Raw genomic sequence first — 67,443 nt, forward strand, 5'->3', positions numbered from 1 at the left:
AAGGTGTTAATTATATTTGCTGAACATCCAGCTTTTGAAGGGGAGATCATTAGGGTCTTGTAATTCCCAGAACGTTACTATACAGCTCAGTCAGTGTGGTGTGGAATCTGTCTGGTCTGTCCCTTTTAATCGCTCAAGGAGCCGCAGAGACCACAGGATGGAGGAGCTGGAAGATAGAGGACACGGGATGATGCTGCGTAGAGCTCGCATTTGTTCTTCCTTCCCCTTCACCAGGAACTGTGCACCGGCGGGTTTTGATCACAGGTCTGTAAAACCATGAAAGGTAAATGTGCAGAACTTAAACGAGTTTCTGAGTTGAGTTTGAAGGTGAACGTGCAAACGTAAGGGTTTTATTAACCCTACGCTGTAGGAAATATGCTCAGACAAATGAGAGGATGCAGCCTCACAAATACGATGCAGGATTACCTGACATGATGAAAAACAAGTATGAAGAAAGAACTTGTTGACTTCTGCAAATAAAACGAAGTGAGGCATTTTATGTCTAATGAAACCTGCAGCACATTTTATTGAACATCAAAACCTACACACAAAAACGCACTAACTTTATGTAAAAAAGTGTCATCACTGAATCAATTAACAAACTGAACCCCCAACTCAATGTTGGTGGTTGTTAATTATGTACAATTCTACCAAGCCCCCTACACAGCAGCCGCCCACTCTGCCAGAATTCACTAAAACTGGCATGGTGAGCCTCCTGGCTCGGGTCCAGTGTTCCATGGGTGGAGGAACCACAGATGCCTCCGGCTCATTCGGAGGTGTGTTGACACACTCACAGCCATGCTGTGGCACTAGGGGCATGGCAGCGGAACACTCCAAATCTTGGAGGGCCAGCTCAAGGCGATCTACCAAATTACATTCAGGTTTACTCCTCAACTATGACAAAACGTCTTTTCTCCCTGTTCCAAACATGGGATTCCAAAGCTGGGAACAAAGAAATTCACTTATATATAAGTGAGCTGGGATGCATCATGGCGGATGAAAACAAACAAGGCAGAATGTAGGTCAACAGGAATTCAAGAGCACTGTAAGTTCTGTATGCCATGTTGGGAAGTAGGAATAGCTGAAAAGGAATTGAGTTTACTGAGGAGGGTGGAACGCCGTCAAGAGGCCGACCAGGCGGACGTGACATTGGGAATAAAGTCACCTGGCACTCGTCCTTCAGAGGAGTCCTGAGGGCAGCCTTTAAGGAGCAGTGAGAACGCTCACATAGGTCATTGGACTTTGGGTGATATGCTTTGAGTACCCTAATGTCGGGGTTCTGGGCCATCTGAATTGAATTGGGGACTGCGGTCAGAGGAGATATCAGATGGGGTGTCAAACCAAGTAACCCAGGTGCTGATGAACACCCAAAATACTCAAGCCATATCTGTGCCTGTCATCAACGTTTGAGGGACGACCTCTGGCCTCCTGGTAGTACAGTCCACAATGGTAAGAAGGTGTGTGAAATTGTGGGGTGGGGGGCGGGGGATAAAAAGAGGACCAACAAAGTCCACATTGACATTGTCAAACTGTCGCTCAGGGACCTCAAAAGGACCTGAACACGACAGTTAATTTTTGCCCATTGGCACTCTCCAACCACACAGATCCTTTCTGAGGTTGTGCCAAACAAAATTTAGTGCAGTCAGTTTCTGTGCGGCCTTCCGGCCTGGAGGCGAGAGGCCATGCATGGAGTTGAAAACAGTCCGTCTCCAGTTTCTAGGCACAATGGGGTGAGGACAACTGGTTGAGATATCACACAGGAGAGAAACCCCAACTTCATGTCAGCCAATGGTTGGCCCATGACTGCTGTTCGGTAAGCCTGGACCTCTGGGTCAGTAGCTTGGTCGGCTGCCATACCGGCATTGTCAACCCCTATGTGTACGGCCTCAACAGCTGGCCTTGAGAGGCATTCAGCCACAGCATGACTTTTCCCCTTGATATGTTGTATATCCATTGTGAACTCTGATATGTACTACTGCCCTAAACAAAAACATTGCCTGGTGTCTCAGGGCTGGGTGTGTCTGCACCTGCTCCCCCTCCCTATCCCTGGCACTCCTTCTCTACCATCTGCCTCTCACCCCTCTCGCAGTGCTCCACCCTCACCATTCCCAACATACTTCACTCCCACCAGATCTACAAACTCGCTCTCCACTCCACATTGACAATACAGCACTGTGCAAGAGCCTCGGACACATTGGCTATATATACGTGCCTAAGACTTTTGCACAGTACGGTACGGTTCAGTTAAACCCAATTAATGTAACATTAATCATATATACATTTAAGCATTAACAATTAGACAAGTGAGTACGCCGTGCTGAATACCAAACCTCAGTGAATTTCTGTTTGTAGATTATTCCAATGTTTATTATTACACTCTCCTGTGCATATTTCTGCCACGACTTATCCGAGTGGCATCTGCTGATATCTGTCTTGATGATAGTGAGTTTCAATATAGAAAATCACGTAATCTTGGAATCCTGGTTATAAATTCCTGTACTGCATGAATTGTGTTTGGTTGCACAAACCCGACAAATTAAGGTCACATAAAGTCTGGTCACACATTGGATCACAGTTGGATTTTGACCCAATCTGACTGAGTGAGAGCATCAGAATTTCTTTCCTTTCTTTGTGGAACCGCAGCTCACGGCCCTTCCCCCTGGCTCTCTCCAGCTCTTTGAGGACAGACTGGAGCTCCTGAGAAATAATTCCTGGTGTCTTCTTTTCCTTCAAAATCCAGTCTAGTGCCATTTGACTTCTCAAACAATCATCCAAAGGTTGCTTGGAGTAATAGGAAATTACATCCTGCAGAAAAGAATGGAATGCCCATTAAAAAGGATGGCTTATTCACGGTATAATGTTGGTTATGTTACCTACAGTACAAAGCGTACCAGAAATATTTTGATAAGTTACCTTTTAAATTGATTATAATATAAATGAAAATAGTAAAAAAAACTATATTTCACAACACATTTATAAAGTTGTGATTCAGAAGCAGGTTTAATATTACATGAAATTTGTTGTTTTGCAGCAGCAGTGCAAGGATGAGAGTGCTTATCAAAAGGAATGCATAAATCCTGCTTTTGTTGCAATTTGCCAGGATATTCATCCCCTGTAAATGTGCAATGTAGTTGCATCAATGCTTTGTACTTTGGTTGAGAAATTGATTCCAAGGCAGGTAGATTACAATGTGCTGGCTTAAATATATGGTGAACTTTAGAAATGGGGGGATGAATTTCAGAATCAGAATCAGGTTTAATATCACTGGCAAATGTCATGAAATTTGTTGTTTTGCAGCAGCAGTACATTACAATATATAGTAAAAAAGAGTGATAAATTATAATAAGAAATATATATTTAAATTAAGTTATTTAATTAGTGAACAGAGAGCAAAGGAAAAATAGTGAAGTAGTGTACATGAGTTCATTGTCCATTCAAAAATCTGAAGGCGCAGGGGCAAAAGCTGTTCCTGAATTGCTGAGTGTGTGTTTTCAAGCTCCTGTACCTCCTCCCTGATGGTAGCAATGAGAAAGTGGGATGTCCTGGGTGATGGTGGGCTTTAATGATGGATGCTGCCTTTTTTCAGGCATTCCCTTTTGAAGGTGTCCTTGATGGTTGGGAGGCTAGTGCCCATGATGGAGCTGGTTGAGTTTACAACTTTCTGTAGCTTTTTTCAATCCTGTGCAGTGGCCCCTCCGTACAAGATGATGAGCCAACCAGTTAGAATGCTCTCCATGGTATATAGCAATTCTCCTCAAACTCCTAATGAAATATAGTTGCTGTCATGCCTTCTTTGTAAATGCATCAATGTATTAGGCCCAAGGTAGATCTTCAGAGATGTTGACACCAGGAATTTGAAACTATTTGCTGTTTCCACTGCTGATCCTTCATTGAAGACTAATGTGTGTTCCCTTGACTTCCCCTTCTTGAAGTCCACAATCAATTTCCTAATCTTACTGACGTTGAGTGCAAGGTTGTTGGTGTGACACCACTCAACCAGCTGGCCTAGCTCGCTCCTGTACACCTCCTCATCAGCATCTGAAATTCTGCCTATGATAGCTATATTAGCGGCAAATTTGTAGATTGGGACTTGAGCTATGACTAGCCACCAGTGTTGGGTGTAGAGAGGGTAGAGCAGTGCGCTAAGTACACGTCTTTGAGGTGCGCCAGTGTTGATTGTCAGTGAGGAGGAGATGTTAATCCGATCAGCATTGACTGTGGTCTCTCAATGAGGAAGTCAAGGATCTAGTTGTAGGGGGAGATACAGAGCTTATTGTTTAGTACTGTGCGTATGATTATGTTAAATGCAGAGTTGTAATCAATAAACAGAGCCAAGTGCAAGTTAATGTTTTAGTTTTGGGATTCAATTTAATTGTTTTAAAACTTCTTTAGCAAAAATCATCTGCTGAACACATCTTTCGGTTGCCTTGACAACCACACCATTACCTGTCGGGAACACTTCCTTTCTCTCAGAACTTTCAAGCTTCCATTCCAATGTAACAGTTGAAAGATAGTCATCAATTCCTGCAAAACGAGAGGAAGTGAGAGTTCTTTATCTACAAACACAAGCAATGGGGCCATGAGTGAGCCAAGCAGACCCTGGAGCCACCTCTGACACTCAGTCGTATAAGGGCTAATATTCTTGCATCACATTCCTTGTCTATCACCTATTCCCTTGATTACTTCAGCGTCAAAAACCCTATTGACCTCAGCACTGAGACTGAACACATATTCACCCCTGAGTTAGAGAGTTCAAAAGATTTGCAACCTGTGAATGAAACAATGAAGTATTTCATTAACTTTTTCTGTAAGTTTTTCTTTAAAGTGTGTCCCTGGTCTCTTAACCTGAAACAAGGTGCCTTTATCTCAGATGTATTAGCAGAATAAATATAATAAATTATAGACTTTCATAACACAGGTTATTTATTTTGTTTCCACAGGAAATCGTGAGTTTGTAATAATGAGAAGCAAGTGTTCTCAACTCGAGGAAATGCTCAGCAAGCACTTAATTAGGTACACCTGCTCATTAATGTAAATATCTAATCAGCCAATCATGTGATAGCAACTCAATACATGAAAGCATGTAGACATGGTCAAGATGTTCAGTTGTTGTTCAAACCAAACATAAGAATGGGAAAGGAACGAGATCTAAGTGACTTTGACTGTTGGTGCGAGATGGAGTGGTTTGAGTATTCCAGAAATTGCTGATTTCCTGGGATTTACTCACACAACATTCTCTAGAGTTTACAGAGAATAGTGTGGGGAATAGAAAAAAATCCAGTGAGCGGCAATTCTGTGGGTGAAAGCACCTTGTTAACGAGAGAAGTCAAAGGAGAATGGCCAGACCTGTTCAAGTTGACAGGAAGGTGTCAGTAACTCAAATAATCTCACATTACCACAGTGGTGTGCAAAAGAACATTGCAAAATGCACAACACATCAAACCTTGAAGTGGATGGGGTACAGCAGCAGAAGACCTCAAACATACATTCAGTGGTCACTTTATTAGGAACAGGATGTTCCTAGTACAGTGGCCATTGAGTGTACCGTGTAAGACAATCATTTTAGTTAGAATGCACCAATTTAATCAACATATTCTTCCAATATTACACAAACCAGTATAAACTAATGAAAAGAGTAAGTTCAATAAATAGTTCTTCACATTGGCTCCAACAATTAAGACACAAGAGATTCTGTAGATGCTGGAAATCTGGAACAGCACAACACAAAATGCTGAAGAAACTCAGCAGGTCAGGCATCATCCATGGAAAGAACAACAGTCGATGAATATGCCCTAATGTACCTGCCTCTGTCACCACCCTGGTACTGCCTTCCATGCACTCACTACTCTGTGTGAAACGCCGAACACTTCAAACTGCCATACTTTCCTCCAGTCACCTAAAAGTATGTTCTTCCATATTGCAAAAGTTACTTTCCCCAAGTAGTAAGGCTGATCAACCTCCACAAACTATCCCGCCCATCCACACTCCCCACCACCACTATTTCTGTTCGAGTCCCCTTATGTACAGGCACTCATGTGCCCAATGTCACGTTATGGACATACAATCCATCTATGTATAGAAGAAGCTATCTTATGTACTTGCATGTTTTGTGTTATTTTTTAATCATTATGTTCTTTATCTTAGTGTTTTTTCTTGTGTTGCATCAGATCCAGAGTAACAATTTTGTTGTTCTCTTTTATACTAGTGTACTGGAAATATTAAACTATCTTGAATTTTGAATGTCCATCAATACCTCATATTACCTTGTACACCTCTATCAAGCCACCTTTCATCATCCTTCATTGCAAAGAGAAAAGCCCTGGCTCACTCAACCTATCTTCATAAGGCACAAGAGATTTTGCAGATGCTGGAAATCCACAGCAGTATACAGAAAATGCAGCACGTCAGGCAGCATTGATGCCAGGAGTTCCCAAACTTTCTTATGCCTTCGACCAATAACATTAAGCAAGGAGTCTGTGGACCCAAGGTTGGGAACCCAATCTATGGACAGGAATAAACAGTCAATGTTTTGGGCTGAGTCTCTTCATCAAGATGTATGATGATCAAGTTACCTGAAATTCCAACATAGATTTCCCTTTATTAGCCTGCAGCATGTGGTAGTAGGTCCCAATGCTTGTGTTTGGATCCATGGCATCCTCTGAACTGCCCTTATAAAAATGGAATATAAAAAGTCTTGTAAAATTGCTTTTGATTTCCACTCCATCAATCTATTTTAAAGGATACTCATACAACCTGGATATCCAAGGGGAGCAAGATTTTTCAATGAATACTTCTGAATGAAAAAAGTAAGAACCTTTAAAACAAAGATGTAATGTGGGGGTTTGATTAGGCATTGGTCAGGTGACTTTTCAAGTATTGTGAGGAGTTTTGGGCCCCTTCGGGATGTCATTGGAGAGGGTCCAGAGGAGGTTCTCAAATGATCCCCAGAATGAAAGGGTTAATATGTTGGATGTGTTTGATGGCTCTGGGCTTGTATTTGCTGGAATTTAGAAGAGTGGGGGTTGGGGATATCACTGAAACCTATCAAATATTGAAGAACTTAGATAGAGTGGATGTTGGGAGAATATTCCCTATAGTAGGTGAGTCTAGAACCAGAGGGCACAACCTCCGAATAGAAGGACATTCATTTAGAATAGAGATAAGGAGGAATTTATTTAGTCAGAGGGGGTTGAATCTGCGGAACTCATTGCCATAGATGGCTGTGGAAGCCAAGTCATTGGGTATATTTAAAGAGGAGGTTGATAGGATTTTGATAAGTCAGGGTGTCAAAGATTACAGGGAGAAGGCAGGAGAATGGGTTTGGGCGGGATTATAAATCAGCAATAATGGAATGGTGGAGAGGACTCGCTGGGCCGGTTGGCCTCATTCTGCTCTGACTGTATGTTTGGTGGTTTTATGGAATTTTAGTGGGCAGTTGAGATTGAAATAATCTGAAGAATGTGTAGGATAATTGGGTTGAATTTACAATTCATTCTAGTTATAAACAAGACAAATGCAACATCGAACATGAGGAAATCTGCAGATGCTGGAAATTCAAACAACAACACACACAAAATGCTGGTGGAACACAGCAGGCCAGGCAGCGCTTCTCCCTATAGATGCTGCCTGGCCTGCTGTGTTCCACCAGCATTTTGTGTGTGTTGTTGTTACTAATGCAACATGTCTGTTTTTCATTAGCAATGAGGATGGATTATGATATGTGGGTTCTTTTTATGGGTCACAAAAGTTAATATTGAACATCATGGAAATATAATTTTGGTCTTTAATGTTTAACATAATCAGTTTATCAGTTGTCAATTTTATTTATTTATTATTGATCTATCTGCTTATTTATTTAATTGATTATTCATTTATTTGTCTATCTATCCACTTATTTAATCATATTTGCACAGTTTGTCTTCTTTTGCATGCTGGTTGTTTGTCACTCTTGGTTTGTGCATAGTTCTTCATTAATTCTATTGGATTTCTATGTTTTACTGTGAATATCCACAAAAAATAAATCTCAAGTTAGAATATGGTGACATGTATGTACTTCAATAATAAATTTACTTTGAACTCTGATAAGCACCATTTGGCTTAGAGCGATAGTGTAAACGTTACCTGAAACATCATGTTGCCAAAATGTTGGTGGATTGACATGTGTTAGAGACTGCAGTAGGGAGGGGATGATGTGGTCAGTGAAGATATCCGTCACTAGATCATTGGCAGAATGACCTCAGAGACACATGTATCAATAAGCTTGATAGAACACAGAGAACATTTACAAGGATGTAGACGGGACTTCAGGACCTGAGTTACAGGGGAAGGTTGAATAGGATTGAACTTTATTCACTGGCGCATAGGACATTTAGGGGGAATCCTATAGACGTACAGTATACAAAATTATGAGAGGTGTGGATAGAGTGAGACTAGAAGTAGAGGACATAGATTTGGGTGAAAGGTGAAATAATTAAGGGGAAGTGTTTCACTCAGAGGGTGCTGCAAGTATGGAACGTGCTGCTGGTGAAAATTGTAGATGCGAGTTCAGTTGGAACATCTGAGAGAAGTTTGATAGGTAGATGCATGGGAGAAGTATGGAGGGCTATGGTCCGGTGCAGGTACATGGGACAAAGTAAAAGATCAGGCTGGCATGGACTAGATGGGTTGAAGGGCCTGTTTCTGTGATGTAATACTCTATCACTCCATGAGTCTTATACACAACTAAGCTGACATATGAAGGGTGGTAGTTTTTGGAGATTAAAATATCAGATACTATCATAAATTATTGTAATTTTTCAATTCTAGCCTGCCATCATTTATTAAATCGCTGAGCTGGTCTCTTGTACACCTGCAGGAGTTTCCATTGAAGATATAGGTTGTCAGAGTGGAGATATTGTAAATGTGATGATATCAATGTGTCCTCTAACCATGCAACTTATTTCCATAACTGCATGCAAATATGCTGCTCTAATGTGTAAATATCTAATATTTCTGTGTGGTTACTGATCTTTCTTGATTATGTGGTAAAGCAGGACATACTGTGGAGGAGGATGAAGTCACTGAAGGAAGAGTTGGGATTTCCACATTAAAGCAAAGATAAAGGAAAATCTGAAGATTGCTGTTGATTGCAGTTTAGTGATGTCAGTCTGATTTCTCTCATAACTTCAAGATCTGGGCCATGTTTCGAGCAGTGTTACTGCTTTGTGGCTAAGTTTGCAGCTGGTAGAAAGTTCATGGCTCAAAGTAAATGTATTATCAAAGTACATACAGTATATCTCAGCACGTGCTTCCCAGAGATTCATTTTCTCACAGGTATTCACAGCAGATAAAAATAACCACAATAGAATCAATGAAAAACTACACACAAAGACAATCAAATAACCAATGTGCAAAGGAATACAAACTGTGCAAATACAATGATAATACATGCATATATACTTAAATAAATAAATGATAAATAATATTGAGAACATGAATTGTACACTCCTTGAAATTGAGTTCATAGGTTGTGGAATCAGTTCATTGTTGAGATGAGTGAAGTTATTCACACTGGTTCAGGAGCCTGAAGGGTAATAACTGTTCCTGAACCTGGTGGTGTGGGACCCAAGGATCCTGTACCTCCCTCCTGATGGCAGCAGCGAGAAGAGAGCATGGCCTGGATAGCATGGGTCCTTGATGACAGATGCTACTTTCTTGTGGCAACACTCCCTGTTAGTGTGCTCAGTGATGGGGGGGGGGGGGGGGGGGAGCTTTTCCTGGGCTGTATCCACTACGTGTTGTGGCTTTTTCTGTTCAAAGGCATTGGTGTTTCCATCGCAGGCCATGAAGCAACCAGTCAGGATGCTCTCCATTCTGAATGTATAGAAGTTTGTCAAAGTTTAGCATGACTTGCTGAACCTTGCAAACTTCTAAGAAAGTAGACGTGCTGTCATGCCTTTTTTGTGATGGCATTCATATGCTGGTCCCAGTACATAACCTTTGAATTGATAGTACCAAGGAATTTAAAGTTACTGACCCTCCCCAACTCTAATATCCTGATCATGTCTGGCTCACAGACCTCCAGTTTCCCCAAAAGGTAAGTGGAGGGGCAGGCAGTGTTGAAAAACAGGGTGTCTGCAGAAGTACCTGGACATATTTGGAGAACAGGAAAAGAAGAGGCAGATGGAATATCATATAGAGAAATGTATGGTCATGCACATTGGTAGAAGGAGTAAAGGTGTCGACTATTTTGAAACGGTGATTAACTCCAGACCCTCAGTATAAGGCTGCCTCGTGAGATGTCAGTTTTGTAAGTGAGCATTGCTAACCAAAGACAAATCAAACCAATAGAGCTTATGGTACTTACACAGACTGAGGCAATGGCTTCCTCCATGCTTTCCCTGATAAATTCCACTGTGATTATACGAGATGGCTGTTCATTGAAGACAGAGTTCATTAGGGCCACTCTGGCCGCATCTCGTCTTGCATCAGCTTTGGTTGAACAGTACTAAACAGAGTAATAGTAACAAAGTTTACAGAACTCAGAGAATATTGGGAAATACATACAGAACTCAACAAGTCAGCTAGCATCTGTGGCGGGAAATAAGAAGTTCACAAACAGTCTCAGCCAACAGATTTTTTTTAAATCCAGGATTTTTTTTTTAATAAGGCCATAAGACATAGGAGCAGAACTATACCATTTGGGCCATCAGGTCTGTTCAGCCATTTGATCTTGACTGATCCATTTCCCTATCAACCCCATTCTCCTGCATTCTCCCTGTAGCCTTTCACCCCCTGACTTACAATCTAACTTTGTATCGTCTGCAAGCTTGGCCACAAAGCTATCAATTCTGTTATTTAAGTCAGTGACATATAACATAAAAAGAATCTGTTCCAACACTGATCCCTGCGGAGCACCACTAGTTACCGGAAGCCAATCAGAAAAGGCTCCTATTATTCCTGTTCTTTACCTTCTGACAATCAGCCACTGCTCTCTCCTATCTTGCTAAGCGGCCTCATGTGTAACAACTTGTGAAAGACCTTCTGAAAATCCAAGTACACAACATTCACTGATTCTTTTTTGTCTATCCTTCTTGTTATTTCTTCAAAGAATTCCAGCAGATTTATCAGGCAAGATTTTCCCTTAAGTAACAATGCTGATTTTGATGTATTTTACCATGTCTCCAAGTACCCCAAAACCTCATCTTTAACAATCAACTTCAACATATATCCAGCCACTAAGGTCAGCCTATCTGGCCTATAATTACCTTTCTTCTCCCCCTCTCCCTTCTTGAAGAGAGGAGTGATTCAGTCTATTTGCAATTTTCCAGACTTCCAGAATTGTATCAGAATCTAGTGATTCTTGAAAGATGAATCCTTATGCCTCCACAATCTCTTCAGCTATCTTTTTCAGAATCCTGAGGTGTAGTCCATCTAGTCCAGGTGTCTTATCTACCTTCAGACCTTTCAGCTTCCTATCACCTTCTCCCTAGTAACAGCAACTGCTGCCACTGACACTCTTGAACTTCTGGCATACTACTAGTGTCTTCCACAGTGAAGATTGATGCAACATACTTACTTAGTTTGTCCACCATTTCCTTGTCCCCCATTACTACCTCTCCAGCATCATTTTCCAGTGGTCTGGTAGCTACTCTCATCTCCCTTCTACTCTCTATATATCTGAAAAAACTTTTGCTATCCTCTTAGAATTTATTGGCTAGATATTATTACTTTTGTATTTCATCTTTTCCCTCATTGTGGCTTTTTTAGTTGCTTTATGTTGGTTTTTTAAACCTCCCCAATCCTCTAAACTTCCCGTTAATTTTTGCTCTATTATATGCCCTCTCATTTGCTTTAATGTTGGCTTTGACTTACCTTTTCAGCCACGGTTGCATCATCCTGCCTTTAGATTACTCGTTCTTCTTTGGGATGTACCGTATCTATCCTGTGCCTTCCTAATTGCTCCCAGAATCTCCAGCCATCGCTCTCTGCCATCATCCCTGCTGGTGTCCCCTTCCAATCAACTTTGGCCAGTTCCTCACTTATGCCTCTGTAATTCCCTTTACTCCACTTTAATACTGAAACATCTGACTTTAGCTTCTCCCTCTCAAACTGCAGGGTGAATTCTATCATATTATGATCACAATCTCCTTAGGGTCCCTTTAAGTTCCCTAATTAAATCTGGTTCATAACATAATATCCATTCCAGAATAGCTGATCCCCTGGTGGGCTCAACCATAAGCCAATCTAAAAATCCATCTCATAGGCATTCTACAAATTCTCTCTCTTAGATCCAAAATCAACATCAACCTGACTTTCCCAATATATTTGCATATTGAAATCCCCCATGACTATTTCACATGCATTTTCTATGTCCCGCTGTAATTTGTAGCCTACAACCTGGCTACTGTTCAGAGGCCTGTATCTAACTCCCATCAAGGTCTTTTTACCCTTGCAGTTTCTTAACTTTACCCACAACAATTCTACAACTTCCGATCCTGTCTCATCTCCTTCTAAGGATTTGATTTAATTTTTTTACTGACAGGGCTAGACTACCCCCTCTACCTTTCTGTCTATCCTTTTGATTCATAGGGTATCCTTGGATGTCAAGTTCGCAACTATAATCTTCTTTCAGCCATGACTCGGTGATGCCTACAGTGTCATACCTGCCAATCTTTACTGTGCTACAAAATCATCTTCCTTATTCAGTATACTACATGCATATATAACAGCTTCAGTCCTGTATTTGTCACTTTTGATTTTATCCCCCATTATACTGCAACATTCCACTGACTGCCTATCACCTGCCTGTCCTATCTGAGTCTCAATACACTCTGCCTCTACTTGTATACCACCTTCCCCATTTTTAGCCCTATCCCCTGCCAAATTAGTTTAAACCATCCCCAACAGTTCTAGAAAACCTGCCCACAAGGATATGGGTCCCCCTCAGGTTCAGCTGTAACTGTATGCAGTGTATGATCTGTTACTTCTTGCTGATGGCTAATTACATGGGGGCAATATTTCCACAGTATTCGCACAGATCAGGGTTCAGGTGGTCGAGACGTCGCAACTTCTTGGTTTTTGTGGGACCCTAGTCATAGTGACACTGGACACATGGATTCTGAGAAAGGCGATTCTCTCACCGCTTAGTCCAATGACTGTTAGCAAGGGGCTATCGAGCTGTGTCTCTAGAGATCCCCGGTTAAAAAGGGTTTCCTGTATATCCCCATCTACAACCCTGAGATTCATTTTCTTGGGGCCTTACTCCATAAATCTATGATAGAATAATAACCATAATAGAATCAATGAATACATTGGGTGTTCAACCATTGTGCAAAAAGACAAAAAAGATGGAAATACAAATGGAAGAAATAATAATAATAAATAAGCAATAAATATAGAGAATGTGAGATGAAGAGTGAATCTACAGGCTGTGGGAACAGTGATGGGGCAAGTGAAGCTGAGTGGCTATACCCTCTGGTTCAAGAGCCTGATGGTGAGGGTTAGTAATTGTTCCTGAACCTGGTGGTGAGTCCTGAGGCTCTTGTACGTTCTTCCTGATGGGAGCACTGAGAAGAGAGCATGAACTGGGTAGTGGGGGCCCATGATAATGGATGATGCTTTCCTTCGACAATGCTCTGTGTAGATGTGCTCAATCATGGGGAGGGCTTTACCATAAGACCGTAAAACACAAGAGCAGAATTAGGTCATTTGGCCCATCGAAGCGAGTCTGCTCCACCATTCTATCGTGACTGATCCATTTCTCCGCTCAGCCCCGAACTTCTGCCTGCCCCTTGTATCCCATCATGCTGTGACCAACCAAGAATCAGTCAATCTCTGCCTTAAATATACATAAACACTTGGCCTCCACAGCTGCCTGTGGCAAAGAATTCCACAGATTCACTATTCTCTGACTAAAGAAATTCCTCCTCATCTCTGTTCGAAAAGGATGCACTCTATTCTGAGGCTGTATCCTCTAGTCTGAGACTCTTCCACCAAAAGAAACATCCTCTCCACATCCACTCTTTCAGGCCTTTCACTTGATAGCGTTCAATTAGGTTACTCGTCATTCTTCTGAAGTCTAGTGAATACAGACCTGAAGCCATCAAACACCCTTCATATGACATGCCATTTAATCCCGGAATCATGCTCATGAACCTCCTTTGAACTCTTTCCAGTTTCAGCACATTTTTTCTGAGATAAGGGGCCCAAAACTGCTCACAGTACTCCGAGTATGGTCTCACCAGTACTTTATGAAGTCTCAAAATTACACCCATGCTTTTATATTCTAGGCCTCTTGTAATGAATGTTAACATCACATTTGCATTCCTCACTATAGACTCAACCTGCTAATTAACATTTAGGGAATCCTGCACAGGGACTATTTAGAAAATAGTGAATCCTTTCAGTTCTTCTCATTTTTACTCTATGTCGTCTCTTTGGCTTTGGCTTCTCTTGTTAGCCACGGTTGTGTCATCTTGCCTTTAGAATACTTCTTCCTCTTTGGGATGTATATATCCTGTGCCTTCCAAGTTGCTTCCAGAAATTCCAGTCATTGCAGCTCTGCCGTCATCCCTGCCAGTGTTCTTTTCCAATCAGTTCTGGCCAACTCCTCTCTCATGCCTCTGTAATTCCCCTTGCTCCACTGTAACAATGATACACTTCACTTCAGCTTTTCCTTCTCAAATTTCAATGTGACTCCTATCACATTATGATCACTTGCCGCTGAGGGCCTTTCACCTTAAGCTCTCTAATCAATTCTGGTTCATTACACAGCACCCAATCCAGAATAGCTGATCCACTAGTGGGCTCAACTATGAGCTGCTCTAAAAAGTACCTGGTAGACATTTTAGAAATTCCCCCTCTTGGAATCCAGCACCAACCTGATTTTCCCAATCTATCTGCATATCTATTGTAACATTGCCTTTTTGGCATGCATTTTCAATCTCCCATTGCAATTTGTAGACCAGATCCTTACCACTGTTTGGGGGTCTGTATATAAGTCCCATCAGGGTCTTTTTACCCTTGCAGTTCCTTAGCTCTATCCACAATGATTCAACACTTTCTGACCCTATGTCACCTTTCTAGTGATTTGATTTCATTTTTTACCAACAGAGCAACACCACCCTCTCTGCCTTCCCGCCTGTCCTTTCAAGGCAATGTATCTTTGGACATTGTGGTGAACTACATATACCTGTCTGGACATGCCCCCCCCACTGACTGCTCCTGTGGCTCCTCCCACAGACCGTGGCTCCTCCCACGGACCCCGGTATAAAGGCGATTGGAGACACCACCCCGGCCTCAGTCTCCAGGATGTAGTGTGGTGGTCAATTGCTGCTTGTTCTTTCTTCCAGCCAATAAAAGCCTACATCTCGCCTCACGTCTCCGAGAGTGATTGATGGTGCATCAGACATTAATCTCCCAGCTATAATCTTCTTTCAGCCATGGTTCAGTGATGCCTACAACATCATACATGCCAATCTGCAACTGCCTTCAAATTCATCTGCCTTATTCTGTATACTGTGTGCATTCAAATACACCTTCAGTCCTGTATTCACCCTTTTCAATTTTGTCCTCCTTTTCTGTTGCAATTCCTCTGTTGACTGCAACTTTGCCATTTCCTCAGCCACACATTGCCTTTGTTTGTAAACCAACTAACTCATTTTTAGCACTCCTGATCCCAGCACCCTGCCAAATTAGTTTAAATCCATCCAAACAACACTAGCCAACCTGCCTGTAAGGATATTGGAGCTTCTTGAGTTACCTGTGATGAACTGGGCTATGTCCACTACTTTTGTATGATTTTTCGTTCAAGAGTATTGGTGCTTCCATATCAGGCTGTGATGCAGCTGGTCAATATACTCTCCACCACCTATCTGTAGAAGTCTGTCAAAGTTTTAGATGTCATGCTGAATCTTTGCAAACTCCTAAGGAAGTAGAACGCATCTCTCTCATTTCCCGCACATCTGCCCTCACCCCATCCACCCACCACCCCACTCGGGATAGGGTTCCCCTTGTCCTCACCTACCACCACACCAGCCTCCGGGTCCAACGTATAATTCTCCGTAACTTCCGTCACTTCCAACGGGATCCCACTACTAAACACATCTTTCCCTCCCCCCCCTTTCCACTTTCCACAGGGATTGCTCCCTATGTGACTCCCTTGTCCACTCGTTCCCCCCCCCCATCCCTTCCCACCGATCTCCCTCCTGGCACTTATCCTTGTAAACATAACAAGTGCTACACCTGCCCTTACACTTCCTCCCTCACCACCATTCAGGGCCCCAGACAGTCCTTCCAGGTGAGGCGACACTTCACCTGTGAGTCGGCTGGTGTGGTATACTGTGTCTGGTGCTCCCGGTGTGGCCTTTTATATATTGGTGAGACCCGACGCAGACTGGGAGACTGTTTCACTGAACACCTACACTCTGTCTGCCAGAGAAAGCAGGATCTCCCAGTGGCCACACATTTTAATTCCACGTCCCATTCCCATTCTGATATGTCTATCCATGGCCTCCTCTACTGTCAAGATGAAGCCACACTCAGGTTGGAGGAACAACACCTTATATACCGGCTGGGTAGCCTCAAACTTGATGGAATGAATGTTGACTTCTCTAACTTCCGTTAATGCCCCTCCTCCCCTTCTTACCCCATCCCTGATATATTTAGTTTCCCCCTCTCCTTTTTTTCTCTCTCTCTCGCTACCCATCACTCTGCCTGTTCTCCATCTCCCTCTGGTGCTCCCCTCCCCCTTTCTTTCTCCCTAGGCCTCCCGTCCCATGATCCTTTCCCTTCTCCAGCTCTGTATCACTTTCACCAATCACCTTTCCAGCTCTTAGCTTCATCCCACCCCCTCTGGTCTTCTCCTATCATTTCGCATTTCCACCTCCCCCTCCTACTTTCAAATCTCTTAATATCTTCCCTTTCAGTTAGTCCTGACAAAGGGTCTCAGCCAGAAACGTCAACAGCGCTTCTCCCTATAGATGCTGCCTGGCCTGCTGCGTTCCACCAGCATTTTGTGTGCATTGCTTGAAGGAAGTAGAGGTGCTGCCATGCCGTGACTTTTTATATCCACAATCAACAACCTGCTTAAAGTGACTTAGAGTGCTCCTGACTCTAACATTATCTCAGAGATTACTTTTGAATGGAAATCTGCCTAAATTAACATAGGGAATTCTACTGCTGCATCTGAGTTACAATATTGCAATTCATTTACCAAATAATGCAAGTGATTGCTCATAAAATAGGGATTAAACTAGTCTAGCATTGAGAAGTTATTTATACTGCCAGCCATTGAGTGTATAGGTAATTTGTAAGTGAGAAATACAAAATATATGGGAGAGTTGTCATACCAGTGTTTGTGTTGAAGAATACAGACTTAAATACAGAAACAGCCAATGGAGAAGGAGGGAAGGGATTGAATCCTGACTGGAGTTATTGTGTAGTGCAAGTGAATTGACTTTAAAAGAAATTATTGCTATCTTCTCAAAGCTTCTGAGGTAGCTCATATCTTGAAAGGAGTCAGATATTAAAACTTTGATTCCATAGCAATGATATTGGTTACCACGCTGGAAATTTCCATTACAATGTAAACAGTATTGCAGCACTCTGTTAGTTAAAATTGATGAAACCGCTTTGAAGAATGACATTAAAATGTTAACATCATTGTATAGATTAATTGGGATTTTATGCAAGAGTGCTGGTGTTTAGAAGTTTGGAATTGGTATGATGAATTTACATCTACAAGCTACAAGTCTTATTTTTCTTTATACAGGTGTCCCCCCGCCCCCCCGCTTTACAAAGGTTGAGCATTCCTATGAAACCTTTCTTAAGCCGAAATGGCGTAAAGCAAAGAACCATTCATTTGTATGGGAAAAATTTTCATAAAAGCAAAAATCCTCTTTGTTACGCGAAAACAGGTTACTAATGTAAGTCTTTTATAAAAGCGAAGTGGCGTAAAGAAAACATTCGTAAAGCAGGGGACACCTGTATTGAATTTTCTTCATGGTCTTGACATAATATCCATTTCACACATACAGTAGGTTACACAAGATATATACTGTACATCCCAAAGAGGAAGAAGTATTCTGAAGGAAAGATGATGCAACCATGGCTGACAAGATAAGTCAAAGCCAACAAAAAAAACAAAAAAAGGGCATATAATAGAGCAAAAATTAGTGGGGTTAGAGGATCAGAAAGCTTAATAACTAACAGAAGTTGGTCATTAAAAAAGTCATTAAGAAGGTAAAGGTGGAATATGAAAGTAAGCCCTCCAACAACCTAAAGAGGATACCAAAAGATTCTTCAGATACATAAAGTGTAATAGAGAGGTGAGAGTGGATAACAGACCACTAGAAAAGGATGCTGAACAGGTAGTGATGGGGGACAAGGAAATAGAGGATGAACTGAATAAGTATTTTGCATCAGTCTTCACTGTGGAAGATACTAGCAGTATGGTGGAAGTTCCATTTATCAGCAGTCATGAAGTGTGTGAAGTTACCATAACTACAGAATAGGTTCTTGGGAAACTGAAAGGTTTGAAGATAGACAAGTCACCTGGATCAAATGGTGTACACCCCACAGTTCTGAACAAGGTTGCTGAAGAAATTGTGGAGGCATTAATAACGATCTTTGAACAATCACTAGATTCTGGAATGGTTCTGGAGCACTGGAAAATTACAAAGTCACTCTACTCTTCTGGAAAGGAGAGAGGCAGAGGAAAGGAAATGATAGGCCAGTTAGTCAGGCCTCAGTGGTTGGGAAGATGTTGGTGTTGATTATTAAGGAGGAGGTCTCAGGGTACTTGGAGGCACATGATAAAATAGGCCATAGTCAGCATGGTTTCCTCAAGGGAAACTCTTGTCTGACAGATACATTGGAATCCTTTGAAGAAATAACAAGCAGGATAGACAAATGAGAATTGGGTGTTGTTGTGTACTTGGATTTTCAGAAGGCCACACATGAGGCTGCTTAGCAAGCTATGAGCCCATGGAATTATAGGAAAGATTCTAGCATAGAAAAAGCAGTAGCTGATTGGCAGGAGGCAAAGAGTGGGAATAAAGGGAGCATTTCCTGGTTGGTTTAGTGGTGTTCCACAGGGGTCTGTGTTGGGACTGATGCTTTTTACAAATTATGCCAATGATTTGGATGATGGAATTGATAGCTTCGTTGCAAAGTTTGCAGATGATATGAAGATAGATGGAGGGGCAGGATGTTTTGAGGAAGTAGAGAGGCTACAGAAGGACTTAGACAGATTAGGAGAGTGCACAAAGAAATAGCAGATGGAATACAGTGTTGGGAAGTGTATGGTCATGCACTTTGGGAGAAGAAATGAAAGGGTTGACTATTTTTTAAATGGAGAGAAAATACAAAAAACTGAGGTGCAAAGAGTCCTTGTGCAGGATTCCTGAAAGGTCAATTTGCAGGTTGAGTCTGTGGTGAGAAGGCACATGCGATGTTAGGATTAACTTCAGGAGGACTAGAATATAAAAGCAAGGATGTAATGTTGAAACTTTATAAAGCAGAGGTGAGACCTCACTTGGAGTATTGTGAGCAGGTTTGGGCCCCTTATCTTAGAAAGGATGTGCTGAAACTGGAGAAGCATTCAAAGGAAGTTCACAAAAATGATTCCAGGATTGAATGGCTTGTCATAGGAAAAGCGTTTGATGGCTCTAGGGCTGTATTTACTAGAATTCAAAAGAATGAGGGGGGTCTCTTCATTGAAACATATCATATGGGGAAAGATCTTGACAGAGTGGATGTAGAGAGGGTGTTTCCTATGGTGGGAGAGTCTAAGACCAGAGGTCACAGCCTCAGAATAGAGAGGCATCCTTTTAGAATGGAGAAAAGAAGGAATTTGCTTAGCCAGAGAGTGGTGAGTTTATGGAATTCTTTGCCACAGGCAGCTGCAGAAGCCAAGTCTGTATCTACATTTAAGGTAGAGGTTAATAGATCCTTGATTGGTCAGGGCTTGAAGGGATATGGGGAGAAGGCAGGAGATTATGGCTGAGAGGAAAATTGGATCAGCCATGATAAAATGGCAGAGCAGACTTGATAGTCCAAATAGGCTAATTCTGCTCCTATATCTTATGGTCTTATCGCCATCATTGATCAACACGGCCAGTGACGTGCTGGGGGCAGCCCGCAAGTGTCGCCATGCTTCTGGTACCAATGTAGCACGCCCGTAGCTTGCTAACCCCAACCCAGGGGTTCCCAAACTGGAGTTCACGGACCCTTGGGTTAATGGTAAGGCTCTACAGCATAAAAGAGGTTGGGAAGCCCTGCTCTAACCTATATGTCTTTGGAATGTGGGGGGAAAGCGGTGTACCCAGAGGAAATCCTTTGCATTCAGTCCTGTCAGAATCAGCCCTCACCAAGGTACCTCCATGGAAAGTCTGCACTTTCTTGGGTAAGGAGATCACATCTGCACATATTACTCCTGATGAGCTGTCATCGAAATCCTGGGTAAATGAAGTAAAACTTTGCACCTACACTCATCCTCCCGTTATGAAGGGAAACACATCACTTGCCTCCTTAATTGCTTGCTGCCTTGCATGTTTGTTTTCAGTAACTGAAGTACAAGTTTCTTTGTACGTCAAGACTTCCCAATATAGCACCATTTAAATATGTCTCACTTTTATTTTCTTGTACCTCACTGGATAACTCGACATTGTACTGCATATACTAACTCTCCCACTCTGTGTAACTTGCATTAAAGTGCCTTCACGTGCATTTCAGTATTTATAATTTCATTCAGTTTCATGTCATTTGCAAACTTTAGAATATTGCATTCTTTTCCTTTATCCAAATCATTGATATGTAGGTTAGGATTAGCTGAGGTCCGAGCACTGATCAATGAGTTACTTATCTCTAGCTATTCCAAAAACTACATTTTTTCCTTTCCATCAACCAATTTTCAATCTATGCCAACACAATTCCCCAAAAAGCCCATTCACTTTAGAGCCTTAGAGCACAGAAACAGACCCTTTGGCACATTTAGTTGGTGCCAAATTATTATTCTGCTTTGTCCCATCGACCTGAACCCAGGCCATAGCACTCCATACCCCTCTCATCCATGTACTCTTATCATCTTCTAGCTTGTACTTCCCCTCCCCCTCACCTTTTTTTCTAGTCCTGATTACCTGAAGTCTCAACTTTTTATTCCTCTCCCTAGATGTTGCTTTCCCAGCTGAGTTCCTCCAGTGTTTTGTGTGTGTTTCTCTGGATTTCCAGCATCTGCAGAATCTACTGTGTTAATCAATATCAGTAGAGCCTTTCATTATGAAGCCATTATTTCCACCCCTACACTATCTCCCCCACTCATCTATTGCCCATTATAATTTTCTTTAACCTGTAAGGAAATTCAAAATATTGGTGCATGTAGTCAAGCACATCTTTCTACTTTGGTGACAGCCAGCTGCTTCCTACAGTGCTCCCACTGGCTGAGGTTCCTCTCTGACTCCTTTTGGGAATGCCAGATTATGCATCCAGCACAGAAAGATGCACATCGACAGAGCATGTGCAGTTCTCAGTGAGGAAGGCAACCAAAGCTTGCAGCAGGATCTGTACCAACTGGAAAAATTGGCCAAAAAGGGCATCGATGTATAAGTATTAAACAAGATAGACAAGAACTGATTAGAAATAGTCAACATGCCTTTGCACATGGTAGGCTGTGCCTAACCAAACTCTTTTGAAGAAGTTACCAGGAACATCGATGAAGGAAAGGCAGAGAATGCTGTCTACATGGTTTTAGCAAGGCTTTGGCAAGGTCCTACATGGGAGGATGGTCAGGAAGGTTCAGTCTCTCGGCATTCAGGACAAGGTAGTAAATTAGATTGGAAAAGGTAAAGGGTTAGAGAAAAAGTATCTGATAGGAGAGGAGAGTGGACCATGGGAGGAAAGGAAGAAGGATGGTCACCAGGAAAGGCGATAGGCAGGTGAGGAGAAGAGGCAGGAGGCCAGAGTGGGGAATAGAAAAAAAGGAAACCAGAACAAAAATAATACTAGAAGGAGAAATCAAAGTTCATGCTGAAGGGTGGAGGCGACCTATTAACTAATAAGACCAGAAGACACGGGAGCAGAATTAGGCCATTTGGCCCATCGAGTCTGCTCCACCATTCAATCATGGCTGATCCCTTTTTCCCCTCACCAGCCCCACTCCTCATAACCTTTGATGCCATATCCAATCAAGAACCTATCAATCTCCACCTTAAGTACTCCCAATGACCTGGCCTCCACAGCTGATCATGGTAACAAATTCTCTTCTATTGGCTAAAGAAATTTCTTTGCATCTCTGTTTAAATGGATGCCCCTCTAACCTGAGGCTGTGCCCTCTTGTTCTAGACTCCCCTACCATGGGAAACATCCTTTTCACATCTACCCTGTTTAAGCCTTTCAACATTCGAAAGGTTTCAATGTGATCCACCCTGATCCTTCTAAATTCCAGTAAGTACAGACCCAGAGCCATCAGAAGTTCCTCATATGATAACCCGTTCATTCCTGGAATAATTTGTGTGAACCTCCTCTGGACCCACTCCAATGCCAGCACATCTTTTCTTAGATGAGTAGCCCAAAAACGTTCACAGTACCCAAGGTGACGCCTCACCAGTGTTTTATAAAGCCTCAGCATCACACCCCTGCTCTTGTATTCTAGACCTCTTGAAATGATTGCTAACACTGCAATTGCCTTCCTCACCATCAACTCCTGCAAGGTATGCTTCAGGGTGTTCTGCACAAGAACTGTCAGGTCCCTATGTGTCTCAGATTTTTGGATTTTATCCCTGTTTAGAGAATAGCCTGCACATTTATTTCTACTACTAAAGTAAATGACCATGCATTTTCCAACACTGTATTTCATTTGCCACTTTCTTGCCCATTCTCCTAATCTGTATAAGTCCTCTAGCAGCCTACCTGTTTCCTCAATACAGATTGGTCCTTGACCAATCTTTGTATCATCTGCAAATGTGGCATTAAAGCCATCTATTCCATCATCTAAATCATTGATACACAACATAAAAAGAAGTGGTCCCAACACCGACCCCTGCAGAACACCACTAGCCACTGGCATCTGGGTGTCCCATTCACGTTCTGTCTGTTCCTCTGACTATTGAGTCCCATATCACTGCAGCTCCCCTCTTCTCCCTCTTTCCCATCTGCTCCACGGACCCATGCTCAGTGCCAGTAACCTGATTTCCGTGGCATTCCCCTGGGAGATCATCCCCCACAACAGTATCCTCCCCTCCCTCACCAGCACAAAAGCATCAGTGCCTCCCACCGAGCACTCACGCATGCAGCAAAGCATCAATAAAGACACAAACTTGCAGTACCTCAAAGACTACTTGTTCATCCAGTATTTGACATATCAGAGGCTCTCTCTCCCTAATAAGGGAAAAAGAGGAACAAACTTGGGTTGCTTTCTCTAGAGATGCGGAGGCCGAGAGGAGATCTGATACCGGTTTACAAGATTATGAAAAGCATAAATAGAGTAGACCGTAAGTTCTTCCCAGGATTGAAATCTCCAATACCAGAGGGCATGAGAGGCCCATCAAGCCTCCGCCACCTAATCACACCCATGCGACCAATTAACCAACTAACCCGTATGTCTTTGGGATGTGGGAGGAAACTCCTTCCCTTTCCCCCACTTTCTTACTCACAATTCTGCCCCTTTCCTTTCCAGTTCTGCTGAAGGTTCCTCGCCCGAAACATTAACTATTTATTACTCTCCATAGATGCTGTCTGACCTGCTGAGTTCCTCAAGTAGTTTGTGTGCTACACAAATATAATGAAACTTCATTGTCCTACACATCAAACTCAAGTAATCCCAGATGTAAGACAGGAACGCCTGTAGATTTGTTCTCTTATTATTCAATGAATGGTGTACAGGAGTGAGATATGCCAACTAGTGGAGTGGTGCCGCAGCAACAACATGGCACTCAAAGTCAGTAAGATGAAAGAGTTGATTGTGGACTTCAGGAAGGGTAAGATGAAGGAACACATACCAACCCTCATAGAGGGATCAGAAGTGGAGAGAGTGAGCAGTTTCAAGTTCCCAGGTGTCAAGATCTCTGAAGGTCTAACCTGGTCCCAACATATTGATGCAGTTATAAAGAAGGCAAGACAGCGGCTGTACTTTATTGAAGAGATTTGACATGTCAACAAATACACTCAAAAACTTCTATAGTTGTACTGTGGAGAGCATTCTGACAGGCTGCATCACTGTCTGGTATGGGGTGGGGGGGAGGGGCTACTGCACAGGACCGAAAGAAGCTGCAGAAGGTTGTAAATCTAGTCGGCTCCATCTTGGGTATTAGCCTACAAAGTACCCAGGACATCTTTAGGGAGCGGTATCTCAGAAAGGCAGCGTCCATTATTAAGGACCTCCAACACCCAGGGCATGCCCTTTTCTCACTGTTACCATCAGGTAGGAGATACAGAAGCCTGAAGGAACACACTCAGCGATTCAGTAACAGCTTCTTTGGACACTACCTCACTTTTTTTAATATACAGTATCTCTGTTTTTGCACATTTTAAAAGATCTATTCAATATACCCAATTGATTTACTTGTTTATTTATTATTGTTTTATTTTATTTACTATTATTACTTTTTTTCTCTCTCTGCTAGCTTATGTATTGCATTGAACTGCTGCTGCTAAGATAACACATTTCATGTCACAGGCCATGATAATAAACCTGATTCTGATTCTGATTCTGAATCTGCTGGAGATTAATTGAGGTGTTTGGTAACCACTGCTCCCTCTAAGGTGAGCAGATGTGTGGCAGCACAGCGACTACAAAGCGTCCGTACACATTGCCTTTGTTGCCACGCAGATGAAATTGGACACAGCTAGAAAAGTTCAGAAAACGTAAACGACTTTTATTGTTGTACTGTATTTCATTGTAAACTTTAATTAATAAATAAAATCAAAAGTATGCGTTTTTTCAATTTTCATTCTAAGTATTCATGATATGCGTATTCTGAAAAAAAAACAATTAAAGTGCTGCTCAGTTTTCAGGATGTGTTTTTAAAAAATTCCTTTTCAGAGCAATGGTTGACTTGTGCAGCTGTGAAAAAAGATTAGATGGAACATTGCTGGTGACAAAGAGGTGAACCAGCAGAAAGAAAATGGCAGTTCTCACCCAGCATTATTACGTGCTATGGCATGTTAATAGCCGATTTTAGAGGTGATTAATCATAATTTAACAATTTAATATAAGGTCTAAAGGTTTTGTTATTAGAATCAAAGAATCATAGAATCACAGTGGCATCTGAGGAGACTACATGCTTCGTTCATGTGCAGCTGCTTATTCAGTCTCATTCCTCCAAGGCCCGTGAATTATTTTCCCTCAGTTGCAGATTCAGTTCCCCTTTGAAAACCCTAATTGATGTGTTATTTTATTTATTTACGGCCCTTCTGTCCCAGTGAGCCCGCGCCATCCAATTACACCCATGTGACCAACTAAGCTACTAACCCATATGTCTTTGGAACGTGGGAGGAAACTGGGGTACCTGAAGGAAACCCATGAGGTCACAAGGAGAATGTATGAACTCCTTAGAGACAGTGATGGGTATTGAACCTGGATTGCTGGCACTGTAATAGCTTTTTACTAACCACTACACTACTGAGCCTCCACTAATTCCAGCACCTCTCCACCCCACACCCTTTAACAGGCAATGTTCGAAATTATTACTGCCCTTGGTGTAAGAAGACTTTTCCACACGGACCCCCAGTAGCATGACTCTTGAGCCATCTGGTAACTTGAACAGTTTCCATTTTGTTACCTTACCCATACCATCTCAGTCTTTAATTTTTTATAGACTTTAATTTCAGGAACCTAAATATTGTTAGCAGTGAGCAGGATCTTTGTAGAGCCAAAGGGAAGACACTTACAGTACTGTGCAAAAGTCTTAGGCACATACACTGTACATAGCTAAGGTGCCTACAACTTTTTTAGAGTATGTAGTAATGCAATGTGTTGCCCTACTGTGCACCCCCCCCCAATAAAAAACACATTTCATGACGTGTGAGTGATGATAAACCTGATTCTGATATGGGTTTCTCTTGTGGACTGAGAGTGGGAAGGGAGCAGGGAGAGAGGAATCATGGTTGGAAAAAGGGAAAGGGGGAGGAGAGGGAGTGGGAAGCACCAGAGAGACATTCTGTAATGATCAATAAACCAATTGGTTTGGAATCAAATTATCTTGTCTTGTGTCTGCACCCATGCTACCCCTCTGCCCCTGACACTCCTGCTTTGCCTCCTGCAGCACTGTCCTCGCCATTCCCAACACCCTTTGCTCCTGCCAGGTTTACAAATTTGCTCTCCACTCCACGTTCATAAGTGCAGTACAGGACAGTTCACAAGTCTCAGGCATTCTAGCTATATAGAGTGCTTAATACTTTAGCACAGTACTGTATCTCAAAAATAGCTGGAAGCATCACTATAATTATATGTGTAAAATATCATTATCAGTTCCTTGCAGCGAGGATTGTGCTGGGCAGTCGGCAATTGTCACCATGCTTCCAGCACCAAAATAGCATGCCCACAACTCACAAACCCTAACCTGTATATCTTTGGGGTCTGGGAGGAAATCGGAGCATCCAGAGGAAGCTCACATGGACGTGGGGAGAATGTACTGACTCGACAGATAGCAGCGTGAACTGAACTCTGATCTTACAACTGTTACTGCAAAGCATTCTGCTAACTGCTTTGGTACCATGCTGCCTGGTTAGATCAAAGTTCAAACTAGATTTATTATCAAAGTGCATATATGTCACCATATACAACCCTGAGGTACTTTTCCTTGTGGGCATGCTCAGTAAATATATAGAATAACAACCAGAAGAATCAATGAAAGGCTGCCCAATCTGGGAGTTCAACCAGAGTGCAGAAGCCAACAAAGTGTGGAAATAGAAAAAGAAAGAAATTTTAAAAATAATAATAAATAAGCAATAAATATCAAAAACATGAGATGATGAGTCCTTGTTAAGAATGAATACTTTGGTCTTAGGCAGAGATGTGGGAATTTTCTAGAAGGTCAGCTATGCAGCAATACAGTTTTAAATGTAAAATTTGCCAGTACAGATTATCACAGCAAAGTCCATCTGGAAATGTTTTGACATAGAAATAAAATAAATTTTTGTGGCTCTTGAAAATAATCGTTGAGAGACTGCATTAGATGAATATTCTTTTCATAAGTGAAATGAAGTAATAACGACCATTACTATGATGAGTTATAAGCTGCAAGCAAAATAGAACATTTGTACAGCCTGGAATACAGTCGATCCTATTAGTAACTCTATTGAGCACTATCGTCTTTTATGTGGGAACTTTGGTACCCTACAGGGAAAAAATAACAGCTGGAATCCACTGGGATATGAGAGAGGTGAATGGTGAGTCCTTGTAACCGACTAACTATAAATTACCAGTCTGAACTGGAGGCCCAATGTCTCCCGGGTTGGGAGTGCACTTCTAAAAGCAGGAGCAGCTTCTGTAGTGCTCGGCAGGTAGAGTTTGTTTATTTAGAGATATGGTGCAGAACAGGCCCTACCAGACCAACAAGCTGCACTGCCCAGAAATCTATCTGCTTAACACAGGGCAACTTACAATGACCAGTTAACCTACTAACCACTAGGTCTTGGGACTATGGAGGAAACCAGAGCACCCAGAGTAAACCTACTCAGCTCGCGGGCACCTTACAGTCAGCGTCGGAACTGAACTCTGAACTCCGGAATGCCCCGAGCTGTAATAGTGTTGTGCAAACCACCATGTTATCACGGTGCTTCAGGTTCTTATACTTGCAGGCAGGTTCACATCATCCTTGAACATATAACTTAGAATTATATTTGATTTTTTTTAAGATGCACAATCTATTACACCTTGATAAGTACAGTACTGTGCAAAGGTCTTGGGCACATATATATAGCTAGGATGCCTAAGACTTTTGCACGGTACTGTACTGTACTACAGTACTGTAGTAATTTTATGTATTGCACTGTACTGCTGCCACAAAAAAAACAAATTTCATGACGCATGTGAGTGATGATAAACCTAACTCTGATATGGTTCTGTATTGTCTTGTCCATACTGCACCAGCTGCCGCCACTGGCCTATATATGTGCAGGAGCAGTGTCTGGTTAAATGCCTCGTTCAAGGACACACACGCTGCCTGCCTCAGCTGAGGCTCGAACTAACGACCTTCAGATTGCCAGCCCAAAGCCTTAACCACTTGGCTTCTTGTGGACTGAGAGTGGGAAGGGAGCAGAAGAGAGAGGAACCATGGTTGGGAAAAGGGGAAGGGAGAGGGGAGGAAATGGGAAACCCCAGAGAGACATTCTGTAAAGATCAATAAACCAGTTGTTTGGAGTCTGATATCCTTGCCTGGTGTCTCAGAACTGAGTGTGTCTAGTCCGGCACAACCCACAACCCCTGGTGCTCCTTCTCTGCCGCCTGTACTACACCCCTCCTGTGGTGCTTCAATCTCACCATTCTCAACATCATATGCTCTCACCAGACTTACAAACTTGTTCCCTGCTCCACATTGACAAATACAATACTGTGCAAAAGTCTTAGACACCCTAGCTATATATATATATATATATATCCAAGTCTTTTGCACAGTATTGTATAACTACTAACTAGCAAATAAAGAAATTATCTCACTACTTCTATGCTTTCTGTGGAATAGATTGTCTGAAATGGTGATTGAAACTGATTCAACAAGAACTTACAACTTGACATTGAAAATAGAATTGAAAAGAAAATTACTTTGGAGATATGAGGAAAAGATGTACAGCATTTTCTAAGAGACTACACAGCTATGATTAGTTGTTCAGTCTTTTTCATGTTCTGGGATTGAATGATTTAGGGAAATTAATTTGCTAAGGAAATTCAATTAAAATCGATCTCTAATAAATTGGACATAGGACTAGAGAATACCTTTATTAATGAATTAGGGAAGAATGACTCACTAACGATGCAATAGTCAAGTCTTCCAAAGAGCAATCATCTCTGCCTTTTTTAATACGCGCACACAGAAAGCCAATTACATCAGTCAAAGTTAAAAAAAAGGTCAATCCTGTGCATCTTATCAATTCTCACGAAAATGCCAGAGACCATCTCTTTTCTGCCCACAATACAGAAGTGGGTTGTTAGAACATCCTTGAAACCAAGATAAATTATTGGAAGCCTGCTGAGAACCCAGGCCAAATCATGGGTTTTTATTTATGATATAAAGAAGGTTCATTAAATCCTTAGGTCTGGTAAGTCATTAAAGTACAAAAATATAACTTGTTTTATATGTTAGTACCAGACAGGTGAAGGAAAACCAGGCACGCTGTTTAATTGTCAGAAACTTGACCGCCCATAGGGTCCACCTTCACTGTTTCTATCTTGTTTACGGTGTTGCTATGCACTATGGTCATCACTAGGCATATTGCTAATTAAAGGAAGGTGCAGGGTCCTAACAGCTTTATTGTAACCCTTTATTCAGAAATTTCTTCCACGATGATTCTGGCTAGAATGTAACCGAATGGTCATGTTTACAATACCACATGAACCCCCCCCCACTTTTTAATTTATTTTTGGAGTCTGGGCTTCTCTAGTAAGGCCCACACCTTACTGTCCTTGAGATGGCACTGGCAAAACACATTTTTTATCTGCCACACTGAAGAAGATCCTTCCACAGTACAGCTGGGGAGGGAGTTCCAGGATTTAGGTCCTGTGATGATATCACGAAGCGCCTGCAGCTCTTGTCTTCTTGTTGATGGAGATCGTAGGTTTAGGAGGTACTATCAGAGTGGTAATGCATTCAGCAAAGCCAGCCGCTATATGTTAGCACTGAAGGGATTAAATGCTAGTTGGTGTGCTGCCAATCAAGTCGGTCACTTTGCTCAAATGATGTTGAGCTTCTTGAAAACTGTCATGCTTACGCTGTCCTGGCTGAATGGAAAATACTCCAGCACATTCCTTGTTGATGATGGAAAAGCGCTGAGATCTCAGTAGGTGAATCACTTGCCACTAGATATCCGGCCTCTGAACATGTTACAGTATTGACTCAGCTGGTATGGTTACATTTTTAATGAGTAGTAATGCCCTGGGTTTTGAAGGTGGGGAATCTTGCTGGTGGGTAGATAACCATATTTCATTATGGACTGACAACCTGGGAAATGAACAGAGGGAAGTTCTAACCATGTGGAAGAGCAATCTGTAATATTTACTCAATGAAAGTAGCCAGATGTGCTAGTCATTATTACTTGTTTATTATACCTCTTCATCCATTCCACTATCCTACAGTCACTGAGCACTACAGCACAGAAACAGGCCATTTGGCCTGTTTAGTCCATGCCAAACTATTATGCCTAGTCCCATTCATCGCACTTGGCCTGTTTAGTCCATGCCAAACTATTATGCCTAGTCCCATTCATCGCACTTGGCCTGTTTAGTCCATGCCAAACTATTATGCCTAGTCCCATTCATCGCACTTGGCCTGTTTAGTCCATGCCAAACTATTATGCCTAGTCCCATTCATCGCACTTGGCCTGTTTAGTCCATGCCAAACTATTATGCCTAGTCCCATTCATCGCACTTGGCCTGTTTAGTCCATGCCAAACTATTATGCCTAGTCCCATTCATCGCACTTGGCCTGTTTAGTCCATGCCAAACTATTATGCCTAGTCCCATTCATCGCACTTGGCCTGTTTAGTCCATGCCAAACTATTATGCCTAGTCCCATTCATCGCACTTAGAGCACAACTCTCCATACCCCTCCAATCCAAGTACTTATCCAAACTTCGCTTGCAAAACTGCATCTATTTCTTATTTCTTTTTCACTTAATCTTTAATAGAACTCTGAGTAAGGGAACACATTCTGAAGTTTGCCCTCTCTTATATGAACTGCCTCACGTTCGTTTCTCAATTCCATCAAAAATCCAAAGGAAATTTTATACATGTGACATGTGGGAATTATGGATAATGAGTGATGTAATAACACTTCATAACACATTGAGGAACAGAGACCGTCCCATTAAAAGTGGCCCTCTATTAATTATTTAATATCTCTACTTCTGGAAAAGTAAAGTACTGTACAAAAGTCTTAGGTACGTATATAAGACTGTTGCACAGTGCTGTACTTGTCAACGTAGAGGGGAGAGCGAGTTTCTAAATCTGGTGGGAGCAGGGAGGAGTGCTGTGGAAGGGGTGTGGGACGGGTGGCAGAAAAAGGAGTGTCAGGCAGTGGGTGCTGCCGGTGAAGACGTACCCAATCCTAAGACACCAGGCAAGGTAATTTGATTCCAAACAATTGGTTTATTGACCATTACAGAATGTCTCTAATGCTTCCCCCTCCCTTCCATCTCCCTTCCACTTTCTCCAACCATGATTCCCTCTCCCTGCTCCATTCCCACTCTCAGTCCACAATAGAGACCCACATCAGAATCAGGTTTACCATCTCTCACATATGTCATAAAACCTGTTTGTTTCTTTGCAGCAGCAGTACAGTGAAATACATAAAATTACTACAGTACTGTGCAAAAGCGTGAGGCACCCCAGCTACAGTTTATATATGTGCCTAAGACTTTTGCAGAGTACAGGCAGTCCCCGGGTTACGAATGAGATCTGTTCCTAAGTCTGTCTTTAAGTCGAATTTGTAAGTAAGTCAGAACAGGTACATACGGTTCTTATTTAGCGTCAGTTAGTCAAATGTTTGTCTTAGTATATAACATATATTTTACCTTTCTGTGCATATAAAATACTTCCAAATACACCAAAACACCTTAAACATAATAATACAGTGCTTAATAATAATAATAACACCTACTCGCAACAAGTTCTTCATCACAATCACCTTCACTTGCTGCACGTGCAGCTGCACTAGCCTTTTCTTGCCTTTTCGAGCCTTTTCTTGTACTAAAGTAAGGCTAATAGGCATATTACATTGATTTTGATTGTCTAACCAAATTATCAATAGCCTTTCCATTTCAATAATTAAACCACTGTGTTGCTTAGTAATAATTGTAGCATTCATCGGGCAGGACCTTTCACACGCTCCATTAATCTCACTTTATCCTTTAAAATTATTCCAATCGTTGACCGACTGTAGCCTAATGCTTTTCCAATGACCGATGGCGTTTCACCTCTTTCCGATCGCTTTATTATTTCCACTTTATTTTCAATCGTGATCATTTTCCTTTTCTTTGATGCATCACCTGCACTTGCATCGGATTTATGCTTTGGAGGCATGGTTACAAGGGTAACTAAGGGAAATATTTAAGCCAAGTACAAAGTCAACACAGTGTTAACGGCAACGTGCTCCGACTTAAAATGGCAGATGGCATTCTCCTTCCTTGAGCCGATGAATTTTTAATATAATAGGCTTTATGGCAGTCCGTTTGTAAGTACAAGTTGTCCATAAGTCGGACGTTCTCAACCCGAGGACTTACTGTACTCTAGATGCATGCACAGAACATTGAATTCCCAAACTCTTCTGGTAAAAAAGTTCATGAACAGATGTGAGTGGGAAGATAAATGGTCAATCCATATGTGGAAGAAGGTTAAATAAATCAATGTGTTGTTAAATCTATCTACAGCAAGTGTGCATCCTTGGGAGGGTGAAACCAAAGCCTGCCTGGCCTTTCTACTTTAATATGTGAATGCATTCTTTTCATGGATTCACTGAAGGACATCAGTGTATTTTAGTTTTTGTTATCTCTGATTTTTTTTTTTGCAAAAGAACTTAAGTATCGGGCTGAGAGAATTGGGTTCTGCAGAAGGAACACCGAACATGTCTCTCTGTTGTCTGACCCTGATAAATAGGAGAACTAGAGAGAGTGGCACAGTAACATAATGATTGGCATAATTTCTTCACAGCACCAGAGATCTGCAACTGGGGTTCAATGCCTGCCACTCTCTGTAAGGAGTTTGCACGTTCTCCCTGCGGCCGTGTGGGTTTCTTTCGGGAGCTCCTATATCCTCCCATATTCCAAAGGTGTACAAGTCAGGGTTGGTAAGTTGTAGGCTTGCCATGTTGCCGCTGGAAGCATGGCACCAACGTGGGCTCCGCAGTACAATGTTCAGAATCAGAATCAGTTTTAATATCGCCAGCATATGTTGTGAAATTTGTTAACTTAGTAGCAGCAGTACAATGCAATACATGGTCATATAGAAAAAAGTACGTGAATTACAGTAAGTATATATGTGTATATTAAATAGATTTTAAAAGTGCAAAAATAGAAATAATATAAAAAGTGAGGTTCGATGTCCATTTAGGAATCAGATGGCAGAATGGGAAAAGCTCTTCCTGAATCTCTGAGTGTGTGCTTTCAGGCTTCTGTACCTCCTTCCTGAAGGTAACAGTGAGAAGAGGGTATGTCCTGGGTGATGGGGACTTAATAATGGACACCACCTTTCTGAGGCACCGCTTCTTGAAGATGTCTTGCATACAATGGAGGCTATGATGGTGCTGAGTAATTTTATAACGTTCTGTAGCTTCTTCACTGATTTGAATTGAAGCAAATGATGGATCTCACTGCTTCGATGGACATGTGACAAATAAAGCTCATTTCTCTTTAAATCCCTTTAAAATTTTCTTTAAAAATACTTCAGTATGTTTGTTAAAAGTCTCTGGAATTTAATAGTTGGTCATTTTCAAAGATTTAATACGATATTAGAAAGGCAACAGTCTTTTTTTTATCTGTTTGCTTGAATGGCGTGTGATTATAGCATCATATAAATAAATCCAGTCAGCAATTATGGCATACTGTATGCAAAGAAACATAAGAAATGGTGCAAAGAGTTCCTGGAAGAGAAATGCCAAGAGTAAATTCAAAGTTCATAGAACATAGAATAGTTCAATGTGAGTATATTCACACAGAGAGTGCTGGGTTCATGGAACGCACAGCCGGTGATGGTAGTGGAGGGGGAAGGGAAATTCTCGGCAGTTTCTACAGTAGGTTACATGATTGTCACAACATTGTGGACTGAAGGGCCTGTAATGTGCTGTAGATGTCCATGTTCTATGTTCTATAATCAAAGTACGTATGTTACCATTTTCCACCCTGAAATTTATTTTATTGCAGGCATTCACAGTAGAACAAAGAAGTACAATAGAATCAGTGAAAAACTACACACAAAGACTGACAATGTGTAAAAGACAAACTGCATAAACGCCAAAATAATTAATAATGAGAACATGAGTTGCACAGTTCTTGAAACCATTGTAATTATAAACACTCTATCAGAAAATACACATATATATGTTAAATGCCATTTACCTGGAAGTTGCCAAAGCAGCTGCCTCCTGGCAGAGTTACGTAACAGACATGTGGTGCAAGAGGAGAAGGCACGGACTCATACACAACGAGACTTCCATTCTTAAAGACAACTCCTTGATTTCTTTTCTTCTCCCAAAACTCCTGCAATGTTTCTACCACATTCACTGTTCGAAGGCAAAGAAAATGGTACTCTGAGTTTAGAAATTAAAATTCAACAAACCTCTCTCTTATCCTCATTGGCAGGCCAGTTAACAGTAGCAAACGTAATTCATTCTTTGTCTCTGAATAAGAATTACTTACAACAGCTGTTATTTCCTTTGTACGGTACTTTTGAAATGGCAAAAAGAAATGCCAAGGCATTCACAAAAATATTAGAAAATCAAGCCTGTATATCAAACCACAGAAGAAATGTTGGGGCAGATCACCAAAGCCTTTGTCGAATTAAAGTAAGTCAGAAGGCTGAGAGAGCCATAAACATGAAATGCTGGAGGAGCTCAGCAGTTCAGGCAGCATCAATGGAGGGGAATAAACAGACATTTCTGGCTGAAACCCTTCATCAGCATTGGAAAGGAAGGGGAAAGAAGCTGAAATAAGAAGGTGGTGGGAGGGGAAGGAGAACAAACTGGCAGGTGATTTCTCCTTTTGGTAAAAAAATTCCCTCCCCCTCCTCTCTTAGTCTATTCTCCACTCTGGCCTCCTACCTCTTCTCACCAGCCCATCACCTCCCTTTCTCTTATGGTCCACTCTCCTCTCCTATCAGATTCCTTCCTCTCCACCCTTTACCTTTCTTACCCACCTGGCTTCACCTATCACCTTCTAGCTATCCTCCTTCCCCTCCCCCACCTTTTAATTCTGGCACCTTCCCCCTTCCTTTCCATTCCTGAAGAAGGGTCTCAGCCTGTTTATTAATTTCCAGGATGCTGCCTGACTTGCTGAGTTCCTCCAGCATTTTGTGTGTGTGTGTGTGTTGCTCTGGATTTCCAGCATCTGCAGACATTCGCGTGTAGGTGATTGCTTTGGCGACTGGGGACACACTTTACAGGGGTGGAGACAATCACTGAGGATGAGGAAGAGACCAGAATTAGAGGAGTGAGGAGGACTGTGGGTTGGAAGCAGGTTCAGGCATCAAGAAGTGAGACAAAACAACAGTAAGAATTTGACGACAACGACGTTGCGTAACTAGTGTCAGTCGGGTTAACAGTTGAGAGGGAGACGGTGCAGTCAGGACACAGGTAGCAGGGTGCTGGATAACTCTGAGTTTATTAGAGTGAGGGAAGCTGCCCTATGATATGAACATAAAACCCTGCAGATCCTGGAAAATTTGAAATAAAAAGAGAAAATATTCGAACAACACTCAGCAGGTCAGGTAGCATCATAAAGTCAAGTCAAAGTAAATTTATATCAGAGGACGCAGATGTTACCATATACGGTACTCCCTTGAGATTCATAGGGTCAGAGAAAAGTAGTGCAGAGATAGGCTCTTCTGGCCATTTTCCTGCAGGCAGTACAGTAAAATAAAGAAATATAATTGAGATTATGAAAATTATATACAAACACTGACAAACATGTAATATGCAAGACAAATTGTGCAAATAACAAAGAAGGGAATGAACGTGAGCTGAAGGTTAAAGTCTGCAGCTTGTGGAATTAGTTCAGAGTTGTGGCATTTACACTGAGAGAAACAGTTCAGATTTCAGGTCTCTTTACATGTCGGAACATAGACCTGAAACATTAACTCTATATCTCTGCAGGTGTGGCATGCCTTCCTGAGCGTTACCAGCATTTTCTATTTTTATTTCTGGCGTTTGTCCAGATGTGTTTGTCTAGAGGAAGGAAGGGTGTGGATATGGATTTCATTGGCAAACAAGTCAAGACAGCTGCAGAATCGAAGGCTAGCCAGGAGGGTAGGGGTTAGGGATGGCAGGTGGAATGCCGTGTAGGGAAGTGTATGGGTCATGCACTTCAGTAGAACGAATAAAAGCATAAACTATTTTCTAAACAGGAAGCAAATTCAGAAATTGGAGGCCCAAATGCATTTGGGAGTCCTGGTGCAGAATTCCCTTAAAGTTAACTTTCAGGCTGAGTTGGTGGTGAGGAAGGCAAATACAACTCCAGCATTCATTTAAAGAGGACTATGATATAAAAGCAAGGATGTAATGCTGAGGTTTTTTAAGGCACTAGTCAGACTGGATATAGAATAGTACAAGCAGTTTTAGGCTCCATATCTACAAATGGATGTGCTGGCAGTGAAGCGGGTCCAGTGGAAGTCCATGAGAATGATACAGAAATGAAAGGGTTAATGTCGGAGAAGCCAGACGGTGGTGAGTCTGTGGAATTCATTGTCACCGACACCTGTGGAGGTCAAGTCCTGGGGTATATTTAAAGCAGACATTAGTAGGTTTTTGATTGGTAAAGGCCTCAAAGGTTACAGAAAGAAGACAGGAGAATGGGGTTGAGATGGAAAACATGGCAGAACAGATTTGATGGGCCAAATGGACTAATTATACTCCTATGTCTCATGGTCTTACGGTCTATGTTAGTCAATAGATAAACTGGTCTTATCCAAAAACACATGACAGGGTTGTATATAACATCAAGGTTGCAAGCAGCCTGCCTCATTTGCAGGTTCCAGCCCATAATCCTTTCACCTCAGGGCTGCACGGAGGAAGTTTGCATTGTAGGTGTTCACCAAATCTGTCAGCAGGTTGTACGGACAGAACATAAAATGCAGTTGACAAGTATTTAACATTGTAAAATATTTCAGATGGTGGAAGTCTGCAATGAACAAAAGAAATGCTAGAAATATTCATCATGTCAGGCAGCATCTGGAGAGAGAAGTAGAGATAAGGTTTTAAGTCAATGGACTTTCTTGTTGAAAGATCATTCATGGTGTATCCCTTTGGTTCTTGTACTGATTCATAGTGAATTACTGCTTTTAAGTACAGTACTGTGCAAATGTTTTAGGCACATATATAACTAGGGTGCCTAAGACTTTTGCACAGTACTGTATTTGTCAATGTGGAGTGGAGAGCAAGTTTGTAAATCTGGTGAGAGCAAAGGGTGTTGGGAATAGTAAGGGAAAGGTGCTGTGGGACGGTTGTGGGGATAGGTGACAGAGAAGGAGTGCCAAGGGCGGGGGTGGTGCAGGGTGCAGACACACTCTGCTCTGACACACCAGGCAAGGCCATTTGATTCCAAACAATTGGTTTATTGATCATTACAGAATGCCTCTCTGGTGCTTCCCACTCTCTCCTCTCCCCTCTCCCTTCCCTTTTATCCAACCAAGATTACCCTCTGCCTACCCCCTCCCACTCTCAATTCACAAATAATGACGCATATCAAAGTCAGGTTTATCACCCACGTCATGAAATTTGTTATCTTTTGCAGCAGCAGTACAATGCAATACATAAAATTACTATAGTACTGTGCAAATGTGTAAGGAATCCTAGCTACATATATGTGCCTGAAACTTTTGCACCCAAACGATACCATAGCAAGGTGCAGCAAATGTTCTATTTTCTGCATATGACTAATGGCACATTGCCAGTACAACATGAGCCAAGAGTTCAAATCCACCTGTAATCTTCCATTTTATAATCTGACTGAGATCGCTGGTTGCACCACACATTCAGTTTTCAATTTTAAATGGATGAACTAGAACCTCCTCGTTCCAAGCAACATTTTGAGATGTTTTTTGTAAAGATCTGTTGTTGGTGACCTTAACCAACTTCGGTTATTGATGAAACCTGTTTAGAACCAGTTTATCTCCAGTTCCAATCCACTTATTGCAGGCATACTCAAAATCAGCGGGGGTGGGGCGAGGAGGGAACTGTGACAGAATTGTACAGAAAATAGGTTGTAGGAAAAATTAATTAGGGATAGGTTAAAATTAATAAGCTGCGAGATGGGCCAAAATGAAATTGTTCTATTTCATAACAGAATATGAAATATACCTAAAATAGGGATTATGTGTTTCTTTAACTTTTTATGTTGAAGGCTCATGGAAGGTTTCATGGTGGTCTCTTGGGTTTTTGATTTTAAGGATGAGCCTTGTATTCTCAATTAAAAAATTCAAATTCTTATGAATATCACAATTTGCTTAACACTTAAAATGATTTTTAACAAATGAATCAAAATCAGCATGCAAACTAGTTACATTTAAATGAAAAGAATTCTTCCCTCAAAATTCCCTGCTCAATGAACAAGATGTTCCTAAAACTGATTCTGTTGAAATAGGCTTAAGGTTGCCTGGCATGAAATATCTTCACCTTTTTCAACAAATCCTGTTTACTATTTGATTACAAAGGAGGAAAACAATGTATTCATTTGTGTTATATTTACTAACTCCATTGGTTGAGGGGGCAGCTTTCAGGTTTCAGACTTAGTGACTTCATTTCCAGATGGATCATCAAATAATTAAATCACTATAATCCATATTATCTCTTTTCTGTTTCCAATAGGCGCACGCTGAGCTATTCCATGTCTCTAGCATTTTATGCTTTTATTTTTAGATTCTGGTACCTGGAGTCTTTCTTCCCAAAGATTTATTTCAGGTACTATTGCTGAGCGGTAAAGCAAAATACCGTGTGCGCTGGAGGTCAGAAAGTTAAAACAGAAAACTTGGTATACTTAGTGTTTGCCTTTAATCATTTTGCCATTTCTGAGAATAAAACTGCGCTCAGAAATTCAAAGGAAAGCCTTAAGAGTTCATGTCACTGTATGAATCAAATGTAGAATCAGTCATTTCTAAGAGGTTTCTAGCAGTGGAAAAGCAATATTTATATATGATGGGTTCTAAGCTTGATGTATGGAAAGTTCTAAGTAGCCATGCAGCATGTGTTTCTCTTTGCTGGCTCTATATTTTAAACATTAAGTGTCTGGTGATTGATAAAAGTGGTGTCTCAGTAGTCTATGGACTTCACTGTCATTGAATATTAGTTACACAAGGAAAATAGGGATGCTGCTGCCTTTAAAGTACAAATAGCCTTTGTTACAAAATATGTGATTCATTCAAATAGGATTTGTGTTTTAAAGTTAAACACTTTAAGGGATCAAATCTAATTGCTTTGCAATCATTACCTGTATCTCGCCACACAATCAGCAAACAACTGCGGTGGATGGAAGTGGGGTTATAATTCTTAACCATCTGTTGTTCCAAAAAGTTTATGTGTGCTATCAATTAATTATTCTACATAAAACTGGAACTCCAGCATTGCAATTTAACCATACAGCAAGATAAAATATAAAACAACACAATACTGTGATATCTTTTAGACTGAAAGCTTTCCTTTCCTATTTGAAACCATTAATCTTGACTCTTTAGTTTATAATTGCAAAATGTAATGCCTTACAAAATGAAGCTAAGCCACAGAAGTAAGTTGCATTTTAAAATAACTCACAGATTGAAAGGTTGTATTATTGTTCCAGATAGTTCAGATTATATCAATTCATTTCTGATAATATTGGTTTTAAATTAGGGAAGCATCTTAACTTTGAACTTTGTAGCCAATTAAACTTTAAATTTTGGTACTGGGTGGAACTGGTGCTTGGAGATTTTTCAACAGCGAGCAGAGACTGGGAATGGAGTGCATCAACATGACAGGTCTTTCAACACCAGAAAGGAATTATCTGTTATCTTATCAAGTACCATACAAACAGTATAATCACATGCTAAACCTCTCTCTTCATCACATAGTTGATGGAAGCATTTGTTAAAATCTTTCGCAAGAGAGTGATTTCAAAAGCTAAGTGAGGTATAAACACTTATAATCTGTAAATGTAGGGTTGTAAGTGCTAGAAATTCAAACAGACTCAAAAAAAGTAGGAAGACAACATGGATTTTAAATGCAACATGACCCAGCATTTCCCGAAAGGTCCACTGTATGTTTCTCAGTTTTCTTTCCCTTCATGATTTTGAATCTGCCACTTTAATTATTTGTCTGCACTGTTTGAATTATTGCCACCTTGTGTCTGAATTTCAGTCTTGAAGAAGTTCTGTTCTTTAGATTCTTCATTTGTTTTCTTGTCATATTGACTTTCATCATGACCGTGATTGCTTGAATTATGATGTTTTTGTCGAATATCTTTAACTTACTAGAAATAATGCAAAAGTAGTTCATTGCCTCTGTTTGAGGCTACATCTATAGTTGCAGTTGACTAATTTTACATCTAAATTACATGTATGATAACTGAGTTGTTTCATGTAAAATATTTAATTTGTACGTTTACATTTTGTGCACTAAAAGTGCAACTGCATTGTTTGGGAGTCATGATCCCACTTGCAATTAATTCAGATGTAGAAAAATTCTGTTAGTAATTTGCAGTTGAGGTGAAATTCACTGTGTGCACTGTAATGGCCAGTCACAATCAAATACTATAACCTTAAATAATGTTGTAACCCTCTCTTCCAGCCAAAATGTAGTACTTTTTCATTATATTATAGTTATTATTGTGAATTTTATAGAGCCACAAAGTTCCAGAGTTGGTGAGGCTGTCATGATAAAACTAATGAGTTATAATAATTTTCCTTTGCTTAAATGTTTTATATTTTGTATGAAATAAATTGCTTGAAAGTCTAACCACTTCAAAGAACAAGGCAGAACCAACTGCCTTGAAACAGGCATAATAGCATTCAGATTTCTTGAAACAAAGAGTCTTTGCTTTCAAAGGGGCTGTCCAAAGTTAACCATTTAACTAATACTTTTTACAACCTCAAGGGCACAAAGAAAATCAACTTGAAAAGTCATTCTTGAATGTGTTCTTCTCAATTTCTCAAGAGTTTGTTTTTTTTACTAACAAATCAATCTGTAACAAGAAGCACAATTATATCTCCAAAAGATATGATGGAATTCAAAGGGTCATAAGTAAATTTGACTTAGTAATCTTCTAGCACTTCCACTATTGTTGCAGAAATGTGTATGATTTGGAAATAGATACAAAAGTTATAACTCAGCCCAACAGACCTGTTTAAGTAATTTGGCATTTGTTGTTACTATATGAAGATACATACTTAAAAAACATAAATCACCAAGTTTACTCACAATCTTTAAAAATAAATGCAGGATTTTTGTCAGGCAGCATAGAGGAGACTATATCTTGCAGGGGTTTCAGATTATTATCCATCTTGTGCCTGTCTTCTTCAGATAATATAAAAGCACTTCCCGCATGCCTGAATTACTCTGTTCTGTGCTGAGCTTCTGTAGAAGTCCAATGAGGCTGTATGGACTGGTAAGACTTGTTGTATACATCTGCCAATCAGGCACTGAGTAGCTTGAAAAGCCAGCCAGAGGTCCTTATCCCTCTCTTGCTCACTTTTGTAATATGGGGAGCTAATTAGCTGGAAGGCTATCTGACAAGCTTCGTTTCAACTGTTTCATTCTTCTTGATGTAACACTCACTGACAGCCACCTAATCATTGAAAGAAATTCCTTGTGTGACCTACCAGACAAAGCCTTTAGTTGTTTCAGTTCTTTGAATCACATAAATGTGTCTGCCTAGTGGGAGTTGAGCATCACAAGTTGAAATATATGTTGAGTTTTTTTAAGTCCAATCAATTTTCAGTTGGCATTATTTGATTTTACTTGCCAAAGTAAAAAGCGCTTGTTGCAATATCTGAACTTTGGTTGAGAGCGTGTTACTGATCTGGAGAAACCACAGGCTGCATGGATCACCACCAATTCATTTTGCATTTCAAACCTCCTGCACAATAACGAACGGTGTTTTTAAAGCTTTTTCCAGTCGCAATTACAAAATGACACTGATTTAGAAATCTCACAGCATGCTTGAGCAATTATAATTTGTCACAATCACTTCCAACCTTACCTTCTCATTGTTGAAGTTACCTTTTTTATAAGAGCCTTTCTGCATTATTCATGCACATATAGTAAAAAAATCACTTTTACAGAAATATAAACAATACACAATGTTTTATTCATAGTAAAACGTTACAGATGAACTGTATCTTTTTAAAAACTAGAATCAGAATCAGATGTAATATCACTGGCATACGTTGTGAAATTTGTTCACTTTATGGCAGCAGTACGATGAAATAAAAGATAACAAATACAGAGAAATAAAACTGAGTTACATTGAGCATATATATATATATATGTCTGTTAAATAGATAAGTTAAAATAAGTAGTGCAAAATAACAGAAATAGACAAAGAAATGAGGTGGTGTACATGGGTTCAATTTTAATTTATAAGCAAGTTTGCTTGTAGATCTTTGTGTGTAGTTTTACATTGATTCTATTGTACTTCTTTGTTCTATTCTGAATGCCTGCAAGAAAATAAATCTTGGCATGGTATTTGGTGGCATATATATACTTTGATAATACATTTACTTTGAATGTTGCAATACATTACTGTAATTACTCTGCAGGTAACTAAATGTGTGACATCAGAATCAGGTTTAATTTCAACCGGTGTATGTTGTGAAATTTATTAATTTAGTGGCAGCAGTACAGTACATAATAATATAGAAAAAAGACAATTACAGTAAGTATATATGTATATTAAATAGTTGAATTTAAAATAGTACAAAAACAGAAATATTTTTTGAAAAATGAGTTAGTGTATGTGGGTTCAATGTCCATTTAGAAATTGGATGGTATAGGGGTAGAAGCTGTTCCTGAATAGCTGAATGTGTGCTTTCATGCTTCTGTACCTCCTTCCTGATGGTACCAATGAGATGCTGGCATGTCCTCTTCATCTTCTCATGAGATGAGGAGATGGCCTTTAACTATTCTTCTCCAAAAGCAGTTGTCAAACCTGGTGAGTTTTGATCCAAAGATCTCATAATTACTAACAATGGGTATCAGGATGTTCTCCTTCTCCTTAACAGGCCTAAAATCTTCAGGCACAATCTGACTGATTAAACTGGAATCATATCCATCGACATAGAGCACAGAATATAGAACAGTGCATCACGGCAAAGGCCCTTTGGCCCATGTTGCTGTGCTAACCTTTTAACATATTTTAAGATCAATCTAACCCTTCTGTCACACATTGCCTTCCATTTTTCTTTCATACATGTGCCTATGTATGCACCTCTTAAATGTCCCTAATGTATCTGCCTCTTATTACTACCTCTGGCAGGGCGTTCCACACACCCACAACTCTCCATATACAAAAAGAATACCTATTTGATACCCACTTGAACTGGGAGATTCAAACAGAAGTCTGCTACTGTCGTACATTTCTTGAAAGACAGTCTTGATTCTGTTGTGCCTCAGCACTTCTGTGGTCTCAGCTTTGGGATAACGTGAATTCATTGTAAAAGTCTGTCTGCAGATTGCTTCTCTTCATGTACACCCAGGCAGCCCCACACTCCACACACAACCCCACTTTCCTCTCCAGTCCAGCCTCTCATCAGTCAGGGTAAGGGTACTTTAGACTTTCAGAGGAAATTCAGGGCCAATATCTATGAATCATCAGCCTAGACTAGAGTAAATGAGAAAACAGGAATAATGATCAATTATAACAACAGTAACTTTTAGTTATATGGTATTTTTGTTATTCAATTACACAGGAGCAAAGAGAAAGATACTCTACAGGAGCAAAAATCAAAGATCTGTGTGGGGCATTGCATTATAATTAGCAACGATCTGCTCTCGGGATTATTAAGCAAACAAAGACAGATGAGACCCAGGCTGGCATCCTGCCAACAGAACAACTGTAACTCAACTTTTTCTGCACTAGAGAGGGAGATGTGTTTGTGAAGTTTGAAAGGCAGCTATAAACTGTAAGATGTGAGTGCAAAGCCTGGACTAGTAAGTGAAGATATGGCTTGTAAGTGAGCAATGAAAATGATCTGCGGTCGATATTTTGAATTAAATTATATATTTTATTGATCTTAACCACTTGTATGAGTTATTAAGCATTTTGTATCCATTTCACTATGGTTCTTAGATTTTACACCTGGCAGTACAATTCTTTTTTAGATGTGGTGGATTCCTAGAACCCAATGAATGCCAATCAAAATCTTCCTCACTCCATTGGCTCACTGACTAATCAGACTCATCCACCCTGCTTTCTCACTCAGTAATTGTCTGCTCACCCTCCTCTCTCACTGATTGAAACATTGAACTAAACATGACTGTTAAATATTGCTGTTGTATCTGTTTCCTCTACTTCCCAGCAGCACATTCTATGTAGCAACCTCTCTCTGTCGAAAAGAAACTTATCTCATAAACTTCCTTTAAGCTTTCCGCCACTCACATTAAAGTTATCAGAATCAGAATCAGGTTTAATATCACTGGCATATGTCATAAAATCTGTTTAATGCAGCAGCAGTACATTGCAATACATGATAAATATACTGTAGAAAAAATAAATTGAGGTAAGTAATGCAAAAAACAGAATTTTAAAGAAAATAGTGATGTGGTGTTCATGGGTTCAATGTTGATTTAGGAATCAGATGGCAGAGGAGAAGAAGCTGTTTCTGAATCACTGAGTGTGTGCCTTCAGGCTCCTGTTCCTCCTACCTGATGGTAGCAATGAGAAGAGAGCATGCCCTGGGTGGTGGGAGTCCTTAAAGATGGACACCGCCTTTCAGAGGCATCGCTCCTTGAAGATGTCTTGGATACTTTCTGCAGCTTACTTTGATCCTGTGCAGTGGCCTCCCCTCCAATACCAGACGGTGATGCATCCAGTCAAAATGCCCTCCACAGTACATGTGGAGAAATTTGAAAGTGTTTTACCAAATGTATATCCTCTAGTGTATGATAGTTCCACCCAAGGTAAAACCTTTGACTCTCTACACTCTCCATGCCTCTCATGATTTTATACACTTCTGTTAACTGGCCCATTCCAGGCTGCAGGTGAACGTGTTGAGGGGCACACTGAAGCTTGGTGCAGCCCCCCACAAGGGCTCTTTAGGGTGGGCCACAGTCTAGCATTCTTTCGCTACTGGAGAGAGAGGGGCCACGTTGGGTGAGGAAGCCCCTCAGTTATTGTAGTAGTGTACCGCCACAGGAGGTCACAGGAGTGGCAGACATCCTATCGGTTTTAAGGAATCTTACTAGAACTGTACTCAAAGCATTTACTATGAATGTAAGAATGAAAAAGCATTCAATGGTCTATGCTTGTAAATGTTCTTTTATTATGAATAATGTTTATATTAATTAAAAATATACTTCTTCCAGTGGAAATCCATGAGGGGAGAACGTACAAACTCCTTACAGACAACAGCAGAACTGAACCCAGTTCATGGGCATTATGCAAACTGCTAAGCTGTGTGTAACTCCGTACACCACCGTGGTGTATCGCCTGCAGAACTCTTGGAGGAAAGGTCAAGGACACGTGAGAATTCCATTCACCTAAAGTTGGATTCTGGACTTGAACAGAAGCAGCCGAGTCAAGGAATTACAATACCCACAACACTGGTCAGAAAGACTATTTCTGTTCCCCTGAGTCATAAAGATATGTAAAATTCGAAGGACATCGGACTGAAACGTCGACTGTTTATTCATTTCTGTGACACTGCCTGACCTGCTGAGCTCGGCCAGAATTTTGTGACTGTTGCTCTGGATTTCCAGCATCTGCAGAATCTCTTGTATTTTTAGTGAGATTTATTAGCTTCTCTTCAAATTATGATTAAAGCATAATTTATGATTTATCAAACAAACTTTTCTATGAATGGGAAGAGATTCAATTAAATATTAAACTGCAACAATTGTCTGTGAGTTCTCGAAAACTTTGACACAAATTTTGGTAACAAGTGCTTCCTTAGAAACTCAGTACAAAGCCAAATTAATTGGTGCCGGGACTTGAGAACCTGAGTTATAGGGCAATATGTTAGGACTTTATTTCCTGATGCCTAAGAGAATGAGGGAAGATTTTATAGAGGTGTACAAAATTATGAGGGGTATAGATATGGTTAGTGCAAGCAGGCTTTTTCCACTGAGGTACTGAGTTTGGTTGAGACCAGGACTGGAGATTATGGGCTAAGGGGGAAAAAGGTGAACCTGAGGGGAAGTTTCTTCACTCAGAGGGCAGTGCAAGTGTAGAATACACTGTCAGTGAACTAGCGAATGCACACTCAGTTTCAACATTTAAGGAAAGTTTGGGTAAGTACGTGGATGGGAGGGGTTCTGGAGGGTTTTGGTTCAGGTGCTAAGATGAAAGGACTAGGCAGAATAACAGTGAGGCATGGACTAGATGGGCCAAATGGCCTGTTTTTGTGCTGTAGTGCTCTCTGACTCAATGGTGCACTGATATTTTTAAAGCATGACATTCTTATATAGATTGGCAATAATGGTTTTGCACAGTTGGATTAGTACATTACAAAGACTTAATAATAAGTAAGTAATTTCAATTGGTGATGCAAAGGGCCTCCTTAACATAAATTTTCAGATACCAGAGGAAACATTCTGTGCAAACATGAAGTGTTTAAAGGACTGTACTTCAAACATAAACCTGGAGCTGCCAGTTCAGTCTTTACATAAACCTATTGCTGACCTAGGGTAGCAGGAGATAATGATTGGAATGCTGCCAATGTTGTATTTAGAGAATAAGATGACCAACGCTATTGGCTGTATAATCAAAGCTAAAACATACCTCCCTGAGAATGAATCTGTTTATGCTTGTGCTGAGATACAGGATTGAAAAAATGCAGAATGTATCACCTTTTAACCTTTAGTTAGGAAGCTCTTTAAGACCATAAGATATAGGAGCTGAATTAGGTCATTTGGCTCATCGTGTCTACTCCACCATTTCATCATGGCTGATCCATTTTTCCTCTCAGCCCTAATCTCCTGCCTTCTCCCCATATCCCTTCGTGCCCTAAGCAATCAAGAATATATCAACCTCTTCCTTAAGTACACATAAAGGCTTAGAGTTCACAACTCTGGCTAAAGAAATTTCTCCTTATTTCTGTTCTAAAATGACACCCCTCTTTTTTGAGGCTATGTCCTCTGGTCTTAGACACTCCCACCATAGGAAACATCTGCTCCACATCTACTCTATCGAGGCTTTTCACCATTTGATAGGTTTCAATGAGGTCACCCCTCATTCTTCTGAATTCCAGTGTATACAGGCCCAGAGCCATCAAACACTATGACAAGCTGTTTAATACTAGAATCATTTTTGTGAACTTCCTTTGAACCCTCTCCAGTTTAAGCACATCCTTTCTAAGATAAGGGGCCCAAACCTGCTCACAATACTCCAAGTAAGGCCTCACCAGTGCTTTATAAAGTCTCAACATGACACACTTTCTTTTATATTCTACTCCTTTTGAGAAGAGTGCTAACATTATATTTGCCTTCTTCACCATAGATTCCCTAATTAATTTTTTGGGAAACCTGCACAAGGACTCCCAAATCCCTTTGCACCTCAGATTTTTGTATTTTCTGTCCATTTAGAAGATAGTCAAACTTCACATTTCTTAAGACTGTAAGACCATAAGACACAGGAGCAGAATTAGGCCATTTGGCCTATCGAGTCTGCACAGGTCATGGCTGATCCTTTTCTTCCCCACCTCAACCCCATTCCACAGTATTCTCCCCGTAACCTTTGATGCTGTGTCCAATCAAGAATTTATCAATCTCTGCCTTAAATACACCCAAAGACCTGTCCTCCACAGCTGCCTGTGGTAACAAATTCCAAATATTCACCACCTTCTGACTAAAGAAATTTCTCCGTATCTCTGTCTAAATGGACACCCCTCTATCCTGAAGCTGTGCCCTCTTGTCTTCAACTCCCCTCCCATGGGAAACATCCTTTCCACATCCACTCTGTCTAGGCTTTTCAACATTCAAAAGGTTTCAATGAGATCCCCCCTCATCCTTATAGCTTCCAATGAGTACAAACCCAGAGCCATCAAATGCTCCTCATTTGATAACCTTTTATTCCTGGAATCATCCTTGTGAACCACCCTTGGACCCTCTCCAATGCCAGCACATCTTTTCTTAGACAAGGAGCCCAAAACTGTTCACAATACTCAAGGTGAGGACTCACCAGTGCCTTATAAAGCCTCAGCATCAGATCCCTGCTCTTGTATTCAAGCCCTCTTGAAATAAAAGCTCAACCTGCAAGTTAACCTTTAGGGTGTCCTGCACAAGGACTCCCAAGTCCCTTTGCATCTCAGATTTTTGGATTTTCTCCCCATTTAGAAAATAGTCTGCACATTTATTTTTACTATCAAAGTACATGACTATGTGTTTTCCAACATTGTATTTCATTTGCCACTTTCTCGCCCATTCTCCTAATCTATCTAACTCCTTCTGTATCCTTCCTGTTTCCTCAGCACCACCTGCCTCTCCACCAATTTACCAAAGTACATGACCATACACTTCCGATACTGTATTCCATCTGCCACTTCTTTGTCCATTCTTCTCATCTGCCTAAGTCCTTCTGTAGCCTCCCTATTTCCTCAAACCTAGTTGCGCCTCCACCTTTGCAACAAAGCCATCAATTCCATCATCCAAATCATTGACATATAAGATAAAAAGAATCGGTCACAACACAGTCCCCTATGGAACACCACTAATCACTGACAGCCAACCAGGAAATGCTTCCTTTATTCCCACTCTTTACCTCTTGCCAATCAGCTACTAGTTTATCCATGTTTGAATCTTTCCTGTAATACTATGGGCTCGTAGCTTGTTAAGCAGTGTCATGTGTAGCACCTTGTCAAAGGTCTTCTGAAAATCCAAGTACACAACATCAATTGATTCTCTCTTGTCTGTCCTGCTTGTTATTTCTTCCACGAACTCCAAAAGGTTTGTCAGGCAAGATTTTCCTTTGAGGAAACCATGCTGACTACAATTAGCCACTGCTTTATCCATGCAACAATCTTTCCTGTAATACCATGGGCTCTTAGCTTGTTAAGCAGCCTCATGTGTGGCACTTTGTGGCACCAAGTACACGTCATCAAATTACTCTCATTTGTTTATCCTGCTTATTGTTTTTTTGAAGTATTCCAACAGATTTGTCAGACAAGATTTTCCCTTGCGAAAGCCATGTTGACTATGGCTTATTTTATCATGTGCTTTCAAGTACCCCAAAACTACATCCTTAACAGTCGACTCAAAATTTTCCCAACCACTGAGGTCAAACTAAACTGCTGTATCATTTCCTTTCTTCTGCCTCTCACCCTTTTTGAAGAGTGGAGTGACATTTGCAATTTTCCAGTCTTCTGGAACCATTCCAGATTCTTGAAAAATCATTACTAACGCCTCCACAATCTCTTCAGCCACCTCTTTCAGAACCCTGGGGTGTACTCCATCTGCTCCAGGTGACTTATCTATATCTTCAGACCTCTCAGCTTAGCAAGAATATTCTCTCTAGTAATGGTAACTTCACACATTTTATGACCTCCGACACCTGGATCTTCCACCATATTGCAAGTGTCTTCCACAGAGAAGACTGATGCAAAATACTTACTCAGTTTGTCCCCCATTAATACCTTCCCAGCATCATTTCCAAATGGTCCGATATCCACTCTCGCCTCTAAGAAACCTTTGGTATTCCTCTTTAATATTATTGGCTAGCTTACTTTCATATTCCATCTTTACCTTCATAATAACTGTTTTTTAGTTGCCTTCTGTTGGTATTTAAAAGCTTCCCAATCCTCCAATTTCCAACTAATTTTTGCTCTATTATATGCCCTCTCTTTGGCTTTAACTTCTCTTTTTAGCCATAGTTGTGTCATCTTGTCTTTAGAATACTTCTTCCTCTTTGGGATGTGTATATCTTGTGCCTTTTGAATTGCTTCCAAAAATTCCAGCCATTGCCGCTCTGCCGTCATCCCTACCAGTGTCCTTTTCCAATCAATTCTTGCTAACTCCTCCCTGCCTCTGTAATTTCCTTTACTCCACTGTAGTACTGATACATCTGACTTACTTACTGATTAATTCCTACCAGGTCTTACCTATCACCTGCTAGCTTCTATTCCTCCCACTGCCCCAAACTTATTATTCTGGCTTCTGCTCCCTTCCTTTTCAGTCCTGATGAAGCGTCTCGGCCCAAAAATGTTGTCTGTTTCTTTACCTTCGTAGTTGCTGCCTGATTTGCTGAGTTCCTCCAGCATTTTGTATGTGTTGCTCAAATACGAATGCTGTCTCCATTAGCCATCACTTCATGTAAATTTGCGGATTTTAAAGATTAGTATCCAGTGGAACCCTATGAGCAATTCTGAGGTGATGCATATCAAAATCAAAGTACATATTTTTGCTATGAAATATATAATTTGCTTCATATTCATCTGATAGACTTTTTTGAAAGTCATGGTAAAGGGTGCAACATACACAAACAACTGGAGGAACTCAACAGGCCAGGCAGCATCAATGGAAACAACTACTGTCAAAGTTTTGGGCTGAGACCCTTTGGTAGGACTCACACAAAGGGTAAAGGGTGTTTAATTTTCATTAAAAATTGTGTATTTTTAAAGCATGTATGGGTGGAGATTTTCTGTCTGGCTGGAAAATCATAAAACAGTAATCAAAATGAGAAAACAAAACATCTGCACTGTTATTATTTCAGTAGTATTTGAGTAATCTTGTGTATATATATTGTTTGATTAAGCATTCTTGTTTGTTTAAATAATTCATTACAGGTTATATGTAAAATCACATAAATGGCATACGTCATCACACTACCATGTTATACGTGTGTGCCTCACTTAAAGTAAACACAAAATTAGGTTCACATTTCGCACTTCCGTGCCTTCCTTTGAATTAGTTTAATGTTTTGAACTTGCAAAGCATAACAAGCATGCGATTCCTCCTTTTTAATAGAACATGAAAAGGATCTTAGAAATCCTGCAATGGTAGCAAAAGAAAAGGGTGAGGTGTAGTTTATTATTAAACATCAAGAAGGCAAAAATTATAGTATCTGGAATTCTAAAAACACTGCAGAGTAGGCAGTGACCAATTGAAAGTGGTAATCAGCTTAGTCTTCCTGAGAGCTAGAACAGGCAGAAATGGAGAATGTGCAGAAGCAATCAGAGGGACGGTAATGTCAGGGCTCATTAAGGCAATGAATGATAAAGATGTTACTGAGATATATACTATATAAAGTAACAATAATAGAAAGGCTGGATTTCCCATTCGTGATGTACAGATGTTAAAGAGTTTTATATAAAAGAGTGAGAGGAAGGAATTGAAAAGTGGTATTGGAAAAGGCTGCTCAAAGTGCCATTTGCAGGAAGATTCAATCATTCAGTCCTGAGCCAACTGAGGCTTATTCATTCCTTTGTGGTTATAATTATTTTCAAATAAGAACTGATGTCCTTTGTTCTTAAAGCATTGAGTGTGGGTCTTCAGGCTCATGTACCTCCTGCCTGATGCTAGCAATGTGAAGAGGGCATATCCCAGATGGTGGATGTTCACTGTTACCAGAGGATGATAAACTCCACTTGCATGCTTTTTTTTAAATCAGAATCAGGCTTAATATCACTGGCATATATTCTAAAATTTATTTTTTTGCAACAGCAGTCAAATGCAAGACATATTAATAGAAAAAACTGTGAATTACAGTAAATATATATATAGTAAATTAAACGATAGTGCAGAAATAGAAGTAATCAAGTAGTAAGGCAGTGTTCATGGGTTCAATGTCCATTCAGAAATCAGATGGCAGAGAGGAAAAATCATTGTGTCTGTGCCTTCAGGCTTCTGTATCTCCTTCCTGATGGTAGCAATGAGAACAAGGCATGACCTGGGTGATGGGGGGGGGGGGGGGTCCTTAATGATGGATAATTTCTTTTCTTTTTCTTCTTTTTTCTATTTTCCTCATATAATCAAAAACAATCACTATCTCTAACAGAACAGCATTTTCTATCCTCCAGTCAACGTTCGAAGTAATTTATTATCAAAGTATCTATCTGTCACCCAAGTACTGTATTGAGATACATTTCCTTGCATACTTTCACAGTAGAATAGTGAAGTACAATAGAGTCAATGAAAAACTACACACAAAGACTGACAAACAACCAATGTGCAAAAGAAGACAAACTGCAAGTAAAAGGATAAGTAAATAAATAATACTGAGAGCATGAATTGTGGAGTTCTTGAAAGTGAATCCATAGGTTGTGGAATCAGTTCATTGTTGAGTTGAGTGAAGTTATCCATGATGTTTAGGAGTGTTATGTTTGAAAAGTAATAACTGTGTGGGTGGTGGGTGCATGGAATGCATTGCCGGTGATGGTGGTGGAAGCGGATACAATATGGTCTTTTAGATAGGTACATGGAGCTTAGAAAAATAGAGGGCTATGCGCTAGGGAAATTCTAGGCAGTTTCTGGAGTAGGTTACGTGGCACAACATTGTGGGCTGAAGGGCCTGTAATGTGCTGTAGATTTCTATGTTCTATTGCAAGGGTTCCCAACCTTTCTTATGCCAAGGAGTAATTCCATTAGGCAAGGGGGTCTGTGGACCCCAGGTTGTGAATCCCTGCTCTAGTGGGACAAGTTGCTGTAGAGATCAATCTTTCTGCTGATGGTCCATCATAATTTGCTACAGCTTACAGACAGCAAAGGCAAACGCAATGCAGTATAGATAGATGTCTGTCATGAAGAGTGGAGGACTCCTCTCCCATTATGTACGGTGTGTATCTACTTGGTAATTCTTCAATCTACCCTGAACCAGGTTTCAATAATTTCATTCCTTCTGAAATGTCAAATCTCTCCAGAGTCTCACCTCTCTCCTATCATGACCTTCAATAGCCTGGGCCCTAATATCTGGTGTTCTATCATTATCAATGTCAGTAATTTGCATTCAGGCTCCAAAACTTAGTTCAGCTTAACAGTCTGAATGGTTGAACCTATAGTTTTAGCAGCTGTGACTTGAGGAAATTCAGCATAACTGACATCCTAAAATATATGAAATGTGTGTGACATTGGTACAGACACAGGTGTGTTCACTCCCATTCGGGTGAACCCATGTGTCAGCTTGACAAATGTTTCAACTTTATCATTTACATAGAGGGTGAGTTTCAATTTTAGCTAATGTAAAGCTATAGAGCAAACAAAATCTTAAATGTAAATTTCTTTAATGATTCCTGTTTAGTCCTTCTGACAGCTAAATGAAATGTGTTAGAAACTTAAGAGTAGTTGACCTCAGTAGGTTTCGACTCTGTTAGCCATACACTAATGGCTTTGAAAAGAAGCCATGACTATGGAATTCGAATTACTTTATCATTGCTGTATGTAGCAAGGTACAGTGAAAAGCTTGTTCAAACAGATCGATTCATTATACAGTGCATTGAGATAGTACAATACCAATGCAAAATAGTGTAACAGCTGCAGAGAAAAGGCAGTGCAGGTAAATAATAAGGAGCAAGATCACTGGGAAAACTCAAGGTTTCCTCTCACAGTCCAAAGAGGTACTGGTTAGTATGTTAATTGGTCATTGTAAATTGTCTTATGATTGGGCCAGTGTTAAATAGGTGGGTTGCTGGGCAGCACGGCTTGATAGGCTGGAAGGGCCGTTACACACTGTATCTCTAAATGAATAAAATGAGGTAGGTTGACACCGCAACAAATTCCTAATACGTGTAAATATATATGGAGAATAAAGTTAATCCTTCATTGTAAGGTAAAGATAAAATTGTGAGGTACCAGGGAACCATTGAATAATCTTATAACAGCAGGATAGAAGATGTCCTTGAGCCTTGTGGTATGTACTTTCAAGTTTTTATATCTTCTGACCGATGGGGATGGGGAGAAGAGAGAATGTCTGGGGTGGACAGACTTTTTGACTATGATGGCTCCCCTACTGAGGACAGAGTCCTCAGAGGGGAGGCTGGTTTCTGTGATGTGCTGAGCTGTGTTCACAGCTCTCTGCAGTTGTGAAATTAAGTGAAAAAATAGCAGAACAAAACACCCAGAAAATTCACACTTGCCAAACTGGTGAGAGCACTTTTGACAGATAACATAATTACAGTCCGATTTTTGTTACTTGTCAAGATTTTAGAATGCATTTGAACATCTCTGACAATCAGAAGCATTCACATGTTGTGAGCATTGAAATGAACAATGAACAAAATTTAAAATTATTAAATGTTTTAAATTTTTTTAAATTACCTGTAAACATTTCTAAGTAATGTTAAAGAAAATTATGTACTTTGGCTTTCTAGTTATGAGATCTTATTTGAATGGATATCTTCAAGGATCCTGCACCAAGTCCAGTTTTTTTGAAAGTTAAAATTCCCATAGAATCCATGAGCAGACTTCCAGATGCCGGAGAATCTCAGCAATTTCATGTTTGCCCGGGGCCAAGTGACACATTCTCCAGCTGGAATCCATCAGCAAGTGCTGTACTTCCGAGTTGGGATACACATGGCCTGAAGTTCCACGCTTGCTCAGATTTACATGGGTAAAGGCCATGGTTCACTGCCTGCCCATCACATCAAGCATTTCCATTGCATCGTCAGAACAAGTTCTTTCTCTTTGAGAGTACAGTACTATTTTATTTATTGTGACATATTTTTACATTGTGAATAATATGATGATTAAAGAAATCTATGAATTATTTTTGTGACTACTGAACTCTGTACTTTTTGATCTTTAACTTGAAAGTCTGAGCCACATCCAACAACAAGAGCATGAATATTCACCCAGAATTGTGATAGATTTTCAATTGTGCAATTTCAAGATATTGCAGAATCTGAAATAAAGACAGAAACTCCTGGATATACTCAACAATTCAGGGGAGGAAAGAAGTGAAAGTGAAAGAAGTGAAAGATGAAAGATAGGGAAAAAAATCATCCCACATTAAGTTGTCCAGTCCTTTGGAAAAATATCCATAAAAATTGGAAGACAGAGACATTTTATTTTACTTTAAGTCATAGCCATCTGTCAGTAAGAGAATTATTATTCTGTGTTTACCGAATGAAATATCACTTATGGGACTTGAATGCTGCATTCCCTTGTGCAGACTTTCTGAGAACAGATATGAATTGGTGTTCCACTCACAACTTTTACCTCCAGAGAAAAATCTTTGTGGTTCCTCGAGGCCCTCTTTTTCATTTAACCTCCCTCTAACTATTTGTACCTTTGAAATACCAGGTCCTCATGCACTGATGGATGGAGGTACCTGGTACAAAGTAGCAAACGACAAATCATGACACAAGGCCTGATTTTTCATCGTCTGAAATCTGTCAAGATATGTCATTGTATCTATTGAAACTGCATTTGGGTGTATTCTACCCAGAGATTCTCCCAGGACATCTTCTAAATGTCCCCATCAGAAATCTGTAATAAAGACCTTCTGAATTTACAGCTCCAGTCTCCGTGTGGACCAAAGGTACCATACAGGTTACTTGTTCATGGTGACTCCTGCCTGTTTTCCTGCTGAAGTGCTACAAAGACCAAGCTGTGGAGCACTGAGTATATTGTATTGGGATAAATAGTTGTTATTTTTCTAGTGGTTTAACTTTCCTGTGCTTGCTTATAACCCATATACATGTTCAGCGAATTTCCCAGTATTTACAATACAGTTGCTTCTGTATTTTTCGAGAAATTTTTCAGTAGCAGGTGTCACACCACTTGAATCTGGCTATTTTATAGGTCATGGTTATCACTGGAATTTGCTGTTATCCCCCGTAAGACTCCCCGTTTTCTCCTTTCCTCTTTCTTTGTTCACCCTTTGTTCATGTAACATTTAATAAAATTGCAAGCGATTAGTTTCATGCCACATTCGTGACTTCGGAAGAACCTTTGGATCACAAGAATATCAGGATCCAACAACTATTAAAGGATGGTGTTGGCCAAGCTTAAGAGGCTGTCGAACGCTGCTCTTGATTGGGCCACTGCTTCTACATTTCTGGGTTCATACGGACACGTCAGTTACAGTCGTACACTTAAAATCAGAAAATGTTGCAAATGCTCAGGCTGCATCTGGCAGCAACTATGGTAGAGAAACAGAATTAAGCAATTTACATAACACCCAGATCTCCAGCTAGGTATCATTACAGACCCATAAAGGAAAATTCCTCTGGTCTGAATGTACTGCTGTCTGTTTTGCATAGCCCTCCAGTGAAATTAGAAATGTGAACTGATCTTCATAAACCCTGTTTGTTTAGTTTTTGATGTTTACCCATATCTATATGATCTTTTCTGCAGACAAATCCCATCCTGAAAAACTGAATGGCATCATTTTATTAATACAGATAGTAAAATGTTGGGGAATCTTAGAAAGTCAGGTTACATCAATGGAGAGAATAGAACAACTGTTGACATTTTGGTCCAAGTCCCTTCATCAGGACAGGAAAGGAAGGGTGCAGAAGCCTGAATAAGAAGGTGTGAGAGAGGGAGTGTTAGGGGAAGGAGTACAAGCTGGCAGGTGATAGGTGAAACAAGGTGAGGGGGAAGATGGTGGTGGGGCAGGGGGAAAAGTAAGAAGCTGGCAGGTGATGGTTATAAGACGTAACAGGCTGAAGAAGGAATTTAATAGGAGAGAACCAAGGAAGAAAGGGAGCCCGAGGGAGGTGATGGGCAGGTGAGGAGAAGGGATGAGAGAAGGGAACCAGAATGGGAAATGGAAGAAGAGGGCAATGCCCATCAAAGTAAAGGATTTTAAGTGTTTCGATTCCTGTGGCTAACCACAATTTTTACTGAGCTTCTGAAAATCTGAGGTAATTTCCTCACTCATTCACTAGATATTCTGGAACTGAGATACAATGTCAGTCATCAATAATCAGAATGTCTTTACAACACATATTTTATTGGGCTCAGCATTTATTGTAGATTCCTAAATAATTCTGATTGAACCGGAATTTTCTTGTCTTTACTCCCACAAAATGATATGAAGAATTAATTTAATGCATCTGTTATTTCTAAACTCCTAACATGTTTCTACATGTTTCCCCTTAAATAAGCTATCTGTTCTATATCCTTCAATCTGTTTCATACATATGTAAAACATTAGTAATAAATCATTGTATGGTAAGAAACCCACTTTTAACGATTATCTGTTTTTCTCATTTTTCGGATTGCTTCTGCATTTTAAAACAATTGTTATACTGCAGTCATAAAAATAAAAAAGTGATTGTTTGACTATGGCAAGTAATTCAACAATTTATGATCCTCAAAGGAAGAAAATATACTTTCTTCACTTGCTCTGGTCTACATGTCATCGATTCTTAACTACCGACTCAAATTGGTCTTCCAAACTTCTCAACTCAAGGGTCACCTAAAGTAGATAATGGCTTATTCAAAGAATATTTATTATCAAAGAATGTATAAATTATACAACCTTGAGATTTGTTTGCTTACAGGCAGTTACAAAGCAAGAAACACAAATGAACCCAATCAAAGAAAAAAAATAAAAGGCCAACTCTCAGTGCGCAAGAGAAAGGGGAAAAAGCACAAATGCAAACAATTGGAGGGAACAATTGTTGCTGATTGCCGGCAAGTTCCATATTCTGTGAGAAAAATCCATAAGACTGGAAGACCGTAAGACATATGAGCAGAATTAGGCCATTTACCTGGTCTATTTCTGACACCTCCCTCCCCTTTCTTGATCTTTCTGTCATCATCTCTGGAGACAGCTTATCTACTGATATCTACTATAAGCCTACAGACTCTCACAGCTACCTGGACTATTCCCCTTCCCACCCTGTCTCTTGCAAAAATGCTATCCCCTTCTCACAATTCCTCTGTCTCTGCCGCATCTGCTCTCAGGATGAGGCTTTTCATTCCAGGACAAAGGAGATGTCTTCCTTTTTTAAACAAAGGGGCTTCCCTTCTTCCATCATCAACTCTGCTCTCAAACGCATCTCTCCCATTTCCCGCACATCTGCCCTCACCCCACTCGGGATAGGGTCCCCCTTGTCCTCACCTACCACCCCACCAGCCTCCAGATCCAATGTATTATTCTGCGTAACTTCCGCCACCTCCAATGGGATCTCACAACCAAGAACATCTTTCCCTCCCCCACTCTTACTGCTTTCCGCAGGGATCGCTCCCTACGTGACTCCCTTGTCCACTCGTCCCCCCCCATCCCTTCCCACCGATCTCCCTCCTGGCTCTTATCCTTGTAAGTGGAACAAGTGCTACACCTGCCCTTACACTTCCTCCCTCACCACCATTCAGGGCCCCAGACAGTCCTTCCAGGTGAGGTGACACTTCACCTGTGAGTCAGCTGGTGCGGTATACTGCGTCCGGTGCTCCCGGTGTGGCCTTTTATATATTGGTGAGACCCGACACAGACTGGGAGATCGTTTCGCTGAACACCTACGCTCTGTCCACCAGAGAAAGCAGGATCTCCCAGTGGCCACACATTTTAATTCCACGTCCCATTCCCATTCTGATATGTCTATCCATGGCCTCCTCTACTGTCAAGATGAAGCCACACTCAGGTTGGAGGAACAACACCTTATATAACGGCTGGTTAGCCTCCAACCTGATGGTATGAACATTGACTTCTCTAACTTCCATTAATGCCCCTCCTCCCCTTCTTACCCCATCCCTGATAGTTTTTTTTTGTTTTTTATTTTCTCCCCCCTCCTTTTTTTTCTTTCTCTCTCTGCCCATCAATCTGCCTGTTCTCCATTTCCCTCTGGTGCTCCCCTCCCGCCTTTCTTTCTCCCTAGGCCTCCCGTCCCATGATCCTTTCCCTTTTCTAGTTCTGTATCCCTTTTGCCAATCACCTTTCTGGCTCTCAGCTTCATCCCACCTCGTCCAGTCTTCTATCATTCCGCATTTTCCCCTCCCCCTCCTACTTTCAAATCTCTTACTATCTTTCCTTTCAGTTTGTCCTGACGAAGGGTCTCAGCCCAAAATGTCGACAGTGCTTCTCCCTATAGATGCTGCCTGGCCTGCTGTGTTCCACCAGCATTTTGTGTGTGTTGCTTTATCAGAAACAAGTTGAGTATATAAATAATAAATACATACAGCCTTAATCTAAATAGCATTGTGCATGAAACAGCAACACTTGACAAACAGTTAGGAAATTAAATAGGACTGGATCACTTTCAAAACAGTCACAGTGAGTTAGTTCCTTGAAAAACAGATGCGTAGTTTGTAAATTTGCACAATAATCACTTAATTAGTAATGAAGATTCTTATGTGCAATTAAAGACTTGGCTAAAATATTTAGCTTGTTTCTGTTTTTATAAATATCAATTAACTGGAAATATTTGTAGGACACAAACTGAGTGAAACATAATGCAGGATGTTAACTATGGCTCATTACAGGAATCGAACTTTGCTGGCATATGCAAAACGCGTGGCACATTCTATCAAGGTTTCAAGATTGGGCCAAACTGTTCCGAGCCATCAGAGGGGCAAAGCGTGCACATGCCCAGCTAATTACAGCCACTTCCAGGACAGCAGCGACACGTGGTGCATGTGGAAGGGCATCCAGGACATCACCATTACAGGATCAGCATCACCTGACTGTGCAGGTGATGCCTCCCTCCCAGATGTTCTGAAGAACTTCTACGCCCGGTTTGAGGCGGAAAATGAGGTGGCGGTGAGGAAGTCCACCCCTCCTACAAATGACCAGGGGCTGTGTCTCACTGTGGCCGACGTGAGAAGAACCCTGTGCAGGGTCAACCCACCGAAGGCTGCTGGGCCAGACAACATTCCTGGTAGAGTGCTCAGAGGATGTGCAGACCAGTTAGCAGATGTTCTCACTGACATCTTCAACATCTCCCTGAGCAGTACCACCGTTCCAACGTGCTTCAAGGCCGCCACCATCGTCCCCGTGCCGAAGAAGTCTTCAGTGTCCTGCTTAAATGACTATCGTCCTGTTGCACTTACATCCATCATCATGAAGTGTTTCGAGAGGCTCATCATGAGGCATATCAAGACTCTGCTGCCCCCCTCACTGGACCCCCTGCAGTTTGCGTACCGTCCCAACCGCTCAATAGACGATGCCATTGCCACCATCCTCCATCTGGCCCTAACCCACCTGGACAAAAAGGAACGTACGTTCGGATGCTGTTCATAGACTTCAGTTCAGCATTCAACACAATCATCCCTCAGAAACTGATTGGAAAGCTGAGCCTACTGGGCCTGAACACCTCCCTCTGCAACTGGATCCTAGACTTCCTGACTGGGAGACCTCAGTCTGGATCGGGAGCAGCATCTCCAACACCATCACACTGAGCACGGGGGCTCCCCAGGGTTGTGTGCTCAGTCCACTGCTGTTCACTCTGCTGACCCACGACTGTGCTGCAACATACAGCTCAAACCACATTATCAAGTTCACCGATGACACGACCATGGTGGGTCTCATCAGCAAGAATGACGAGTCAGCTTACAGAGAGGAGGTGCAGCGGCTAACAGACTGGTGCAGAGCCAACAACCTGTCTCTGAATGTGAACAAAAGAGATGGTTGTTGACTTCAGGAGGGCACGGAGCGACCACTCCCCGCTGAACATCAATGGCTCCTCGGTAGAGATCGTAAAAAGCACCAAATTTCTTGGTGTTCACCTGGCGGAGAATCTCACCAGCTCCAGAGCGAAGAAAGCCCAGCAGCGTCTCTACTTTCTGCGAAGGCTGAGGAAAATCCATCTCCCACCCCCCATCTTCATCACATTCTACAGGGAGCATTGAGAGCATCCTGAGAAGCTGCATCACTGCCTGGTTTGGAAATTGCACCATCTCGGATCGCAAGACCCTGCAGCGGATGGTGGGGTCAGCTGAGAAGATCATCGGGGTCCCTCTTTACGCCATCACAGACATTTACACTACACGCTGCATCCGCAAAGGAAACAACATTATGAAGGACCCCATGCACCCCTTATACAATCTTTATTACACAAGCATTCGGGCTCTCACGACCAGACTATGTAACAGTTTCTTCCCCCAAGCTATCAGACTCCTCAATATCCAGAGCCTGGACTGACACCTTGCCCTATTGCCCTGTTTATTATTTATTGTAATGCCTGCACTGTTTTTGTGCACTTTACGCAGTCCTGTGTAGGTCTGTAGACCAGTGTAGCTTTCTCTGTGTTTTTTTTTTACGTAGTTCAGTCTAGTTTTTGTACTGTGTCATGTAACACCATGGTCCTGAAAAACATTCTCATTTTTACTATGTACTGTACCAGCAGTTATGGTTGAAATGACAATAAAAGTGACTTGACTTGATTGATCTTAATGGTGCTAGTTATGTGCAGAAATCAAGACAAAACAAATTGGGGTTTAAGTGGAGAGACAAAATAATTTAAAAGTATGGAATTTTAAAGATTTTCAACAATAATAAAAACTTTAAGTATGAAGTTTAGTGCGGAAGAACCTGTTTGCAGTCATCATGGTGAAATTATGGTGCTAAAAATGAGTTAGATTGGAACTCTATTGCTAAGATGAGGCCATTCACAGATTAAAGGAGCAACACCTCAGATTCTGCCTGGATAGCCTCCAAACTGATGGCATGAACATCTATTCCTCTAATTTTTGTCCCCTCCCCTACTCTCTTTTTCCATTCCGCAATCTGGTTACCCTCTCACCCCTTCTCTTCTCGTCACCTGCCAATCACCTCCCTCTGCTGTAGCTCTTTCTTCCCTTTCTTCCATGGTCCACTCTCCTCTCCTATCAGATTCCTTCTTCTTCAGTCCTTTATCTTTTCCACTCATCACCTCCCAGCTTCTCACTTCACCCCACTCTCCCACCTTCCCCTCATTTAGCTTTACCTATCACCGGCCAGACTGAACTCCTTCCAACACCCCCACCTTTTTGTTCTGGCTTCTTCCCACTTCTGTTCTAGTCTCAGCCCAAAACATCCTGTTCATTCCTCTCCTTATATGCTGTCTGACCAACTGTTTCTCCAGCATTTTGTGTTACTCTGGATTTCCAGAATCTCGTTTTAGATTAGAATAGAAAGTGTTGATATTTTCCTCATACTTTTCAATATCTAATCTATTACATGCATTTCTATATTGAATTTCTGGTGAGATAGCATATCTCACCAAGCTTCAAGAGGAGACCAGCTTCATTGTTAGCTTTCTATACCTACGTTTTTCTGGACACAGATTTGCTGTCCAAATTGCTCTTTAATAATGTTGGATTTTGAGATATAATGTGGAATTTTGGGATACAATGTTGGCAGAATGGATCAAAATGTTGTGGGATTTTTCATGACTAATTATAGAAAGGCAAATAACTAATGCTATTGAGAGAAACACATGTAAAAGGAGGGGTAAGCTCAGGAAAACACATTTGCGTTTGCGTTTCTCATCAAAGGCAACTAGGAATGAGAACCTCTACAAAAAGCTCAGTTCTTTGAAGTTGACTTCATCATAAACACAAGATGTCTGGCAGAATCTAGAAATCTTGAACAAATGCTGGAGGAACTCAGCAGATCAGGCAGCATCTGTGGAAAGGAATAAACAGTTGACATTTCAGGCTGAGATTCTTTATGACTGCCCATTACTTTCCACAAGTGAATAGCACTTAGAACCTACATCAGGACATCCTCTGTCAACATAATGATCCAATTCCACTGAAAAGTCTTCTTTTCACTGATGGATTAGTTTGTATTGGAACACAAACACCACAATCCCAGTCCAGGATACACCACTGGTAGGTTTCAATCTCCACCAATACCCTTATAAAAATTGCACATCATTTATTTGTAGCACCAAGAAGTGCATTGATTGAAAACACATAAATCAACAGCACATCAGTTATTTGGAGGCATGCAACGGGAAGGGAGAGTGGCTTCCATATAGCCATTAGAGCTAACTCCTTAACAGTAATGGAGTAGAAATACACCTCAAACACATGCCATGATGAGGATTATTGTGGAGAACACCTACGAAATACTAAAGTACAAATTTCCTGGCTTGATTGGACGCCATTGGCCAATGAATTCACCCAGATAATTAATCTCATATAATCCATTTTGCCTAATGTGATTAAGTAGAATGCATGGTAATGGAAGATGAAGAAAAGGAACCAATGAAGTGATTAGGTGCGCAACTGGGAAGATTGATGTGGTAGTCACATTATGAACTGTTTCCAGTAAGTTTCAGATTTGGCCCCTGCAAAAGCATGACAAATAAACCCAAGTGTATTTCATGCACATTTTTTGTCATCTGTTTTTCCACCAACTGTCTGCAAGAGAAGAATCTTATTAAGATTTATTACATACTATTTAGCATATGTTACGTACCCCGTAACTGGGTGTCTTACCAGCAAAGATAGAAGTATCCGTTGGAGTCTGGTACTATTTTCAAAACAGTGTTTATTAGTAAAATATACAAATCAGTATCAACAATGCAAATATACAGATAGTACACGTTAGCAATACTAAACCTAAAAGTGTGGGTATAATAATAATCAATAATAAACAAGCTCTATCGTTGTCTAGGGGATAATGAATTATCATGGGAAACTATAAAGTTCAGTTCAGTTCATGTAGGCTGAGGTAGTTGTTGGTGGTTTTGTTGTAATTGTTGGAAAGAGAGAGAGAGAGAGAGAGGACGAGCAAACAGTGACAGTCAGTCAAACATTCCTTTACATTCTTGATCTGTCGATGTGTTGTTGTGGCCATTCAGGTATGACTCCTCTGTCCTTTAGCTAGACCATTCTTCTATGGTGGACTCGTCACCCAGGCAAGGGTGGACACACACACAAGCCCCCACCGGCCTCGCTATAAACACTGTGAGTCAAAATTGACCGATCCTTCGTTCGGTCTCCGACGCCCCCACACCTTCTCGTGGGTTCCAACACTTAAGCAGTGCTCACTAGTGTGTCTGAGGGGTGTCTCCCCAGACCTCACTTTTATCCCTACTCACGGGGTCTCAGGTGTCAATCAGTTTTGAATGGCTTAGCCCATCAAACCAGCCCACTGAGGAATGTTAATGAACAGAATAGTACCAAGTAAACAATCCTCTCCGGAGCCGTGAGTCTTACAGGAGTCATAATATGGTCTCTCTCCCCTGGTGTTATCTCGCCCTTGTCTGAAGCAAATGTTCCAGTCCCAGTATATTTTGTTCCATCTCTTTCTCTCTCATTAACAGCCTGGCAACAGTAACGGTTTGTAATTCTCCCAGGGGAGGGGGACATGGGCAACTCTGTACCCTTCTGCCCATCAGAGTTGTTCATCCTTCGTAACGCATAAAATATGCTCAGCATTCCTGTTTGACTGACCTTGCTTCAAATCCCACTCTAGTCATATTGAAACTATCTATGGTGTTTAAAACTGGGTTGTCATCCAACAGGATACTCGGCTCTGAGGTCAATGGAGTTCTCCCCAGTCCCAATGAGGGACCAATGTTCAGGCCTCTGCATGCTGAGTTGACATTGAGTGAAGTACTGTTTTCACAGGCGTGTTGCCACTTTCTCCAGAAGCGATGTATCTACAATAACTGGGGAGGGCTTATAGGATTATTTCTTGTCCACATCTGTGGAAATGTGTTCTTTAATTGCAGCATGTTCACTAAAACATCCTCTCCTTAATTGAAAGGCAGTCATACAGAGTTGAAACTGTAGATGCTGGAAATCTGAAACAGAAACAGGAGCTGCTGGAAGTACTCAGCAAGTCAGGCAGTACCTGTGGAAAGGTCTTTCAATAACCTTTCATTAGAACTAGGAAAAGTTAGAAATAAGTTGTCACTGTAATTCTCTGTCCCAATCCCACACTGATTTTTCTGCATTTGGCCTCCTATACTACTGCAGTTAGATCTAATGGGATCTCGAGAAACAGCATCTCATCTTATGATTGACATGTTTTAGACTTTAGCACTCTGAATTCTACGAAAGATATTCATATTATCCAATTTATATAACTAACAAATTCCAGTGATAGATCATTAACGTATAACATTTTTTCTTCCCATAGATGCTGCCGACTTGCAGAGTATGTCAAACATTAACTTTTGCTTTCAAATGACTGCAATGTTCAATATTTCAGTTCAACTATTTTATTTTCTCTCTGTTCTCATTATTACTTACATTACTAACTTGCTTGAATTTAGGTTAAACAAACATCTTGATCCAACTGCAGTACTCTACTAAGATTACTTGTGCTATGAGCATTGAGTTGTGGTCAGCTACAGAACACCTTGGTTCAATTTTACACATTATTCCCGTAACATTTCTTTTAGTGTATTATGTATTCTGATGTGCATCGGAGTAGAAAGCAGATCATATACTGAGTAACAACCCACAATGAGAAATGTTTAGTTGAATTTAATGAAAATGATTAGAAAATGCTGATCAGAATAAATAAGACATTCAGATATTCCTATCTGCTATTCAGTAGTTATTTTTGATCACTGAACTCCATTACTACTTTGCTCCATGAAAGCCTATATTCTTGAATCCAAAAAAAAATTACCTTGAATATACACAATGACTAAGGCTCCCCATTCTCTTGGGTAGAGAGTTCCAAAGGTGCACGATCTTGAGTGAAGCGTTCTCCCATTTCAGTCCCGAATGGCTGACATGTTATTGTAGGACTGTGAACTGCAGTACTGGAAACCCTGCCATAGGGAAACATTATCTCTGCATCCATCTGGTGCAGCTGCAGAAGAGTTTTGTATTCTTCTAAACCTGCGTTCTGACCCAGTCTGTTTAATCTCTCCTTAAAGGAAAGTTCACATGCTAGTAAATCAATCTTCCTTGCACAATATTCAGGGGGCCAGTATAATTGCAGTAAGACATCTTTATTCTTCAACCAATCCTCTTACAACAAAAACTGATGACTGTTGAATCTGCACATTAGCTTAGTGATTTGTATAGGACACCTAGGAGGATGTGAATAAACATCTTTCAATAATGCCACCATTTAAAAAAATATGCATTTCTACTTCATTATCACCAGACCAATGGAGATTCTTCCTCTATTTCCACATTATGTTCCATATGCTGTTCTCATCCAATTCACTTAGTCTGTATATTCCCTTGAAACCTTAATACATCTCATTAACAGAACACACTGACAACTAGCTTTGTGTCAACAGCAAACTTGTATTTGGATGAAGGGATCAAATGTAATGACAAAGAATAAACTACACTAATTCTTGTAGCACCAAAATGTCTCTCTGACCTGTTTAGTCTTACAGTTTTGGTCGAAACTAATCCTCAATCTATACCAATATATTATTCCCAATCCCATGTGCTCCAAATGATTAATTAGAATAGAAAGTCTTCCTCGACATTTTCAGAATTTCTGTTTAAACCAAATATAGATCTATAACACAAAATATATGAATAACCACATTCTCCTATTAAGGCAGTGGATTTTCAGTGTGGAAACACAAGTTTATGGAAGAGATGGACCTCCTGCCATCGGGAGACCGGCAACCCTTGTGACTGAAGGGCTAAAAGTATGGCCTTCCACACTGTGGCATTCTCCCTCTCCACCTGGCCATTCCCCCGGGGATTATAACTCGTGGTGCGACTAGTAGCTATGCCCCTAGCAAGCAGGAACCGGCGCAACTCGTCACTCATAAAGGAGGACCCTCTATCACTGTGGACATAGCAGGGATATCCGAACAGTGTGAAGAGCTGGCGCAGGACCATCCGCCCAGAGGACCGCCCCTACACCGCCTTCGAGGCGGGTGGCAGGCTCTATCACTTTCTGCGCGTCCCATTTGGTGTCACAAATGGGGTCTCAGTCTTCCAGAGGGAGATGGACCGGATGGTGGACCAGTACAAACTGACGGCCACATTTCCCTATCTAGATAACATCACCATCTGTGGTCGCGACTGGTCGGACCATGACGCCAACCTCCAACGTTTTTTCCAGGTGGCCAATGCTTTGAACCTCACTTATAACAAGGACAAGTGTGTGTTCAGAACCACACGACTCGCTATCCTTGGGTATGTCGTGGAGAACGGGGTCATTGGCCCTGACCCCGACCGTATGCGCCCCCTGTTAGAACTCCCTCTTCCCACTACTCTCAAGGCCCTCCGGTGGTGCCTGGGTTTTTTTTCCTATTACGCCCAATGGGTTCCCCATTACGCAGACAAGGCCCGCCCCCTGGTCAAGTCTACCACCTTTCCCCTCTCTGCCGAGGCCCGCGCGGCCTTCAGCTGCATTAAAGGGGACATTGCCAAAGCAACGATGCATGCGGTAGACGAGACCATTCCCTTCCAAGTAGAGAGTGACGCCTCTGACGTCGCGCTGGCTCCTACCCTCAATCAGGAAGGCAGGCCAGTGGCGTTTTTTTCTCGTACCCTTCAAGGCTCTGAACTTCGGCACTCCACGGTGGAGAAAGAAGCCCAAGCCATAGTGGAAGCTATTCGGCACTGGAGGCACTATCTCGCCGGCAGAAGGTTCACCTTGCTGACCGACCAGCGCTCGGTT

The 67,443-nt window shown here is 41.1% G+C and overlaps 1 protein-coding gene across 1 annotated transcript; it reads right to left on the reverse strand.

The window, feature by feature from the left end:
• Positions 1-525: 525 nt before the first annotated feature.
• Positions 526-41,415, reverse strand: LOC140739433 (protein limb expression 1 homolog). Its single transcript, XM_073067730.1, has 6 exons — positions 41,283-41,415; positions 34,243-34,406; positions 10,346-10,486; positions 6,573-6,668; positions 4,447-4,524; positions 526-2,805 (listed from the first exon to the last, which is right to left on the reverse strand). Exons 1-6 carry the CDS (start codon positions 41,362-41,364, stop codon positions 2,485-2,487), a joined length of 882 nt encoding a protein of 293 aa, XP_072923831.1. The 5' UTR covers positions 41,365-41,415; the 3' UTR covers positions 526-2,484.
• Positions 41,416-67,443: the final 26,028 nt, after the last annotated feature.

The sequence above is a fragment of the Hemitrygon akajei genome, chromosome 2, assembly GCF_048418815.1.
Source record: "Hemitrygon akajei chromosome 2, sHemAka1.3, whole genome shotgun sequence".
In the NCBI taxonomy this organism is placed as follows: domain Eukaryota; kingdom Metazoa; phylum Chordata; class Chondrichthyes; order Myliobatiformes; family Dasyatidae; genus Hemitrygon; species Hemitrygon akajei.

Excerpts from the sequence above, each read along its gene's own strand:
- LOC140739433 (XM_073067730.1), bottom strand. The coding sequence starts at position 41,364 with ATGGATAATAATCTGAAACCCCTGCAAGATATAGTCTCCTCTATGCTG. Across the intron at positions 10,487-34,242 it reads GCTGCTTTGGCAACTTCCAG|TACTGTTCAACCAAAGCTGA; the intron begins GTAAATGGCATT and ends TACTCTGTTTAG. Across the intron at positions 2,806-4,446 it reads AAAGGAAGTGTTCCCGACAG|GATGTAATTTCCTATTACTC; the intron begins GTAATGGTGTGG and ends TCTTTTCTGCAG.